Consider the following 60,948-nt stretch of genomic DNA (forward strand, 5'->3'; position numbering starts at 1 on the left):
GTCACTGTAATAGATTATGAGCATGAGTAAATGGTTATGCAGAGATAGCTATCTCCTATGAGTAGACACGTGCATGTATAAGATCTATTTCTCACTGCAGGGTTGAGTGACAAAGAAGCTGTCTAAATCCTGAGTTTCCACTGTTGATGTCATCTCTCAGCTCGAGTCCCCCTGTCGAGGACCACTTTCTCATGCACTGAAAATAGAAAGCAGAAGACTAGCAGGTAAGGATTTTTAACGTCTAAGAGTCCAAATACATAGGTTTTAACAGAGTCATTGAGGCTGGATAAGACCAATAAGATCATCTAGTCCAACCACTTACTACAAACTCTACTACTTTCCGTTGACTACAAAGCTCTTCATCTTTTTGTCCCTACTTTTTTCTCTTGTGTGTAGAAAATGATCCAATTAACGGGTATGGGGAATTTTATTCATTAACGTGCATCCTGTGAGCTATCGCTGGGAATTTTACCCTATTAGTTTATGGGAGTTACGTAGCAAATTTTCCAGAAATTAGGAGAAAATGCCAGAAAACTACCTAGGATAAAGATAGGAGCAGGAGAAAGCTGCTTCTGGTCTCAGGACAGGATGAAAAGGTGGGGAATCACAGGCCCTTGCCAAGAGAAAGAACAGAAAAAGGCAGGGTTAAGAAAAGGAAAGCCAGGCAGCACGAGCTGCTTTTCATCAGCTGCGTGAGAATGGGGCAAGTCCCGAGGGAGGCGAAATGCCGAAGGAGAGACTCGGCCAACGGGATTGCTCATGTCTTAATATAGCAGAACTTCTGGCAATGTGAGGGGATAAGGACTGGGGATGGGGAGGGAGGAATGGTTGGTTTGTGTTCCAAACCCGTTCGCAACGTGGAGAAATAGCGCTGACTCTTGAAGGGCCTTTCCTCCCAGCTCCCACCCTTCCTGCAGATGGCTTCCCTTGTATGCTCTTTCCCCCACGCACAATTCCCTCTTCTGTTTCTCAAGCCTATTTTCCTACTCATTTCCTCCTGCCACGTGCTTCTACTATTTTTAATTCCTCCCTCTGTTTCCAACTGAATGTCAGGTAACTTGTTAAGATGTAATAGGAGCTACTTAAGAAAATCTGCTGGCTTCATAGGGTTTCATAAACCAGTTTTGTTTTCAATGAAATAATTTCATATACATTGAAAATCTGTAAAAATGTTGCTTTATTTGGAACTAGATGTCATATAGATGTATTACATACACGTCATCCAAACTGTTTTAGAGGTACAGTGTAACACGATCTGGTTTGAGATGGCTGCTGACCCTAATGTGGAAACGCGTGCCTCGTGTCTTGAAGGCTTAGTTTTTGATTATAGAGGTGCATGGCAGCTTGCAGAGGATACAATCATTATTTCAGAGAGCTTACATCTGGACACGCAATCAGAAAATCTTTTCAAATTGACGTAGGACTTGTTTTCACAGGTCTTACACAGCATGTCACCTCTTATTGTGTTCTGTCATAACCTGCTCGCTGACTTTTAGTCTCGGCCAGTCATCAATTGAGGAATGTTAAACATGGCAGTAAAATGAGGGTTATTTAGAAGTTGCATATTGCACGTAGTTTTACCTGTGATATTGTGGAAATGACAATTGACTTTGCAAATATGGGCACCTTGTGCGTGTTCATCATTTGTTGGCTGCTAGCTAGACGTTTTCACCGTTCACTTTTCAACATCTTTCTTCGAGCTTTGTTGTGCTGTAATGACTCGGGGTACGGGCAGCTGGTTAATGCAGCTCCTGTAGTTCTGATGGGGCTCATTTGCCTACGGGCATGTCAGAAAGAACAAGTAATGTAGGGATATATACAGTCATAATTGGCACCGCATTGTGTAGATGCTTAAGCTCACTTTATATGAATAGCACAGGACATCAGGAGCCAGGGAGCCGAGAAGTGATACATATTTGCTTGCACGGAGCGTTGCATTTATGTAGGCAGGCTGTTCCCTCTATTTGGTCTAAATGAGGCATGTGTACGTAGTCTGCCATTCTCTGTGTTCTTACCACGTTTCTTGAACCTTTTTAGTGTTTAGCACCTGCATCTCTACGCAACCAATGAGCTGACGAAAGAGGCAGTGGGTCCCGATCCTGGGAGACATTCGTAACCCTCTCGTGCACAGCCCTAAGAAGCCTGCTGTCAGCTGAGGCATCGGAGCAGGACATCCGCAGAGGTTGCAAGGGAGACACCTGCAGAAATAAAACAGGAGTTAAATAAAGGCATCTCACAACCTGTGGTGGTGATGTAATATCCTTATCTCACAAGCTATCCCAAGGATCTGTCGGGTTAAGCTGCTCCAACACTGAGGTTTTTATCTAAGAAAAGGAAGGGTTGGAGGTAATTTCTGAATTAGGCTTACTTTGGGCTGTATGTTGCAGTGGTGCTCAGTGGAAGATGTAATGGAGAGCTGCAGACAGACAGAGCAGTGACGCTTGCGTGACCTGCAGCTATCAGGCATGAAGGGCCCAGCTCCAGCTGTCAGAGCCGAGCTTGTTAGCCATGGTGAGAGGACAGGAGCTCTTCAGAAGCTTGGTGCTCATTAAGGTTAGTGAAAGTAAGGAAAGCTTTTCTCTTTTAGTAAGGGAAACGTCACTGTGGAGGCTGTAGAAGCCACCCAGCTGCACTGAATATCAAAAAGTGCTTTATGTGGCGCTCGGATCAGCCTGCAGGAGAGAAAATAAGGTAAGACTCTTCGTGCCTGTTGTTCAAATGAAGGGAAATCAAAGGAGTTACACTCTAGCTATATATATTTTGGTAACTGTGGAGTGATCATAATTACAGAAAAGTCCTCTAGAGAGAAAGTATGACTCACAGTTTATGTTTCCTTCAGTGTTGCTATGGAAAAAGAGGTTAGTGCCAGCGGTCATACAACAATATTAATCTCTCATCTGTAAGAAAAATAAAAAACAATCTCTAGCTTAAGCCAAAGGAGACCCATTCTGCGTTACAGCAGTACACTCCATTAAAGGGGATAGCCACATAAGAAAAAGTAAAGGTGACCTTGTTGATCATCCTTCAGTACAGTTGGAGGTACCATTAGAGAGAACACTCGCTCCCAGCTCGAGTACAAGGTTGGAGGAGTAAGGGGAGGGAAGCCAAACATGAGGCTGGAGAGCAACCCTACCCACAAGGTGCAGGTCAGCTTGCTTGGGGTAGCGACTGGGCTTACCTTAGGTCTGGGGCTGAAATTAGGGCACTTTATGAAACAGAACCTTGGTAACGGGAACCTACAAGCTGTTAAAAGTGGCTCTTGGCCTATTTTTCCATTTGTTTGGGAAAGCGAGGGCGGTGAGTCAAGCAGTAAGATGCCTGAGAGCCGAGTCAGCAGACCGGACTGCTCTAGCAGACGCACCGGCTGGAGTTCCCTCGCCTGCTCAAAGATTTCACCATTCTCAAGCAGTAGTGTGCTCACCATGGTCAGTCGCTGAGGAATAATTTGCAATGGTAGAACAACCTGCCAGACATCAAAGGTGAGATGATATTAGAGATGTAAGATCAAGTGAGATGATTTGATAGATGATCTGAGATGAGGTGTGATGATGGGAGATGATTTGATATGAGATGACGATGTGAGATCACGTGAGCTGATGTGACATCATGTGATATGATTTGAGAGAAGAGGTGAGATGAGGTGTGATGATGTGAGAGATGAGAATTGATGTCATAAGATGTGTGATGAGATGAGATGAGCTAAGACGATGTGAGAGATGAGAGATGATGAGATATGATAGGTGATGATGTGAGGTGAAGTCTGATAATGAGAGATGATGTGTGATCAGGTGAGATGAGGTGTGACGATGGGAGATGATTTGAGAGACGAGAGCTGACGTGAGATGATGTGAGACATAAGAGACGATTTGAGAGCTGAGACATGATGTGAGCAGACGTGAGATGAATTGTGCGGATGAGAGATGTGTTTAGAGATGAAAGATGATGTGAGAAGATTTGAGATGAGGTGTGAAAACGTGATGTGAGATAATTTTAGAGATGATGTGAGATGAGGTGTGGTGATTAGAGAGAATGTGAGAGATGACAGATTATGTGAGATATGAGAGATCACTTGAGATGATGTGAGATAATTAGAGAGATGCGACATGGTGTGTGATGATGTGAGATGATCTTAGAGATAAGAGATGATGTGAGCTGATCTGAGAGAGGTGAGAGGATTTGGGATACGGTGTAAAGATGAAAGGTGATGTGACATGAGAGATCATGTGAGATGAGGTGAAATAAAGTATTAAGATTTGACATGAGGTGTGATGATGTGAGTAGATGTCAGATGATGTGGGAGAAGATGGAAGATGTGTGGTGATGGGAAATGGTATGAGAGATGACTTGTACTGATGTGAGATGATTTGAGAGATGTCAGAACATTTGAGATGAGATGTGATGCTGTGAGATGAGGTACGAGAGATGTGAGATGAGAAGTTAAGTTGTGAAGTTCACGTGATGAGTTTGAGATGAGATCAGTTGTGATGTGATGCACATGAGACGTGCTGAGCTTGAGAGGAGATAGATAAGCTGTAGTGATGTGCTGTGCATGCGGTGTGATGAGTTTGAGAAGACAAAGATGAGCTGTAGTGATGTGATGTACATGAGGTGTGACGAGTTTGAAAGGAGATAAATGATGGTTGGTAATGTCTTGTGCCTTAGATGTGATGAGATTGAGAGGATATAGATGAGCAGTTGTGATGTGATGTGCATGAGGTGTGATGAGTTTGAAACGAGATAGGTGATGAGCTGCGATGCAATATGCATGAGGTGTGATGAGTTTTAGGGGAGATAGGTGATGAGTTGTGATGTGATGTGCATGGCGTGTGATGCGTTTGAGAGGAGATAGATAGATGATGAGTGTGTGATTCTGTGAGTGGTGATGTGCATGAGGTGTGATGTATTTGAGAGGTGATAGTTGATGAGTGGTGATGTGCATGAGGTGTGATGAGTTTGTGAGGTCATAGATGAGTGCAGATGTGCAAGAGGTGTGTTGAGTTTGTGAGGTGGTAGATGACGAGTGGTGATGTGCATGAGGTGTGATGAGTTTGAGAGGTGATAGATGATGAGTGGTGATGTGCATGAGGTGTGATGAGTTTGTGAGGTGATAGATGATGAGAGGTGATGTGCATGAGGTGTGATGAGTTTGAGAGGTGTTATAGATGATGAGTTGTGATGTGCATGAGGTGTGATGGGTTTGAGAGGACATAGATGATTGGTGATGTGCATGATGTGTGATGAGTTTGATAGGTGATAGGGAGTTGATAACTGATGTTGTGCATGAGTAGTGATGAGTTTGAGAGGTGATAGATGATGAGTGGAGATGTGCATGCGGTGAGATGAGTTTCAGAGGTGATAGATGATGAGTGGTGATGTGCATGAGGTGTGATGAGTTTGTCAGGTGATAGATGATGAGTAGATATGTGCATGAGGTGTGATGAGTTTGTGAGGTGATAGATGATAGAGAGTTGATTACTGATCGTGTGCATGAGGTGTGATGAGTTTGTGAGGTGATAGATGATAGAGAGTAGATTACTGATCATGTGCATGAGGTGTGATGAGTCTGAGAGGTGATAGATGATGAGTGGTGATGTGCATGATGTGTGATCAATTTGTGAGTTGATAGATAGAAGATGAGTGGTGTTGAGCATGTGGTGTGATGAGTTTGAGAGGTGATACTTGATGTCTTATGTTCATGGATTGTGATGAGTTTGTGTGGTGATAGATGATGAGTGGTGATGTGCATGAGTTGTGATGAGTTTGATGGGTGATAGTAGTAGTCTGATGAAGTGAATGGGGTGTGATGAGTTTTAGAGGTGATAGTTGATGTCTCATGATGTTCATGGATTGTGATGAGTTTGTGGGGTGATAGATGTTGAGTGGCGATGTGCAGGAGGTGTGATGAGTTTAAGAGGTGATAATGAGTGAAGATGCGCATGAGATGTGATGAGTTTGAGAGGCGATAGATGATGAGTCGTAATGTGCATGAGGTGTGATGGGTTTGAGAGGTGATAGATAATGAGTGAAGATGTGCATGAGGTGTGATGAGTTTGAGAAGTGATTGATAGCTGATGAGTGGTGATGTGCATGAGGTGTGATGAGTTTGAGAGGTGTTATAGTTGATGAGTGGTGATGTGCATGAGATGTGATTTGTTTGAGAGGTGATAGATAGTTGATGAGTGGTGATGTGCATGAGGTGTGATGAGTTTGAGAGGAGATAGATGAGGAGTAGTGATGTGCATGAGATGTGAGGAGTTTTAAAGGTGATAGATGATGAGTGGGATGTGCATGAGGTGTGATGAGTTTGTAAGGTGATAGATAGATGATGCGTGGTGACGTGCATGAGGTGTGATGAGTCTGAGAGATGGTAGATGTTGAGTGGTGATGTGCATGAGGTGTGATGAGTTTGTTAGGTGATAGATGATGAGTGGTGACATGCATGAGGTGTGATGAGTTTGTGAGGTAATAGATGACGAGTGGTGATGTGCATGAGGTGTGATGAGTTTGTTAGGTGATAGATGATGAGTGGTGACATGCATGAGGTGTAATGAGTTTGTGAGGTAACAGATGACGAGTGGTGATGTGCATGAGGTGTGATAAGTTTGAGAGGTGATAGATGATGAGTCGTGACGTGCATGAGGTGTGATGAGCTTGTGAGGTGATAGATGACGAGTGCTGATGTGCATGAGATGTGATGAGTCTGAGAGGTGATAGATGAAGAGTGGTGTTGTGCATGAGGTGTGATGAGTTTGAGAGGTGATAGATGGATGGTGAGTGTTGTTGTGCATGAGGTGTGATGAGTTTGAGAGGAGATTGATGAGGAGTCATGATGTGCATGAGATATGAGGAGTTTATGAGGTGATAGATGTTGAGTGGTGATGTGCATGAGGTGTGGTGAGTTTGTGAGGTGATAGATGATGAGTGGTGATGTGCATGAGGTGTGATGGGTTTGAGAGGAGATAGAAAATGATTGGTGATGTGCATGATGTGTGATGAGTTTGTGAGGTGATAGGGAGTTGATGACTGATGCTGTGCATGAGGTGTGATGAGTTTGAGAGGTGATAGATGATGAGTGGTGATGTGCATGAGGTGAGATGAGTTTCAGAGGTGATAGATGATGAGTGTTTTTGTGCATGAGGTGTGATGGGTTTGAGTGGAGATAGATGATGGTTGGTGTTGGCCTGAGGTGTGATGAGTTTGAGAGGTGATAGATAGATGATGAGTGGTGACATGCATGAGGTGTAATGAGTTTGTGAGGTAACAGATGACGAGTGGTGATGTGCATGAGGTGTGATAAGTTTGAGAGGTGATAGATGATGAGTTATGATGGGCGTGAGTTGTGATGTGTTTGTGAGCTCATAGATAGAGGATGAGTGGTGACGTCCATGAGGTGTGACACGTTTGAGAGATGATAGATGATTGTCGGTGATGTGCATGAGGTCTAATGTGTTTGAGAGGCGTTAGATAATGAGTTAAGATGTGCATAAGTTGTGATGAGTTTGAGAGGAGATAGATTGATGATGAGTGGTGATGTGCATGAGGTGTGATGAGTTTGAGAGGTGTCAGAGATGATGAGTGGTCATGTGCATGAGATATGATGAGTTTGAGAGGTGATAGAGTCGTGATGTGCATGAGGTGTGATGGGTTTGAGAAGAGATAGATGATTGGTGATGTGCATGATGTGTGATGAGTATGATTGGTGATAGGGAGTTGATGACTGATGTTGTGCATGAGTAGTGATGAGTTTGAGAGGTGATAGATGATGAGTGGTGATGTGCATGCGGTGAGATGAGTTTCAGAGGTGATAAATGATGAGTGGTGATGTGCATGAGGTGTGATGAGTTTGTCAGGTGATAGATGATGAGTAGATATGTGCATGAGGTGTGATGAGTTTGTGAGGTGATAGATGATAGAGAGTTGATGACTGCTGTTGTGCATGAGGTGTGATGAGTTTGTGAGGTGATAGATAGAAGATGTGGTGTGATGAGTTTGAGAGGTGATACTTGATGTCTTACGATGTTCATGGGGTGTGATGTGTTTGTGGGGTGATAGAGGATGAGTGGTCATGTCCATGAGGTGTGATGAGTTTGAGAGGTGATAGAAGATGAGCGGTGATGTTCGTGAGGTGTGATTATTTTGAGAGGTGATAGTTGATGTCTCATGATGTTCATGGATTGTGATGAGTTTGTGGGGTGATAGATGATGAGTGGTGATTTGCACGAGTTGTGATGAGTTTGATGGGTGATAGTAGTAGTCTGATGAAGAGAATGGGGTGTGATGAGTTTGAGAGGTGATAGATGATGAGTGGTGACATGCATGAGGTGTGATGAGTTTGAGAGGAGATAGATAATGAGTGGTGATGTGCACGAGGTGTGGTGAGTTTGTTAGGTGATAGATAGATGATGAGGGGTGATTTGCATGAGGTGTGTTGGGTTGGAGAGGAGATAGATGATGATTGGTGATGTGCATGATGTGTGATGAGTTTGAGAGGTGGTAGGGATTTGATGAGTGTTGACGTGCCTTATGTGTGATGAGTTTGTGAGGTGATAGATGATGAGTGGTGACATGCATGAGGTGTGATGAGTTTGTGAGGTAATAGATGATGAGTGGTGATGTGCATGTGGTGTGATGAGTTTGAGAGGTGATAGATGATGAGTGTTGTTGTGCATGGGGTGTGATGGGTTTGAGTAGAGATAGGTGATGATCGGAGTTGGCCTGAGGTGCGATGAGTTTCAGAGGTGATAGATAATGCGTGGTGATGTGCATGAGGTGTGATGAGTTTGTGAGGGGACAGGGAGTTGATGACTGATGTTGTGCATGAGTAGTGATGAATTTGAGAGGTGATAGATGATGAGTGGTGACATGCATGAGGTGTGATGAGTTTGTGAGGTAATAGATGATGAGTGGTGATGTGCATGAGGTGTGATGAGTTTGTCAGGTGATAGATGATGAGAAGATATGTGCATGAGGTGAGATGAGTTTGTGAGGTCATAGATGAGTGCAGATGTGCAAGAGGTGTGTTGAGTTTGTGAGGTGGTAGATGACGAGTGGTGATGTGCATGAGGTGTGATAAGTTTGAGAGGTGATAGATGATGAGTGGTGATGTGCATGAGGTGTGATGAGTTTGTGAGGTGATAGATGATGAGAGGTGATGTGCATGAGGTGTGATGAGTTTGTGAGGTGATAGATGATGAGTGGTGATGTGCATGAGGTGTGATGAGTTTGTGAGGTGATAGATGATGAGAGGTGATGTGCATGAGGTGTGATGAGTTTGAGAGGTGTTATAGATGATGAGTTGTGATGTGCATGAGGTGTGATGGGTTTGAGAGGACATAGATGATTGGTGATGTGCATGATGTGTGATGAGTTTGATAGGTGATAGGGAGTTGATAACTGATGTTGTGCATGAGTAGTGATGAGTTTGAGAGGTGATAGATGATGAGTGGTGATGTGCATGCGGTGAGATGAGTTTCAGAGGTGATAGATGATGAGTGGTGATGTGCATGATGTGTGATGAGTTTGAGAGGTGATCGATAGATGATGGTTGGTGATGTGCATGAACTGTGATGAGAATGTGAGGTGCGATATAGATGATGAGTCGTGATGTGCATGATGTGTGATGAGTTTGAGAGGAGATAGATGGTAATAGCAGATGTACATGATGTGTGCTGATTTTGGGAAGGGAAGGGAAGGGAAGGGATGAGAAGAGATGAGAAGAGATGAGAAGAGAAGAGAAGAGAAGAGATGAGAAGAGATGAGAAGAGATGAGAAGAGATGAGAAGAGAAGAGAAGAGAAGAGATGAGAAGAGAAGAGAAGAGAAGAGAAGAGAAGAGAAGAGAAGAGATGAGATGAGATGAGAAGAGAAGAGAAGAGATGAGAAGAGAAGAGAAGAGATGAGAAGAGATGAGAAGAGATGAGATGAGATGAGATGAGATGAGATGAGATGAGATGAGATGAGATGAGATGAGAAGAGATGAGAAGAGATGAGAAGAGATGAGATGAGATGAGATGAGATGAGATGAGATGAGATGAGAAGAGATGAGAAGAGAAGAGAAGAGAAGAGATGAGAAGAGAAGAGAAGAGAAGAGAAGAGATGAGATGAGAAGAGAAGAGATGAGAAGAGATGAGATGAGATGAGATGAGATGAGATGAGATGAGATGAGATGAGATGAGAAGAGAAGAGATGAGAAGAGATGAGATGAGAAGAGATGAGATGAGATGAGATGAGATGAGATGAGATGAGATGAGATGAGATGAGAAGAGATGAGATGAGATGAGATGAGATGAGATGAGATGAGATGAGATGAGATGAGATGAGATGAGATGAGATGAGATGAGATGAGATGAGATGAGATGAGATGAGAAGAGATGAGATGAGATGAGAAGAGATGAGATGAGATGAGATGAGATGAGATGAGATGAGATGAGATGAGATGAGATGAGATGAGATGAGATGAGATGAGATGAGATGAGATGAGATGAGATGAGATGAGATGAGATGAGATGAGATGAGATGAGATGAGATGAGATGAGATGAGATGAGATGAGATGAGATGAGATGAGATGAGATGAGATGAGATGAGATGAGATGAGATGAGATGAGATGAGATGAGATGAGATGAGATGAGATGAGATGAGATGAGATGAGATGAGATGAGATGAGATGAGATGAGATGAGATGAGATGAGATGAGATGAGATGAGATGAGATGAGATGAGATGAGATGAGATGAGATGAGATGAGATGAGATGAGATGAGATGAGATGAGATGAGATGAGATGAGATGAGATGAGATGAGATGAGATGAGATGAGATGAGATGAGATGAGATGAGATGAGATGAGATGAGATGAGATGAGATGAGATGAGATGAGATGAGATGAGATGAGATGAGATGAGATGAGATGAGATGAGATGAGATGAGATGAGATGAGATGAGATGAGATGAGATGAGATGAGATGAGATGAGATGAGATGAGATGAGATGAGATGAGATGAGATGAGATGAGATGAGATGAGATGAGATGAGATGAGATGAGATGAGATGAGATGAGATGAGATGAGATGAGATGAGATGAGATGAGATGAGATGAGATGAGATGAGATGAGATGAGATGAGATGAGATGAGATGAGATGAGATGAGATGAGATGAGATGAGATGAGATGAGATGAGATGAGATGAGATGAGATGAGATGAGATGAGATGAGATGAGATGAGATGAGATGAGATGAGATGAGATGAGATGAGATGAGATGAGATGAGATGAGATGAGATGAGATGAGATGAGATGAGATGAGATGAGATGAGATGAGATGAGATGAGATGAGATGAGATGAGATGAGATGAGATGAGATGAGATGAGATGAGATGAGATGAGATGAGATGAGATGAGATGAGATGAGATGAGATGAGATGAGATGAGATGAGATGAGATGAGATGAGATGAGATGAGATGAGATGAGATGAGATGAGATGAGATGAGATGAGATGAGATGAGATGAGATGAGATGAGATGAGATGAGATGAGATGAGATGAGATGAGATGAGATGAGATGAGATGAGATGAGATGAGATGAGATGAGATGAGATGAGATGAGATGAGATGAGATGAGATGAGATGAGATGAGATGAGATGAGATGAGATGAGATGAGATGAGATGAGATGAGATGAGATGAGATGAGATGAGATGAGATGAGATGAGATGAGATGAGATGAGATGAGATGAGATGAGATGAGATGAGATGAGATGAGATGAGATGAGATGAGATGAGATGAGATGAGATGAGATGAGATGAGATGAGATGAGATGAGATGAGATGAGATGAGATGAGATGAGATGAGATGAGATGAGATGAGATGAGATGAGATGAGATGAGATGAGATGAGATGAGATGAGATGAGATGAGATGAGATGAGATGAGATGAGATGAGATGAGATGAGATGAGATGAGATGAGATGAGATGAGATGAGATGAGATGAGATGAGATGAGATGAGATGAGATGAGATGAGATGAGATGAGATGAGATGAGATGAGATGAGATGAGATGAGATGAGATGAGATGAGATGAGATGAGATGAGATGAGATGAGATGAGATGAGATGAGATGAGATGAGATGAGATGAGATGAGATGAGATGAGATGAGATGAGATGAGATGAGATGAGATGAGATGAGATGAGATGAGATGAGATGAGATGAGATGAGATGAGATGAGATGAGATGAGATGAGATGAGATGAGATGAGATGAGATGAGATGAGATGAGATGAGATGAGATGAGATGAGATGAGATGAGATGAGATGAGATGAGATGAGATGAGATGAGATGAGATGAGATGAGATGAGATGAGATGAGATGAGATGAGATGAGATGAGATGAGATGAGATGAGATGAGATGAGATGAGATGAGATGAGATGAGATGAGATGAGATGAGATGAGATGAGATGAGATGAGATGAGATGAGATGAGATGAGATGAGATGAGATGAGATGAGATGAGATGAGATGAGATGAGATGAGATGAGATGAGATGAGATGAGATGAGATGAGATGAGATGAGATGAGATGAGATGAGATGAGATGAGATGAGATGAGATGAGATGAGATGAGATGAGATGAGATGAGATGAGATGAGATGAGATGAGATGAGATGAGATGAGATGAGATGAGATGAGATGAGATGAGATGAGATGAGATGAGATGAGATGAGATGAGATGAGATGAGATGAGATGAGATGAGATGAGATGAGATGAGATGAGATGAGATGAGATGAGATGAGATGAGATGAGATGAGATGAGATGAGATGAGATGAGATGAGATGAGATGAGATGAGATGAGATGAGATGAGATGAGATGAGATGAGATGAGATGAGATGAGATGAGATGAGATGAGATGAGATGAGATGAGATGAGATGAGATGAGATGAGATGAGATGAGATGAGATGAGATGAGATGAGATGAGATGAGATGAGATGAGATGAGATGAGATGAGATGAGATGAGATGAGATGAGATGAGATGAGATGAGATGAGATGAGATGAGATGAGATGAGATGAGATGAGATGAGATGAGATGAGATGAGATGAGATGAGATGAGATGAGATGAGATGAGATGAGATGAGATGAGATGAGATGAGATGAGATGAGATGAGATGAGATGAGATGAGATGAGATGAGATGAGATGAGATGAGATGAGATGAGATGAGATGAGATGAGATGAGATGAGATGAGATGAGATGAGATGAGATGAGATGAGATGAGATGAGATGAGATGAGATGAGATGAGATGAGATGAGATGAGATGAGATGAGATGAGATGAGATGAGATGAGATGAGATGAGATGAGATGAGATGAGATGAGATGAGATGAGATGAGATGAGATGAGATGAGATGAGATGAGATGAGATGAGATGAGATGAGATGAGATGAGATGAGATGAGATGAGATGAGATGAGATGAGATGAGATGAGATGAGATGAGATGAGATGAGATGAGATGAGATGAGATGAGATGAGATGAGATGAGATGAGATGAGATGAGATGAGATGAGATGAGATGAGATGAGATGAGATGAGATGAGATGAGATGAGATGAGATGAGATGAGATGAGATGAGATGAGATGAGATGAGATGAGATGAGATGAGATGAGATGAGATGAGATGAGATGAGATGAGATGAGATGAGATGAGATGAGATGAGATGAGATGAGATGAGATGAGATGAGATGAGATGAGATGAGATGAGATGAGATGAGATGAGATGAGATGAGATGAGATGAGATGAGATGAGATGAGATGAGATGAGATGAGATGAGATGAGATGAGATGAGATGAGATGAGATGAGATGAGATGAGATGAGATGAGATGAGATGAGATGAGATGAGATGAGATGAGATGAGATGAGATGAGATGAGATGAGATGAGATGAGATGAGATGAGATGAGATGAGATGAGATGAGATGAGATGAGATGAGATGAGATGAGATGAGATGAGATGAGATGAGATGAGATGAGATGAGATGAGATGAGATGAGATGAGATGAGATGAGATGAGATGAGATGAGATGAGATGAGATGAGATGAGATGAGATGAGATGAGATGAGATGAGATGAGATGAGATGAGATGAGATGAGATGAGATGAGATGAGATGAGATGAGATGAGATGAGATGAGATGAGATGAGATGAGATGAGATGAGATGAGATGAGATGAGATGAGATGAGATGAGATGAGATGAGATGAGATGAGATGAGATGAGATGAGATGAGATGAGATGAGATGAGATGAGATGAGATGAGATGAGATGAGATGAGATGAGATGAGATGAGATGAGATGAGATGAGATGAGATGAGATGAGATGAGATGAGATGAGATGAGATGAGATGAGATGAGATGAGATGAGATGAGATGAGATGAGATGAGATGAGATGAGATGAGATGAGATGAGATGAGATGAGATGAGATGAGATGAGATGAGATGAGATGAGATGAGATGAGATGAGATGAGATGAGATGAGATGAGATGAGATGAGATGAGATGAGATGAGATGAGATGAGATGAGATGAGATGAGATGAGATGAGATGAGATGAGATGAGATGAGATGAGATGAGATGAGATGAGATGAGATGAGATGAGATGAGATGAGATGAGATGAGATGAGATGAGATGAGATGAGATGAGATGAGATGAGATGAGATGAGATGAGATGAGATGAGATGAGATGAGATGAGATGAGATGAGATGAGATGAGATGAGATGAGATGAGATGAGATGAGATGAGATGAGATGAGATGAGATGAGATGAGATGAGATGAGATGAGATGAGATGAGATGAGATGAGATGAGATGAGATGAGATGAGATGAGATGAGATGAGATGAGATGAGATGAGATGAGATGAGATGAGATGAGATGAGATGAGATGAGATGAGATGAGATGAGATGAGATGAGATGAGATGAGATGAGATGAGATGAGATGAGATGAGATGAGATGAGATGAGATGAGATGAGATGAGATGAGATGAGATGAGATGAGATGAGATGAGATGAGATGAGATGAGATGAGATGAGATGAGATGAGATGAGATGAGATGAGATGAGATGAGATGAGATGAGATGAGATGAGATGAGATGAGATGAGATGAGATGAGATGAGATGAGATGAGATGAGATGAGATGAGATGAGATGAGATGAGATGAGATGAGATGAGATGAGATGAGATGAGATGAGATGAGATGAGATGAGATGAGATGAGATGAGATGAGATGAGATGAGATGAGATGAGATGAGATGAGATGAGATGAGATGAGATGAGATGAGATGAGATGAGATGAGATGAGATGAGATGAGATGAGATGAGATGAGATGAGATGAGATGAGATGAGATGAGATGAGATGAGATGAGATGAGATGAGATGAGATGAGATGAGATGAGATGAGATGAGATGAGATGAGATGAGATGAGATGAGATGAGATGAGATGAGATGAGATGAGATGAGATGAGATGAGATGAGATGAGATGAGATGAGATGAGATGAGATGAGATGAGATGAGATGAGATGAGATGAGATGAGATGAGATGAGATGAGATGAGATGAGATGAGATGAGATGAGATGAGATGAGATGAGATGAGATGAGATGAGATGAGATGAGATGAGATGAGATGAGATGAGATGAGATGAGATGAGATGAGATGAGATGAGATGAGATGAGATGAGATGAGATGAGATGAGATGAGATGAGATGAGATGAGATGAGATGAGATGAGATGAGATGAGATGAGATGAGATGAGATGAGATGAGATGAGATGAGATGAGATGAGATGAGATGAGATGAGATGAGATGAGATGAGATGAGATGAGATGAGATGAGATGAGATGAGATGAGATGAGATGAGATGAGATGAGATGAGATGAGATGAGATGAGATGAGATGAGATGAGATGAGATGAGATGAGATGAGATGAGATGAGATGAGATGAGATGAGATGAGATGAGATGAGATGAGATGAGATGAGATGAGATGAGATGAGATGAGATGAGATGAGATGAGATGAGATGAGATGAGATGAGATGAGATGAGATGAGATGAGATGAGATGAGATGAGATGAGATGAGATGAGATGAGATGAGATGAGATGAGATGAGATGAGATGAGATGAGATGAGATGAGATGAGATGAGATGAGATGAGATGAGATGAGATGAGATGAGATGAGATGAGATGAGATGAGATGAGATGAGATGAGATGAGATGAGATGAGATGAGATGAGATGAGATGAGATGAGATGAGATGAGATGAGATGAGATGAGATGAGATGAGATGAGATGAGATGAGATGAGATGAGATGAGATGAGATGAGATGAGATGAGATGAGATGAGATGAGATGAGATGAGATGAGATGAGATGAGATGAGATGAGATGAGATGAGATGAGATGAGATGAGATGAGATGAGATGAGATGAGATGAGATGAGATGAGATGAGATGAGATGAGATGAGATGAGATGAGATGAGATGAGATGAGATGAGATGAGATGAGATGAGATGAGATGAGATGAGATGAGATGAGATGAGATGAGATGAGATGAGATGAGATGAGATGAGATGAGATGAGATGAGATGAGATGAGATGAGATGAGATGAGATGAGATGAGATGAGATGAGATGAGATGAGATGAGATGAGATGAGATGAGATGAGATGAGATGAGATGAGATGAGATGGATGAGATGAGATGAGATGAGATGAGATGAGATGAGATGAGATGAGATGAGATGAGATGAGATGAGATGAGATGAGATGAGATGAGATGAGATGAGATGAGATGAGATGAGATGAGATGAGATGAGATGAGATGAGATGAGATGAGATGAGATGAGATGAGATGAGATGAGATGAGATGAGATGAGATGAGATGAGATGAGATGAGATGAGATGAGATGAGATGAGATGAGATGAGATGAGATGAGATGAGATGAGATGAGATGAGATGAGATGAGATGAGATGAGATGAGATGAGATGAGATGAGATGAGATGAGATGAGATGAGATGAGATGAGATGAGATGAGATGAGATGAGATGAGATGAGATGAGATGAGATGAGATGAGATGAGATGAGATGAGATGAGATGAGATGAGATGAGATGAGATGAGATGAGATGAGATGAGATGAGATGAGATGAGATGAGATGAGATGAGATGAGATGAGATGAGATGAGATGAGATGAGATGAGATGAGATGAGATGAGATGAGATGAGATGAGATGAGATGAGATGAGATGAGATGAGATGAGATGAGATGAGATGAGATGAGATGAGATGAGATGAGATGAGATGAGATGAGATGAGATGAGATGAGATGAGATGAGATGAGATGAGATGAGATGAGATGAGATGAGATGAGATGAGATGAGATGAGATGAGATGAGATGAGATGAGATGAGATGAGATGAGATGAGATGAGATGAGATGAGATGAGATGAGATGAGATGAGATGAGATGAGATGAGATGAGATGAGATGAGATGAGATGAGATGAGATGAGATGAGATGAGATGAGATGAGATGAGATGAGATGAGATGAGATGAGATGAGATGAGATGAGATGAGATGAGATGAGATGAGATGAGATGAGATGAGATGAGATGAGATGAGATGAGATGAGATGAGATGAGATGAGATGAGATGAGATGAGATGAGATGAGATGAGATGAGATGAGATGAGATGAGATGAGATGAGATGAGATGAGATGAGATGAGATGAGATGAGATGAGATGAGATGAGATGAGATGAGATGAGATGAGATGAGATGAGATGAGATGAGATGAGATGAGATGAGATGAGATGAGATGAGATGAGATGAGATGAGATGAGATGAGATGAGATGAGATGAGATGAGATGAGATGAGATGAGATGAGATGAGATGAGATGAGATGAGATGAGATGAGATGAGATGAGATGAGATGAGATGAGATGAGATGAGATGAGATGAGATGAGATGAGATGAGATGAGATGAGATGAGATGAGATGAGATGAGATGAGATGAGATGAGATGAGATGAGATGAGATGAGATGAGATGAGATGAGATGAGATGAGATGAGATGAGATGAGATGAGATGAGATGAGATGAGATGAGATGAGATGAGATGAGATGAGATGAGATGAGATGAGATGAGATGAGATGAGATGAGATGAGATGAGATGAGATGAGATGAGATGTGAGATGAGATGAGATGAGATGAGATGAGATGAGATGAGATGAGATGAGATGAGATGAGATGAGATGAGATGAGATGAGATGAGATGAGATGAGATGAGATGAGATGAGATGAGATGAGATGAGATGAGATGAGATGAGATGAGATGAGATGAGATGAGATGAGATGAGATGAGATGAGATGAGATGAGATGAGATGAGATGAGATGAGATGAGATGAGATGAGATGAGATGAGATGAGATGAGATGAGATGAGATGAGATGAGATGAGATGAGATGAGATGAGATGAGATGAGATGAGATGAGATGAGATGAGATGAGATGAGATGAGATGAGATGAGATGAGATGAGATGAGATGAGATGAGATGAGATGAGATGAGATGAGATGAGATGAGATGAGATGAGATGAGATGAGATGAGATGAGATGAGATGAGATGAGATGAGATGAGATGAGATGAGATGAGATGAGATGAGATGAGATGAGATGAGATGAGATGAGATGAGATGAGATGAGATGAGATGAGATGAGATGAGATGAGATGAGATGAGATGAGATGAGATGAGATGAGATGAGATGAGATGAGATGAGATGAGATGAGATGAGATGAGATGAGATGAGATGAGATGAGATGAGATGAGATGAGATGAGATGAGATGAGATGAGATGAGATGAGATGAGATGAGATGAGATGAGATGAGATGAGATGAGATGAGATGAGATGAGATGAGATGAGATGAGATGAGATGAGATGAGATGAGATGAGATGAGATGAGATGAGATGAGATGAGATGAGATGAGATGAGATGAGATGAGATGAGATGAGATGAGATGAGATGAGATGAGATGAGATGAGATGAGATGAGATGAGATGAGATGAGATGAGATGAGATGAGATGAGATGAGATGAGATGAGATGAGATGAGATGAGATGAGATGAGATGAGATGAGATGAGATGAGATGAGATGAGATGAGATGAGATGAGATGAGATGAGATGAGATGAGATGAGATGAGATGAGATGAGATGAGATGAGATGAGATGAGATGAGATGAGATGAGATGAGATGAGATGAGATGAGATGAGATGAGATGAGATGAGATGAGATGAGATGAGATGAGATGAGATGAGATGAGATGAGATGAGATGAGATGAGATGAGATGAGATGAGATGAGATGAGATGAGATGAGATGAGATGAGATGAGATGAGATGAGATGAGATGAGATGAGATGAGATGAGATGAGATGAGATGAGATGAGATGAGATGAGATGAGATGAGATGAGATGAGATGAGATGAGATGAGATGAGATGAGATGAGATGAGATGAGATGAGATGAGATGAGATGAGATGAGATGAGATGAGATGAGATGAGATGAGATGAGATGAGATGAGATGAGATGAGATGAGATGAGATGAGATGAGATGAGATGAGATGAGATGAGATGAGATGAGATGAGATGAGATGAGATGAGATGAGATGAGATGAGATGAGATGAGATGAGATGAGATGAGATGAGATGAGATGAGATGAGATGAGATGAGATGAGATGAGATGAGATGAGATGAGATGAGATGAGATGAGATGAGATGAGATGAGATGAGATGAGATGAGATGAGATGAGATGAGATGAGATGAGATGAGATGAGATGAGATGAGATGAGATGAGATGAGATGAGATGAGATGAGATGAGATGAGATGAGATGAGATGAGATGAGATGAGATGAGATGAGATGAGATGAGATGAGATGAGATGAGATGAGATGAGATGAGATGAGATGAGATGAGATGAGATGAGATGAGATGAGATGAGATGAGATGAGATGAGATGAGATGAGATGAGATGAGATGAGATGAGATGAGATGAGATGAGATGAGATGAGATGAGATGAGATGAGATGAGATGAGATGAGATGAGATGAGATGAGATGAGATGAGATGAGATGAGATGAGATGAGATGAGATGAGATGAGATGAGATGAGATGAGATGAGATGAGATGAGATGAGATGAGATGAGATGAGATGAGATGAGATGAGATGAGATGAGATGAGATGAGATGAGATGAGATGAGATGAGATGAGATGAGATGAGATGAGATGAGATGAGATGAGATGAGATGAGATGAGATGAGATGAGATGAGATGAGATGAGATGAGATGAGATGAGATGAGATGAGATGAGATGAGATGAGATGAGATGAGATGAGATGAGATGAGATGAGATGAGATGAGATGAGATGAGATGAGATGAGATGAGATGAGATGAGATGAGATGAGATGAGATGAGATGAGATGAGATGAGATGAGATGAGATGAGATGAGATGAGATGAGATGAGATGAGATGAGATGAGATGAGATGAGATGAGATGAGATGAGATGAGATGAGATGAGATGAGATGAGATGAGATGAGATGAGATGAGATGAGATGAGATGAGATGAGATGAGATGAGATGAGATGAGATGAGATGAGATGAGATGAGATGAGATGAGATGAGATGAGATGAGATGAGATGAGATGAGATGAGATGAGATGAGATGAGATGAGATGAGATGAGATGAGATGAGATGAGATGAGATGAGATGAGATGAGATGAGATGAGATGAGATGAGATGAGATGAGATGAGATGAGATGAGATGAGATGAGATGAGATGAGATGAGATGAGATGAGATGAGATGAGATGAGATGAGATGAGATGAGATGAGATGAGATGAGATGAGATGAGATGAGATGAGATGAGATGAGATGAGATGAGATGAGATGAGATGAGATGAGATGAGATGAGATGAGATGAGATGAGATGAGATGAGATGAGATGAGATGAGATGAGATGAGATGAGATGAGATGAGATGAGATGAGATGAGATGAGATGAGATGAGATGAGATGAGATGAGATGAGATGAGATGAGATGAGATGAGATGAGATGAGATGAGATGAGATGAGATGAGATGAGATGAGATGAGATGAGATGAGATGAGATGAGATGAGATGAGATGAGATGAGATGAGATGAGATGAGATGAGATGAGATGAGATGAGATGAGATGAGATGAGATGAGATGAGATGAGATGAGATGAGATGAGATGAGATGAGATGAGATGAGATGAGATGAGATGAGATGAGATGAGATGAGATGAGATGAGATGAGATGAGATGAGATGAGATGAGATGAGATGAGATGAGATGAGATGAGATGAGATGAGATGAGATGAGATGAGATGAGATGAGATGAGATGAGATGAGATGAGATGAGATGAGATGAGATGAGATGAGATGAGATGAGATGAGATGAGATGAGATGAGATGAGATGAGATGAGATGAGATGAGATGAGATGAGATGAGATGAGATGAGATGAGATGAGATGAGATGAGATGAGATGAGATGAGATGAGATGAGATGAGATGAGATGAGATGAGATGAGATGAGATGAGATGAGATGAGATGAGATGAGATGAGATGAGATGAGATGAGATGAGATGAGATGAGATGAGATGAGATGAGATGAGATGAGATGAGATGAGATGAGATGAGATGAGATGAGATGAGATGAGATGAGATGAGATGAGATGAGATGAGATGAGATGAGATGAGATGAGATGAGATGAGATGAGATGAGATGAGATGAGATGAGATGAGATGAGATGAGATGAGATGAGATGAGATGAGATGAGATGAGATGAGATGAGATGAGATGAGATGAGATGAGATGAGATGAGATGAGATGAGATGAGATGAGATGAGATGAGATGAGATGAGATGAGATGAGATGAGATGAGATGAGATGAGATGAGATGAGATGAGATGAGATGAGATGAGATGAGATGAGATGAGATGAGATGAGATGAGATGAGATGAGATGAGATGAGATGAGATGAGATGAGATGAGATGAGATGAGATGAGATGAGATGAGATGAGATGAGATGAGATGAGATGAGATGAGATGAGATGAGATGAGATGAGATGAGATGAGATGAGATGAGATGAGATGAGATGAGATGAGATGAGATGAGATGAGATGAGATGAGATGAGATGAGATGAGATGAGATGAGATGAGATGAGATGAGATGAGATGAGATGAGATGAGATGAGATGAGATGAGATGAGATGAGATGAGATGAGATGAGATGAGATGAGATGAGATGAGATGAGATGAGATGAGATGAGATGAGATGAGATGAGATGAGATGAGATGAGATGAGATGAGATGAGATGAGATGAGATGAGATGAGATGAGATGAGATGAGATGAGATGAGATGAGATGAGATGAGATGAGATGAGATGAGATGAGATGAGATGAGATGAGATGAGATGAGATGAGATGAGATGAGATGAGATGAGATGAGATGAGATGAGATGAGATGAGATGAGATGAGATGAGATGAGATGAGATGAGATGAGATGAGATGAGATGAGATGAGATGAGATGAGATGAGATGAGATGAGATGAGATGAGATGAGATGAGATGAGATGAGATGAGATGAGATGAGATGAGATGAGATGAGATGAGATGAGATGAGATGAGATGAGATGAGATGAGATGAGATGAGATGAGATGAGATGAGATGAGATGAGATGAGATGAGATGAGATGAGATGAGATGAGATGAGATGAGATGAGATGAGATGAGATGAGATGAGATGAGATGAGATGAGATGAGATGAGATGAGATGAGATGAGATGAGATGAGATGAGATGAGATGAGATGAGATGAGATGAGATGAGATGAGATGAGATGAGATGAGATGAGATGAGATGAGATGAGATGAGATGAGATGAGATGAGATGAGATGAGATGAGATGAGATGAGATGAGATGAGATGAGATGAGATGAGATGAGATGAGATGAGATGAGATGAGATGAGATGAGATGAGATGAGATGAGATGAGATGAGATGAGATGAGATGAGATGAGATGAGATGAGATGAGATGAGATGAGATGAGATGAGATGAGATGAGATGAGATGAGATGAGATGAGATGAGATGAGATGAGATGAGATGAGATGAGATGAGATGAGATGAGATGAGATGAGATGAGATGAGATGAGATGAGATGAGATGAGATGAGATGAGATGAGATGAGATGAGATGAGATGAGATGAGATGAGATGAGATGAGATGAGATGAGATGAGATGAGATGAGATGAGATGAGATGAGATGAGATGAGATGAGATGAGATGAGATGAGATGAGATGAGATGAGATGAGATGAGATGAGATGAGATGAGATGAGATGAGATGAGATGAGATGAGATGAGATGAGATGAGATGAGATGAGATGAGATGAGATGAGATGAGATGAGATGAGATGAGATGAGATGAGATGAGATGAGATGAGATGAGATGAGATGAGATGAGATGAGATGAGATGAGATGAGATGAGATGAGATGAGATGAGATGAGATGAGATGAGATGAGATGAGATGAGATGAGATGAGATGAGATGAGATGAGATGAGATGAGATGAGATGAGATGAGATGAGATGAGATGAGATGAGATGAGATGAGATGAGATGAGATGAGATGAGATGAGATGAGATGAGATGAGATGAGATGAGATGAGATGAGATGAGATGAGATGAGATGAGATGAGATGAGATGAGATGAGATGAGATGAGATGAGATGAGATGAGATGAGATGAGATGAGATGAGATGAGATGAGATGAGATGAGATGAGATGAGATGAGATGAGATGAGATGAGATGAGATGAGATGAGATGAGATGAGATGAGATGAGATGAGATGAGATGAGATGAGATGAGATGAGATGAGATGAGATGAGATGAGATGAGATGAGATGAGATGAGATGAGATGAGATGAGATGAGATGAGATGAGATGAGATGAGATGAGATGAGATGAGATGAGATGAGATGAGATGAGATGAGATGAGATGAGATGAGATGAGATGAGATGAGATGAGATGAGATGAGATGAGATGAGATGAGATGAGATGAGATGAGATGAGATGAGATGAGATGAGATGAGATGAGATGAGATGAGATGAGATGAGATGAGATGAGATGAGATGAGATGAGATGAGATGAGATGAGATGAGATGAGATGAGATGAGATGAGATGAGATGAGATGAGATGAGATGAGATGAGATGAGATGAGATGAGATGAGATGAGATGAGATGAGATGAGATGAGATGAGATGAGATGAGATGAGATGAGATGAGATGAGATGAGATGAGATGAGATGAGATGAGATGAGATGAGATGAGATGAGATGAGATGAGATGAGATGAGATGAGATGAGATGAGATGAGATGAGATGAGATGAGATGAGATGAGATGAGATGAGATGAGATGAGATGAGATGAGATGAGATGAGATGAGATGAGATGAGATGAGATGAGATGAGATGAGATGAGATGAGATGAGATGAGATGAGATGAGATGAGATGAGATGAGATGAGATGAGATGAGATGAGATGAGATGAGATGAGATGAGATGAGATGAGATGAGATGAGATGAGATGAGATGAGATGAGATGAGATGAGATGAGATGAGATGAGATGAGATGAGATGAGATGAGATGAGATGAGATGAGATGAGATGAGATGAGATGAGATGAGATGAGATGAGATGAGATGAGATGAGATGAGATGAGATGAGATGAGATGAGATGAGATGAGATGAGATGAGATGAGATGAGATGAGATGAGATGAGATGAGATGAGATGAGATGAGATGAGATGAGATGAGATGAGATGAGATGAGATGAGATGAGATGAGATGAGATGAGATGAGATGAGATGAGATGAGATGAGATGAGATGAGATGAGATGAGATGAGATGAGATGAGATGAGATGAGATGAGATGAGATGAGATGAGATGAGATGAGATGAGATGAGATGAGATGAGATGAGATGAGATGAGATGAGATGAGATGAGATGAGATGAGATGAGATGAGATGAGATGAGATGAGATGAGATGAGATGAGATGAGATGAGATGAGATGAGATGAGATGAGATGAGATGAGATGAGATGAGATGAGATGAGATGAGATGAGATGAGATGAGATGAGATGAGATGAGATGAGATGAGATGAGATGAGATGAGATGAGATGAGATGAGATGAGATGAGATGAGATGAGATGAGATGAGATGAGATGAGATGAGATGAGATGAGATGAGATGAGATGAGATGAGATGAGATGAGATGAGATGAGATGAGATGAGATGAGATGAGATGAGATGAGATGAGATGAGATGAGATGAGATGAGATGAGATGAGATGAGATGAGATGAGATGAGATGAGATGAGATGAGATGAGATGAGATGAGATGAGATGAGATGAGATGAGATGAGATGAGATGAGATGAGATGAGATGAGATGAGATGAGATGAGATGAGATGAGATGAGATGAGATGAGATGAGATGAGATGAGATGAGATGAGATGAGATGAGATGAGATGAGATGAGATGAGATGAGATGAGATGAGATGAGATGAGATGAGATGAGATGAGATGAGATGAGATGAGATGAGATGAGATGAGATGAGATGAGATGAGATGAGATGAGATGAGATGAGATGAGATGAGATGAGATGAGATGAGATGAGATGAGATGAGATGAGATGAGATGAGATGAGATGAGATGAGATGAGATGAGATGAGATGAGATGAGATGAGATGAGATGAGATGAGATGAGATGAGATGAGATGAGATGAGATGAGATGAGATGAGATGAGATGAGATGAGATGAGATGAGATGAGATGAGATGAGATGAGATGAGATGAGATGAGATGAGATGAGATGAGATGAGATGAGATGAGATGAGATGAGATGAGATGAGATGAGATGAGATGAGATGAGATGAGATGAGATGAGATGAGATGAGATGAGATGAGATGAGATGAGATGAGATGAGATGAGATGAGATGAGATGAGATGAGATGAGATGAGATGAGATGAGATGAGATGAGATGAGATGAGATGAGATGAGATGAGATGAGATGAGATGAGATGAGATGAGATGAGATGAGATGAGATGAGATGAGATGAGATGAGATGAGATGAGATGAGATGAGATGAGATGAGATGAGATGAGATGAGATGAGATGAGATGAGATGAGATGAGATGAGATGAGATGAGATGAGATGAGATGAGATGAGATGAGATGAGATGAGATGAGATGAGATGAGATGAGATGAGATGAGATGAGATGAGATGAGATGAGATGAGATGAGATGAGATGAGATGAGATGAGATGAGATGAGATGAGATGAGATGAGATGAGATGAGATGAGATGAGATGAGATGAGATGAGATGAGATGAGATGAGATGAGATGAGATGAGATGAGATGAGATGAGATGAGATGAGATGAGATGAGATGAGATGAGATGAGATGAGATGAGATGAGATGAGATGAGATGAGATGAGATGAGATGAGATGAGATGAGATGAGATGAGATGAGATGAGATGAGATGAGATGAGATGAGATGAGATGAGATGAGATGAGATGAGATGAGATGAGATGAGATGAGATGAGATGAGATGAGATGAGATGAGATGAGATGAGATGAGATGAGATGAGATGAGATGAGATGAGATGAGATGAGATGAGATGAGATGAGATGAGATGAGATGAGATGAGATGAGATGAGATGAGATGAGATGAGATGAGATGAGATGAGATGAGATGAGATGAGATGAGATGAGATGAGATGAGATGAGATGAGATGAGATGAGATGAGATGAGATGAGATGAGATGAGATGAGATGAGATGAGATGAGATGAGATGAGATGAGATGAGATGAGATGAGATGAGATGAGATGAGATGAGATGAGATGAGATGAGATGAGATGAGATGAGATGAGATGAGATGAGATGAGATGAGATGAGATGAGATGAGATGAGATGAGATGAGATGAGATGAGATGAGATGAGATGAGATGAGATGAGATGAGATGAGATGAGATGAGATGAGATGAGATGAGATGAGATGAGATGAGATGAGATGAGATGAGATGAGATGAGATGAGATGAGATGAGATGAGATGAGATGAGATGAGATGAGATGAGATGAGATGAGATGAGATGAGATGAGATGAGATGAGATGAGATGAGATGAGATGAGATGAGATGAGATGAGATGAGATGAGATGAGATGAGATGAGATGAGATGAGATGAGATGAGATGAGATGAGATGAGATGAGATGAGATGAGATGAGATGAGATGAGATGAGATGAGATGAGATGAGATGAGATGAGATGAGATGAGATGAGATGAGATGAGATGAGATGAGATGAGATGAGATGAGATGAGATGAGATGAGATGAGATGAGATGAGATGAGATGAGATGAGATGAGATGAGATGAGATGAGATGAGATGAGATGAGATGAGATGAGATGAGATGAGATGAGATGAGATGAGATGAGATGAGATGAGATGAGATGAGATGAGATGAGATGAGATGAGATGAGATGAGATGAGATGAGATGAGATGAGATGAGATGAGATGAGATGAGATGAGATGAGATGAGATGAGATGAGATGAGATGAGATGAGATGAGATGAGATGAGATGAGATGAGATGAGATGAGATGAGATGAGATGAGATGAGATGAGATGAGATGAGATGAGATGAGATGAGATGAGATGAGATGAGATGAGATGAGATGAGATGAGATGAGATGAGATGAGATGAGATGAGATGAGATGAGATGAGATGAGATGAGATGAGATGAGATGAGATGAGATGAGATGAGATGAGATGAGATGAGATGAGATGAGATGAGATGAGATGAGATGAGATGAGATGAGATGAGATGAGATGAGATGAGATGAGATGAGATGAGATGAGATGAGATGAGATGAGATGAGATGAGATGAGATGAGATGAGATGAGATGAGATGAGATGAGATGAGATGAGATGAGATGAGATGAGATGAGATGAGATGAGATGAGATGAGATGAGATGAGATGAGATGAGATGAGATGAGATGAGATGAGATGAGATGAGATGAGATGAGATGAGATGAGATGAGATGAGATGAGATGAGATGAGATGAGATGAGATGAGATGAGATGAGATGAGATGAGATGAGATGAGATGAGATGAGATGAGATGAGATGAGATGAGATGAGATGAGATGAGATGAGATGAGATGAGATGAGATGAGATGAGATGAGATGAGATGAGATGAGATGAGATGAGATGAGATGAGATGAGATGAGATGAGATGAGATGAGATGAGATGAGATGAGATGAGATGAGATGAGATGAGATGAGATGAGATGAGATGAGATGAGATGAGATGAGATGAGATGAGATGAGATGAGATGAGATGAGATGAGATGAGATGAGATGAGATGAGATGAGATGAGATGAGATGAGATGAGATGAGATGAGATGAGATGAGATGAGATGAGATGAGATGAGATGAGATGAGATGAGATGAGATGAGATGAGATGAGATGAGATGAGATGAGATGAGATGAGATGAGATGAGATGAGATGAGATGAGATGAGATGAGATGAGATGAGATGAGATGAGATGAGATGAGATGAGATGAGATGAGATGAGATGAGATGAGATGAGATGAGATGAGATGAGATGAGATGAGATGAGATGAGATGAGATGAGATGAGATGAGATGAGATGAGATGAGATGAGATGAGATGAGATGAGATGAGATGAGATGAGATGAGATGAGATGAGATGAGATGAGATGAGATGAGATGAGATGAGATGAGATGAGATGAGATGAGATGAGATGAGATGAGATGAGATGAGATGAGATGAGATGAGATGAGAATATGAATTAAATGAAAATTTAGTACATACAATTACACGTACAACCTGTTTTTGGAATATTTTATTTGTCCTTTTCCTCTTTTTTATTCTGACTTTGTACATTCTTCTTCTCGATACATCCCATTCCGTATTCTGTTCCAGCACTCCTCATCCTCTCCTGGCTCTCTGACGTTGTCCATGCATCTCTTATAGTCCTCCAACCGTTACCATTATATAATCCTATAATCTGCAACACTGTAAGAGACTTAATAAATATTCCCAGCCAACCATTCACATTTTTCCTTTAACACCCCCATGTTCCGTGAGTCTATCTCCTCCCTTGACAGTCCGTTCCATTGCCTGACCACCCTTTCTGACAAGTATTACATCCCAGCTTGAATCTCCACCACCATAGCAATTAATTCTTCGTACTTTTCCATACAAGTCCATTTCCAACCCCTTGCTTTTGGAATTATTCAGCACTTCCCGTTGTGACAGGAATGCAGTATTCCGACTTCTCTCCGTTCCACACTCTCACATGTATCACCAAGGTCAGCACACCACCTTCTCATCTTCAGTTTGTTCCAAAGCTTTCATTCTGGACTGCAAGTTAAACCCTGCTACTTGCAGAACTCCTTTTTAATGTCACTTTTGAACAATAACATCTTTTCCCATTCCCCCTTCTGTTTTGCAACTCTTTTGTGTGTTTACAGGTGCCTTTGAAATGCTTTCTCATACAGCTTAACTACTATGCCAACCCAGCTTGATAATTCATCCTAATAATTCATGCGAACAAAACATCTATGTTGTTCTCATTGCAATATACGTGTAATCACTAATAACAATTAAAAATGCTTCACACTCATGTAATTGTTCAAAGTACCAACCAAAGTCTTGAAACACACAAGCTGAATCAGTTCTAAGCTACTACGGTACACGGTGAAGATGGGATGGTAACAGTAGTGAAAAAACACATTCTAGCCAACTGTATACAGAGCAGACTTAGTCACAGACAGAGAACCCCATGTTACCACCTTTGTGAGGAGGCCACACATTTTTTTGTGGCAGTGGGTTGTTTTTTTAAATTAGTCCTTAGTGTCTCCTGCATTCTAGCACCTGCTACAGATCTTGTATTGCAGTAATCACTTTACAGAATTAACATTCAATTTAGATAAAGCAGGTAGTCATTTTTAGATTCACATATGCTAGGATTATAACAACTGATGATATAACTTGAACTTCATAGTTGTATTCAAAGCCCATAATGTCAGCACAACAACAACCACAGACTTTTCAAAGATTGCTGCTATCTACAATAATATTACCTCCTAGTCCCAAAATAAAAGAGCTTCTCACACACACACATCCTCTTTCAATATAGCTAAGTGCTTTCTTACAGCTCTCATTGGAACACCTCTAAACTATGTGAGTTCTTTGCTCGATGTCAAGACGCACGTTTTGAGCTGTGACGGTGCTACTCTCCCAAACAAATCCTTACAGTGTTGTACAGCACACTAACTACCGTCAACCCTTCCCTGTTTGTTTCTGAACTGTCAAGCCCATACTCTATTAGCTAATAGGTAGAGAGTAACACATAGTAAATCAGTTCCAGCACATACATGCATTGCATATTGTTAAGACAAAAAGCTGAGAGGCAGCAGCAGGACTAAGTTAAATCAAAAAGACTTCACAGAGGTTGAAATTTTCTTGGGAATATGTTTGCCTGGTCCCAAATCAGCTTGCAAAATTCACTGATTACATTTTTTTTTTTTTTTTTCCCACCGTATGCAACTAATAAGAAGAGAAACATCATTTTGACTTTTGTCAAATATATCTACCTACTAACTGGTTCTATTTTAAATTAACTCTTTCCCAATCAAACAACATGCTCGCTTAAAAACCCTGATTGGATTCCAATGCTGATGTGGAACACCGCAGGAATGCTAGTTGCATCTGACACCCTGTTTTTATTCTTTATCCAAAGTCTCCTTGCAGTTGTGGGACTCAGCCGGTACTATCCTGGACAAATTCCTTTCCAGAATATATTGCATTACTGTGCTTACCCATGGCTAAAAGGCTTAAGCCTCTGTTACACCTAACAGTAAGGCAGACGACTGCGACTGGCCAGTCAGTGTGACAGAATCAGTATCCGCAACTACATACATCGATCTGAACAACATACCTATCTGAAAAACTAACACTAACGACACAACAGACATCCCAGGGAAAGGGAAAGGATTACAAGGAAACATGAGAACTATAACAACAAGATTGTCATTCGTGAACATCTCTAAAACAAAAGAAGGAAAAACTTACCTGTTTCAGAGGAACAAAGGTTAGAGAGAGCTTAACTGGGAAATGGAAGTAGAAAACTCTTCCTTGTGCTAAACAAACCACGACTTCAAGGTGGGTGAAATCCAGATGATTCCTTGTGTCCGTTTCCTCCTGAGAGCCTCAAGCCTTCCAGATGTATTTGTTAATAGGCTCCTAGAGGGTTAAAGGGAGAGAACCGATGAGCACCGAATGAATCATCAGCTGTCCCGGGGAGTAATCATCCCAATAAACAGCTCTCTGAGTACGAGACTGCATGGCACAATGGTCACCGGCAGTAAATAACATTGCAGGTCCCCACAGATCGTCAAATCCTTTACAAACAACAGGTTCTGTTCTCCCCGTGTTAGCGGCTCTTCCCACACACACTTTCTCTCTGATTCCCTGTGGATGAAATCAAAGTCTTTAATTTCGCCAGCATGGTAACAAAATAGAGGACCTCCTCAATACTAACATGTAAGTACCCACCTTCCTTCTCTTCACATGTATGTCCAGTCTCTATCGAAGGGCTGACAAGGGTCACCGAGTTTTCCCAATTTGTCTTACTGTGATCTCACATGCTCTGGTTGTCCTCCTGGAACAAAGTCGCTTACTGGGAAGCTACCATTCGACTCTCTCTCAGGTACCAGCTGTTCTCTAGGTGCTTGCAGAAGGAAAGCTTTTCACTGCTCTTCTTTTTCAGCCTCAACACCACATCTTCTACTCAGTCCTGCAATCACGAAACTAATCCCTGCAATGAAGAAATTGCTTGGATTTCTGGCACGTGCTATACACTGCTGATCTTCATAGCAGCAGTAAGACCTGTACACAGAATGACACTTCTTAGCGATTTCCCCTTTTAAACCCCCCACCCATACGAGTGGCTTATTCACCCCTTTAATGCTCCTCGGATTTTGATTCCAGTTCAGTTTAGTTCTCCCTAAGCCTGGTGGGAGTTAGAGCTCTCCCATCTCCCTGCAGCCACTGATAACTTGTGCCCAAACAACACTGGCTCTTCGTATTACTTACATTATGATATCCGTGCCCACTATTGAGAGTGTTATTACTTCCCTTAATAGCAGCCACTGTTAAATATGACACCTGCCTCTAAGTAAATGGACTCCCTTAGACCGCTTTTACAGTTGTACTGAGCAAATGAATTTAGCGACAGGATCACAAACGGCATACTTCTGTCACTGCCCTTGATACTTGTATACAAACACAGCAATCAGACAAGTATTAAGACATACAAATGCTAATGATAACATTGCTAAGCAAATCCCTGGCAGTCCTTAAGGCTCAGAGATGAGCTGCCATCTCATATCCCAGATGTGTTACATGCAGCTGTATTATTCATACTTTCTGTAAACCAAAAAACACAGCAAACTCCCATTCTACAAAGTCCTTTTGTTGCTGAAGCATTCACCTGCTACATTAAAGTACCGCTCTGTGATGGAGGAACCTGGTCTCGGGCTCAAGAGCTGACCATTTCTCAGAAATCATTCAACTGTTGTCACGACCCTGGGTAACGCTCTCCAGGTTAACTGACGTCGTTCTCCCTGTATTAGGGCTTCCCTATCCGAAGACAAATAAGCTTAGGCTTCCTATGGCCAAACCAGGCAGAAAAGACATCCTTCAAATTCAGAAGGTTAACTCCATCTTAACTTGATTAATCAAGTACACGGGTTTACCACCACTGAGTGTATCCATCCAACGCTTCTATTACTTGCCCTCAAGTTCTGTACCGAGCTAAAGCACTTGTTATCCAAAAAAACGGCAAAAGAATCTTGTACGTTAATTCCTAGGCAAATAGTAATTTTAACTCCAGTAAGTCATCTATTCTTTCTTTTATCCTTCTACGGTCTCATACCCTCAAAGGGCACCGCTTTACCCTGACCGGGCGAGATCTTGCTTTTGACTTCTATTTAGGGCTTAATTTTAGTCCAAGATGCCCACACCCCTAAGCTCACATACCCTATCCTCTCCACCTCACCCTTTGCTGTGTATGGCAGCAGCCCCTAAACACCAAATACATATTTAGCATCTGTCCATATAATTAAGGCTCACTTCAAGGCAGCTATGTCAGCCTTCAAAAGGGAAGTCCCCACTGTGATGGTTATGCTTCACTTACCTGGTCAGTAGCGGTTACTGCATATCCTGCCTTACAGCCTCCTTGTCTCACAATACTGTGGCTTTTAGGAAACCATCTGTCTTGTGCATCGTCTAAGGGTTCATCCTACAGGTCCGACCGACTGGAAGGTGCAGCTTCAGTTGTTTCAAAGCAGTCGTGAAATCCTGGTTATCCAGAAGTTCCGCTACAAAAAGATACTGGGTTGACAATATTACAGTTATTCCTACATCACCATGCTCTACCAGGATGGCCTTGTATTTCGGGAATCTTTGGAGTGAGAGCCAGTGTCCCCCTTTTGTCTCCAATACTGTAAACGCCATACAAGATATTAAAACTGGTATCCTTTGTCCCAGCGTAGATTTTTATGCTTCTCAAATACTGAACACCAGTGCAGCCACCGTCCTCAGGCACCCTGGCCACCTGTTATTCACTTCCAGCTGTTTGAAGCCTATCATCAGTGTGTAGCTCTTTATCCGCAGTCAACACCATCCTGTCATTCCTGGAAACATATGGAGTTCCTTGGCCGTCTGTAGTGAAGGGGTTTGGCAAATAGCTTCTTCCCTGGTAGTCCTTTAAGGTTCCAAGTCCAGGTATAATCTCATATCCCAAATACATCACTCGCTGCTGAGTTATTGGTGCTTTCTGAAAACCAAGAAACACAGAAAATTATCAGACTATTGTACGAAGTCCTTTTGTTGCTGCGGCGTCCACATGCAGCAGTAAAGTTCCACCTTGGGATGGAGGATCCTGGGTCTCAGGCTCACGAGTTGAGCGGTTCTCAAAAATCATTATGCTGTGCTCACTACCCTGGGTAACACTGTCCAGATTAACTGACACCCTTGTTCCCATATTAGGGCTTTTCTAATCGAAGAGAAATTATCTTCGGCTTCCTTTGTCCAAACCAGGTAGAAGAGACATACTTCAAATCCAGTAGTTAACTCCACCTACTCATTCCTTAGCTTCATTAATCAAGTGCACTGATTTACCACCACTGACTGTATCCCTTCAATGATTCAATTACTTCTCTCTGACTTTCGCAGCCTATGTCCTTCCTTGACTTTATCATTTCCCAAACTTGCATCATTACATAAACTACGAACTATTTCAGTTATCATCTCCTCTCCAGAGACGTCCAAAGGTAACACTGGGATTTCAAGTTTCCTAGATCTCTATACATGAAAGCTATGCTTGCATACAGTGCCCTTTACTCTCCACCTCACCCTATGCTGTGTATGGCAGCAGCCCCTAAACACCAAATACATATTTAGCATCTGTCCACATAATTAAGGCTCACTTCAAGGCAGCTATTTCAACCTTCTGAAGGAAATCCCCACAGCTGATGGTTGTGTTTCGATTACCTGGTCAGTAGTGGTTACTGCATATCCTGCCTTACAGCCTCCTTGTCTCACAATACTGCAGCTGTCAGTAAACCAGTTGTTTTGTGAATCTTCTAAGGGTTCGTCCTACAGGTCCGACCGACTGGAAGGTGCAACTTCTGTTGTTTCAAAGCAATCCTGTAAACCTGGTTATCTGGGAGTTCCGCTACAAAAAGATACTGGGTTGACAATATTAGTTACTATTATTCCTATATCACCCTGCTCTATGAGGATGGGCCAGATATTTCAGGGCTCTTTGGGGTGACAGCCAAAGTCCCCCTTTTGTCTCCAATACAGTAAACACTATATGAAATATTAAAACCGGTATCCTTTGGCCCAGTGTATATTTACAAGCTTCTTCAATATTGAGCATTAGTGCAGCCACCGCCCTCAGGCACCCTGGCCATCCCTTACTCACTTCATCAAGCTGTTCGGAGCTTTACGATCAGTCCACAGCTGTGTATTCACAGTCAGCACCATCCTGTCATTCCTGGGAATGTACGGAGTTCCTTGGCAGTCTGTGGCTCAGGGGCTTGGCAGATGGCTTCTTTCCTGGCGGTCCTTAAGGTTCAAAGTCCACCTGTAATCTCATATCCCAAATACATCACTGGATTCTGAGTTATTTGTGCTTTCTGTAAACCAAGAAACTCACCAAACTCTCAGTCTATTGTGCACGATCCTTTTGTTGCTGCTGCGGCATCCACGTGCTGCAATAAAGTTCCACCCTGGGATGGAGGAACCCGGTCACAGACTCATGAGTTGAGCAATTCTCAAAAATCATTAAGCTGTTCTCACAGTGTTGCATAACGCTGTCCAGGTTGAATAATGCTCTTCTCCCCATATTAGGGCTTTCCTATTCAAAGACAAATAACCTTACGCTTCCTTTGACCAAAGCAGGCAGAGGAGACATGCTTCAAATCCAGAAGTGAACTCCACCTACTCATCCCTTAACTTGGTTAATGAAATGCGTGGATTTGTTACCACTCTGTGTTGATTTGTCACCACTCAACATACCAGCATACCCGTTCTATCATTCGATTATTTGCCCTCAGGTCTTGAACACAACTTAAGCATTTGCTATACAAGAAAATAGCAACATTAGAGTTTCGTACTTGGATTCCCATGCAATTAGTAATTCAAACTCCAACAAGTTACCTATTTTTTTTTTAAATCCTTCTACAGTCAGATATCCTCAAAGAGCAGCACTTAAGCCTGACCGAAAGAGCTCTTGCTTTTAAATTCTACTTAGGACTTCATTTTTGTCCCCGATGCCCACACCCCTAAGTGTGTCTTATTTGAGATTGCTGGGACTCCTGGTGGTACAACATTGTTTTTCCCAGTTTATGTTAAAGCCAGACATAGAATTTTTCATCAGTCAGTATTGTTTGACCCTAAACTCAAGCTTTATTAAAATTCTTGCCAGAGTAACCTAGCATGTACAAGAATTTCTGTATTCCGACTCATTTTCACAGTTTAATCATTGTTTATATTTTCTTAATCCCAAACCTAAGCCTATCCTTGTTGGGTAGAAGCTTCTACTACAGTTACAAAACCATCTATGGGTAGCAATAAGCACCCATATCCATCAGAAAACAAACTATTTAATCCTGCTTCCTTAGCTGGAATTTCATCTGTGTGTCTGCTAGGAAAAACTTCCCAGGTTCTCATCAACAGCGTTAACAACCATACTTTCTGATACCATCAAAACAGTTTGTCCCGTTTCCTTCCGAAACCATAAATCAAACAACACAATTATTAAGACTCCATAAACACCCTTAATACCAGACAACTTACCCAAAGCAATCTCTGCATTTCTTTTGTAACCACCTCACCACAAAACCAGCACCGATACACCCGCCTCCCTTATACCTCTTGACAAGCAGAACAGAATATCACAAATTTGTTGACACTCCTGCACTGAATGGAACGGGCATCCCTCTATGGGTTCCTTGTCCCCATTCATACATTCATACAAAACATCAAGACAGACAGTCAGACAGTGATAATCATTACGCTCTGCACTCGCCCTGCAGCCCTGCTGCATCTTAAGTAGCCAAGACACGCACTCACAAATCACAGCAGCATCTTAATTGAAATCTGAAATCAAGATGCTATTTTGAATGTTTGGGTCACAATAATTTAAAGACACAATAATTTAAAGACACAATACCATATACCAACAACAGATGGTAATAACAACCACACAACCTACAACTCCCACTGTTACAGTCAGCAGAACCCACATGACCATGTGACAGGATAACTGCTATACCCTGGCACCACAGGAGGGACCGGTGATCGAGGTCCATCCAATTGCCAACCACTTAAGGGAAAGCTATTGCCCTTGTCCTTGCATATGACTTATGGGTCCACTTCATGGGAGCTCCTCTGAGGCAGCATCCCACCCCAGCTAGCAACCTAATCTGGGAGCACACATTCCTTTGGTTGGGGGTGGGGGGAGACTGCACACTCCTTCATACCCTGCATAGGACATCTCCTTAAGACTGCTTACTGTAAACCGAGAAACTCAGCAAACTCTCTGTCTATTGTACACGGTCCTTTTATTGCTATGACATCCACATGCTGCAGTAAAGTTCCACCCTGGGATGGAGGAACCCGGGTCTCAGGCTCACGAGTTAACCAGTTCTCAGAAAACATTATGCTGTTCTCACAACCCTGCCTAACTCTGTCCGAGTTATCCGAGTCTCTTCTTCCCGTATCAGGGCTTTCCTATTCAGAGGCAAATAACCTTTGGCTTCTTTTGACCTAACCAGGCAGAAAAGATATACTTCAAATCCAGAAGTTAACTCCACCTACACATTCCTTTGCTTCGTTAAGGAAGTGCATAGATTTGCCTCCACTCAGTGTATCCATTCTATCATTCTATTGCTTGCCCACAAGTGTTAAACCCAACTTAAGCACTCGCTAAACAACAAAAAATAACAGCAATAGAGTTTCGTACTTGGATTCCCGTGCAATTAGTAATTCAAACTCCAACAAGTTATCTATTATTTCTTTTATCCTTCTGCAGTCCAAAATCCTCAAAGGGTACCGCCTTACCCTGAGCGGGTGAGCTCTTGCTTTTAAATTCTACTTAGGGCTTCATTCTTGGCCCAAATGCCCACGCCCCTAGCTGTGTCTTATTTGAGAATGCTGGGACTCCTGGGGACACAACATTGTTTTTCCCAGTTTGTGTTAAAGCCAGACTTCCAGTTCTAAGACAGTCAATATTGTTTGACCCTTAGCTCCAGTTTTATTACGCTTCAAGCCAGAGTAACCTGGCATGTACAAGATTTTCTGTACTCTTGCATGATTTCTTAGCTAAAATTTAATTAATCCCAAAAGTAAACCTCACCTTGTTGGGCGCTAGCATGTATTACAGTTACAAAACCATCTCTGTGTACTAAGAAGCACTTGTATCCATCAGAAAACAAACTACTTTATCCTGCTTCCCTAGCTGCAATATCATAAGTCTATCTGCTAGGATAAACTACTCAGGTCCTGAACATTCAGCTCCACAATCAGAGGGGGTTCCTTCTCACTCAGCTAGATAGAATGACTCTACCGCTATTCCATTGCAGTTAGCACACTGCTTTCGTTCAAGAGGGGCGGAGACCTCCCCAGGCTCTCGCAGCCCCTGCCCCCGCCCCCAACCTGAACTCATGTCTGGGTCTTACCGCCCTGTTCTAGTGCCACAACAGTGACACCTGTTACTATTCCCAATTCCCTTTACCATCTCTGCTTCTCAATAATATTCTTCCAGATCATACACCTGTCTTCAATCCTGACATCGCGTTTACACCTTGCTTATCTTCCCTTTTCCCAGCCTGCATCCTTCCCAAACTTTCTCACTTTCCAGTTTATCAACATTACATAAACAACTGGCATCCTATTTCAGTTTCATGCCCTCTCCAGAGGCAGTCAGTGCTAATGCTGGGATTTTGGGTTTCTTAAGTCTCTGCACATTAAGGCTATTCTAGCTTCTAGTGCTCCTCTCCACCTTCCCCTTTCCTGTTTATGGCAGCTGCCTCTGACCCTGGCTCTCTCTGCCACTCTGAAAGTTCTGCTTGCAGGGAACAGTGCGGGGGGGGATTGCTCTCGTGCCACCACAGGTAAACTCTCTTCCTCTTAAACCTTTTTGTCTTTAGTAAACTACTGACTATTTGTACCTTCTCTTACACTTCCACATAACATCAATTATACTTCCATACAGCGTTAACAACTATACTTTCTGATACCATCAAAACAGTTTGTCCCATTTCCTTCTGAATCCATAAATCAAACAACACAATTATTAAGACTCCATAAACACCCTTAATTCCAGACAACTTACCCAAAGCAATTTGCGCTTCTTTTGTAACCATCTCACCACAAAAACAGCACTGATTCAGCCACCTCCCTTATACCTCTTGGCAAGCAGAACACAATATCACATCAATTTGTTGACACTCCTGCAACTGAATGGAACGGGCATCCCTCTACGGGTTCCTTGTCCCCATTCATAAATTCATACAAAACATCAAGACAGACAGTCAGACAGTGATAATCATTACGCTCTGCACTCGCCCTGCAGCCCTGCTGCATCTTAAGTAATCAAGACACGCACTCGCAAATCACAGCAGCATCTTAATTGAAATCTGAAATCAAGATGCTATTTTGAATGTTTGGGTCACAATAATTTAAAGACACAATACCATATACCAACAACAGATGGTAATAACAACCACACAACCTACGACTCCCACTGTTACAGTCAGCAGAACCCACATGACCATGTGACAGGATAACTGCTGTACCCTGTCACCACAGGAGGGACCGGTGATCGAGGTCCATCCTATTGCCAACCACTTAAGGGAAAGCTATTGCTCTTGTCCTTGCATATGACTTATGGGTCCACTTCATGGGAGCTCCTCCAAGGAGGCTTCCCACCCCAGCTAGCAACCTAATCTGGGAGCACACATTCCTTTGGTTGGGGGTGGGGGGAGACTGCACACTTCTTCATACCCTGCATAGGACATCTCCTTAAGACTGCTTTCTGTAAACCGAGAAACTCAGCAAACTCTCTGTCTATTGTACACGGTCCTTTTATTGCTATGACATCCACATGCTGCAGTAAAGTTCCACCCTGGGATGGAGAAACCGGGGTCTCAGGCTCACGAGTTAACCAGTTCTCAAAAAACATTAAGCTGTTCTCACAACCCTGCCTAACTCAGTCCGAGTTATCTGAGTCTCTTCTTCCCGTATTAGGGCTTTCCTATTCAGAGGCAAATAACCTTAGGCTTCCTTTGACCTAACCAGGCAGAAAAGATATACTTCAAACCCAGAAGTTAACTCCACCTACTCATTCCTTTGCTTCGTTAAGGAAGTGCATAGATTTGCCACCACTCAGTGTATCCATTCTATCATTCTATTGCTTGCCCACAAGTGTTAAACCCAACTTAAGCACTCGCTAAACAACAAAAAATAACAGCAATAGAGTTTCGTACTTGGATTCCCATGCAATTAGTAATTCAAACTCCAACAAGTTATCTATTATTTCTTTTATCCTTCTGCAGTCCAAAATCCTCAAAGGGCACTGCTTTACCCTGAATGGGTGAGCTCTTGCTTTTAAATTCTACTTAGGGCGTCATTCTTGGCCCAAATGCCCACCCCCCTAACTGTGTCTTATTTAGATTGCTGGGACTCCTGGGGACACAACATGGATTTTCCCAGTTTGTGTTAAAGCCAGACTTCCAGTTCTAAGACAGTCAATATTGTTTGACCCTTAGCTCCAGTTTTATTATGCTTCAAGCCAGAGTAACCTGGCATGTACAAGATTTTCTGTACTCTTGCATGATTTCTTAGCTATAATTTAATTAATCCCAAAAGTAAACCTCACCTTGTTGGGCACTAGCATGTATTACAGTTACAAAACCATCTCTGTGTACTAAGAAGCACTTGTATCCATCAGAAAACAAACTACTTTATCCTGCTTCCCTAGCTGCAATATCATAACTTTATCTGCTAGGATAAACTTCCCAAGATCTCATCATTCAGCTCCACATCAGAGGGGGTTCCTTCTCACTCAACTAGGTAGGATTTCTCTACTTACATCCCATGTACATCCCTACATCTTTAGTAAACTACTGACTATTTGTACCTTCTCTTACACTTCCACATAACATCAATTATACTTCCATACAGCGTTAACGACTATACTTTCTGATACCATCAAAACAGTTTGTCCCGTTTCCTTCCGAAACCATAAATCAAACAACACAATTATTAAGACTCCATAAACACCCTTAATTCCAGATAACTTTCCCAAAGCAATTTGCGCTTCTTTTGTAACCATCTCACCACAAAACCAGCACCGATACACCCGCCTCCCTTATACCTCTTGGCAAGCAAAACACAAGATCACATCAATTTGTTGACACTCCTGCACTGAATGGAACGGGCATCCCTCTATGGGTTCCTTGTCCCCATTCATACATTCATACAAAACATCAAGACAGACAGTCAGACAGTGATAATCATTACGCACTGCACTCGCCCTGCAGCCCTGCTGCATCTTAAGTAATCAACACACACACTCGCAAATCACAGCAGCATCTTAATTGAAATCTGAAATCAAGATGCTATTTTGAATGTTTGGGTCACAATAATTTAAAGACACAATAATTTAAAGACACAATACCATATACCAACAACAGATGGTAATAACAACCACACAACCTACGACTCCCACTGTTACAGTCAGCAGAACCCACATGACCATGTGACAGGATAACTGCTATACCCTGTCACTGCAGGAGGGACCGGTGATCGAGGTCCATCCTATTGCCAACCACAAGGGAAAGCTATTGCTCTTGTCCTTGCATATGACTTATGGGTCCACTTCATGGGAGCTCCTCTGAGGCGGCATCCCACCCCAGCTAGCAACCTAATCTGGGAGCACACATTCCTTTGGTTGGGGGTGGGGGGAGACTGCACACTCCTTCATACCCTGCATAGGACATCTCCTTAAGACTGCTTTCTGTAAACCGAGAAACTCAGCAAACTCTCTGTCTATTGTACACGGTCCTTTTATTGCTATGACATCCACATGCTGCAGTAAAGTTCCAACCTGGGATGGAGGAACCCGGGTCTCAGGCTCACAAGTTAACCAGTTCTCAAAAAACATTAAGCTGTTCTCACAACCCTGCCTAACTCTGTCCACGTTGTCTGAGTCTCTTTTCCCTGTATTAGGGCTTTCCTAATCAAAGGGAAATAACCTTAGGCTTCCTATGCCCAAACTAGGCAAGGGAGACATCCTTCAAATCCAGAAGGTTAACTCCACGCATTCATTCCCTAGCTTGCTTAGTAAAGTACACAGATTTGCCACCACTGAGTGTATCTTTTCAACGATCCTATTACTTGCCCGCAAGTCTCGTACCAAACTAAAGCAATCGCTAATCCAAAAAACAGGCAAAATTGGAGTCTTGTACTTGGATTCCAAAGCCATTGGTAATTCAAACTCCAAAATGTTACTTATTATTTATTTTATCCTTCTACAGTCAGATATCCTCAAAGGGCACCGCCTTACCCTGAGCGGGTGAGCTCTTGCTTTTAACTTCTACTCAGGGCTTCATTTTTGCCCAGAACCCCACACCACTAAGTGTTTCTTATTTGAGATTGCTGGGACTCCTGGGGGGGTACAACATTGTTTTTCCCAGTTTGTGTCAAAGCCAGACTTTCAGAATTTCTGTATTCCTGCTTGTTTTCTTAGCTAAAATTTAATTAATCCCAAAGGTATAACTTACTTTGTTGGGCACTAGCTTCTACTACAGTACTGCAGTTACAAAACCATCTCTGTGTAATAAGCACTCGTATCCATCAGAAAACGAACTACTTTATCCTGCTACCCTAGCTGCAGTAACATAAGTCTATCTGCTAGGATGAACTTCCCAGGTCCTAATCGTTCAGCTCCGCAATCAAAGGGGATTCCTTCTCACTCAGCTAGATAGAATTTCTCTACCGCTATCCCATTGCAGTTAGCACACTGCTTTCGTTCCAGTGGGGCGGAGACCTCCCCGTACGCTCCCAGTCACGCCCCCCCCACCTCCCCCCCTCCTAAGGAGATGGCTGGGTCCTACTGCCCTATTCTAGTGCCACAACAGTAACAGCTGATATTATTCCCAATTCTCTTTACTGTCTCTGTTTCTCAATAACAATTCTTCCAGATCATACACCTCTCTTCAATCCTGACATCCCTGTTACACCTTGCTTATATTTGCTTTTCTCAGTCTCTGTCCTTCCCAAACTTACTCACTTTACAATTTCTCAACATTACATAAACGACTAACATCCTATTTCAGTTTCATGTCCTCTCCAGAGCCAGTCAGTGCTAATGCTGGGATTTTGGGTTTCCTAAATCTCTGCACATTAAGGCCATTTCTGCTTCCAGTGTCCGGTCATCTCCACCTTCTCCTTTCCTGTTTATGGCAGCAGCCTCTGACCCTGGCTCTCCCTCCCACTCTGAAAGTTCTGCTTGCAGGGGAATGGTGAAAGGGGGTTGCTCTTGTGCCAGTTTTCTCTTATACATTTTTGCCCTTTGTACATTATTCCACTATTTGTGCCCTCAGTTACGCTTCCACATAACATCAATTATCCTTCCGTATACCGTTAACAACTACACTTTCTTACACCATCAAAACAGTTTGTCCTGTTTCCTTCCAAACCCACAAATCTAACAACACAGTTATTCAGTCTCAATAAACACCATTAATACCAGATAACTTGCCCAACGCTATCTGTACATTTATTTTGTAACCATCTCACCACAAACCAGCACCGATTCATCTGCCTCACTTATAACTTTTGACAAGCAGAACACAATATCACAAAAATTTGTTGACACTCATACACTGAACGTAACAGGCATCCCTCTATGGGTTCCTTGTCCCCATTCATAAATTCATACAGAACATCAAAAGAGTCAGACAGTGATAATCATTATGCTCTGCACTCACCCTGCACCTCTGCTGCATCTTAAATATTCAACACATGCACTCAGAAATCACAGTGCCATCTCAATTGAAATATGAATTCAAGATGCTGCTTTGAATGCTTAGATAACAATAATTTAAAGACACAGTACTGAATATATACAACAGATGAACATATGGTAATAACTCCCACTGTCATGGTCAGCAGAACCCATGTTACCAGTACACAGGACACCCACTATACCCTGTCACCGCAGGAGGAACCAGTGATCCTATTATCAACCACTATTGCTCTTGTACTTGCATATGAAATCTCAGGGCACACCAAAAGGATCCCCTCTCTTACCTGGTCCTGCACCAAACAGAGGTGGTCCCATCTGGGGTACCAAACTGACTTGCAGAACAGAACTTCATAACCACAAAGTAGTTATAAAGCAGGTAGGTTTAATGAGTGATGCACATACACCCTGATGCAAGGGGCATAGCTCCACCTCACTTGCACAGCATTAGGAAAAAACATGCTGCAGATATAGGCTGAACTAACACATAATCAATAGTTTGCAGCAATTTGGATACATATTCATTATATTCCTGAGACCCCATTAGCAGGCTGTCCCTCCCCCCTTGCATGTGCCTAGTAACTAGTGGGAGTGGTAATGGGATGAAGGCTCATAATCCTCCTCACTGTAAACTACCAACTCTGTAGGAGGGGCACCCCTAAACTGGTTCCAGCTTGCCCTGTAGACATGTCATCATCGCACTGTTCTCCGGCTGATCCATCCTTATCTTCACAGACTTCATCCCCCTTGTTATTCCAGACCCTGTGCCTACACAACCCATTCTTCTAACAACTTTTACATTAATTATCTGTTCACTCCCTCATCTCAGTTTCTGTGGCAGTTTCTTCCTTACTGTGGGGCCCTTGTCTCATCCTTCACTGGCACCAAGCTGTTATAAGAGGAGTGGATTCCTGCCCTCATTTCTTTTCTTTTTACCCTTGATTAAGAACCACGCCTCAAAATGTAGGGCAATATGTTTGGGGGTGGGGGGAGAGGAAGGGTAACACATGAAATCATTACCGTGCTCTTTACGCCCCCAAGCATGCTCTCAGACCAGTAAGACCAATTGCTACTAACACCTGGATGCATTCAAGCTAACGCCAAGATACAGGGACTAACAGCTTAGGCAAATATGTAACAGGTTTCCTCTTGTCTCCCTGTTTCTGTGTTAGAACTCCTAAAACAGTTTCTTCACTGACACTGACAAAATGCTGTAATGGTTCCTTTAAGCCAGGCAGTATCAACACATGTACTGTGATTAAGCCCCTTATCAATACTTCCACTACTTCTCATTCCTCTTTTGCCCATTTTAATACATTGGATTCCCCCTCTGATAGTTTGATTCACAACCTGTTTTTCTGTGCATACGCTACAATTCATTGTGTACTTAATCCAGTTAAATCTACCAACTTGGCAACACCCTCTTTATTCCAGGCAAAGAAAGCTGCCCAGCTCTTCCAGACTTATCTCTCCATTTCCCCTCAGAAAGGACAAGCTCAAGACAGCTGACTTACATTCCCACACAATGCAGTTAATTTTTAAACACACTTAGCCCCTGCTCCCCGCAAAATTCACTATACCATTTGACTTTCACTTTAAATGCTTCTCCTCCACACACCAGCATATCATCTGTATACTCTAACAGCTTTATCCCCTCTTTAAGCTGAAAACTTTCCAACGCTTTCCCCAACACTCATCCAAATAAACCAGGCAATCACGCAAAGCCCTGGGGTAAAACGGTCCACCTATACTGCTACTTCTGCCCCGTTTCCAGGTCCATCCTTTCAAAAGCAAAAAGATCTCAACTCTCTGACTCTAAAGCACAGTTCATAAACCATCTTCTAAGTCTGTAACTCTGAACCATTTGTCTAAGTGTGATCTGACTCATTAGAGTATAAAGACTAGGAACCAGGGGGTGTCATTTGAAAACTCCTTCATTATTTTTTCATAGGTCTCGTACCAGCTGATAGGTGCAGTCTGCCTCTGGTATGAGCAAAACTGGAGCGTTACAGGTTGACATACAGAGTTTCATAACACAGTTCTCAACCAATGTTTCTATATCAAGTTTGAGAACCAGTGTTTTTCTAAATAGATGCGATGCTGTCTCTGTAGCTCAGCTTCACTCCCTCCTCGGACAGTTATTTCTAAGGTATTCGAGTCCATCCCTGATCCCTTCCTATACGCTTGCCTTTGGATTGATTTCTTTGCCATCATCAGTTGTTAGCTGATTCTTTGACACCTTTCAGACTGTTTCACAAGTTTCCAACAGCAATCCTCATTTAAACCTCTTCCCGGTGAATGGGTCCCTTCTTCTGGCACATACAACAATTGCCCAGTCACTATTAACTCAGTAGTCTCAAAAAGTCAAACTGCCATTCCTTTCTCAAACTGGTGAAACATTTTCTTTTCAGCATAAGCACTAATTGCAGAGCTCGGTTCAGGTGGGCTGTTTAGGGGCTGATCAGAGCCAACACACTCCATTCTATCAGCTGTCCCCAGCCTCTCTCCCTAGTTAAAGGACTAGACTGAAAGCCAGCAAGCTAAGGTTGGGGGGAGGGAAAGGGGAACACTGTTCCTAGATGCCAGGATGCTGAAGGGGGTGTGGGGGAAACATTGCTTCATAGAGAAAAGTGATTAAGTTTAATCCTAGGAAAAAGCACAGGAAATAAACAGCTTCAAGGATCCCATATGAGGTTTCTCTGTTTTTCTTCACCTACAGAATTATGTCTAGCTTTGATTAACTGCTGTGCTCCCTAAATCCAACAAATAACATATGCCCACTCCTGCTCCAAAACAAAACTAAAGGACTTGTACTGTTTATGTGCACATTTTAAGCCTGACAAATGTGATCCTCATCATTTTGGCCAAAAAAAAAAAAAAAAACAACAACAACAAAAAAAAAACAACAAAACCAGTTCACCTGTAATTGGTTACTCAGGCCATACAACAACAACAACAACACACTATCTAATCATTTTCCATTTTTCCTTATCCACAATACTCAACTCTTCCCATTTTAATCACATTTCAGACAAGACTCACAGCAGTCACAGCCCCTGGGGCCCTCTCTCTGTCCCCCACCTTGGAACTCCTATACATACAGAAATACTGGAAATTTCCACTGCAAAAACACCGTCTGCCTCTCACATGTCTTCAGGGCGGCCTTAACAAAGCCATTATGGTGTTCAATAAGGGCTTCCCCGTCAGATTACACGGCACATGGAAATGACAATCACTGCTGTTTTCTTTTGCCTAGCATTGTATCATTATACCAGTAAAATAAGACTCGTGGTTGGTCTCTAGGCATGGGAGAAATCTGGAATATCTCAACTTGTCCTATAATGGCACAGGTGCGAAGGGGCTTATTGTAGCACAAGTACCCCCATTTCAGCCAAAAACGAAGCCAGGTCTGGACTCTCAATTCTGTCATCATAAATGGCCTCCTCCTTATCCTAGCTATGTAATATAATGTTGGAGATCTTCTCCTGAGGTCCACAAGCTGGTGTTTAAACACATGGCATTTGTTTGACCATGTGATTCTACACACTGCCATAACTCACTGGCTTAAAGAAAGATTTTTGTCACTATATTTTATCAACACCTATAGGCTGGCTGTAGGCCAGATGTGTGGTAACATACGCAAGCTTGGAAATCTTGGGCCTGTTAATGACCATGCTTTCAGCCCCCTCATCCCATCATCTCAAAAGCTAGGCTGGTCTGGTCTCCCCTGGTCTTAATTTAAGTTGTAACAAACTCATTAGTTCAGGGGCTGCGTTGGAGCACACCATATAACATCACATGCTGTGGGCAGTTGGCCACTCTTAATGTGATGACCCCGCTTTGTCTTTTGTGTTATTACCAGTCTTATTTCCAGAAGACCTGAGATTCCCACATCCTCAAGGGGGATTTGAGTATGCTCAGCCTTCTCTTACATCTAAGATTCAATTAAACTAGTGAAAACCCTGGAGCTTAAGTTAGCCTTCTTCCCTTCTACTGACATGGGTGTTAAGTTCAAAGGACAAGTTGGGTTTAGAAGTGGAGGAGTGTACCCTATAAAACATGTTATTTTACAATCCACTTGCCAAACTGGAGCTTTTAAAGGCTCTTTTCTAACTTTTAATTCTCCCTCATAGAAATAGTATTGGTTAATAGCGACTAGCAAATGCCATGCCACAGCAGATGCTGCTGCTACTCTTTCCTTGCTAAGGAAAAACTGTTGTCCTATTTTACTGATGAAGTCAGCTATTTCTGAAGGGGATTCAATACTGAGACCATTGACCCTTATAGGCCCCCCTTCTTTGAATATCTGTGCACTGCTTGGCAATAGAGAACCGAGGAACCCTGAGGCATCCCCCAAGATTTTCTCTGTTGGTGTATCTGGAGCAATGTACTAAGTTATTTTAAAAAAAACCCTATTAAGTAAGTATCCAGGTGCCTCACCAATTATACTGCTACAATGTGACAAAAGAAAACAGCAGTAACAGCAAGACAGCTTAATCTTAGACTGCACAGAACGAAAACAAAACCACATGTTGCAACTGCGGATACAATAGCAGAGGGGAAAAAAAAAAACCCAAAACTTCTTACCTTGAGAAGGCTTCTACTAAGCAGAGAACTCGACTGGAATACCATCCCTTTCCCTGCCAGCCCTTAAATGAGGTCAGGGAAAGTGTTGAATCCTGACTCCACCCCTGCCAGTCACTCAGGTGTATTGCTTACACCTGTGCTCCCTTGGGTTAGCCCTCCCTTCCCACCAGGTGCTCTGTGATGACTTCTGGCTGTGACTGACAGTTTGTGCTACGCAGGTTAACAGAGCAGACAGGCCAGGTGTGCCTGGAAGGGGCTCGGGCAGTTTAATATAGATACACTTTCAGGGCTATTTAAAGTGATCTGATAAACAGTGTATGTGGAGCTGGCAGGTTTTGGGGTACTGCCTGGCTGTATTCAGTAATGTTTGAGATTGAATGGGGTCTGAAAACACAGCCTGAACACCGGTATCTCATCACTGAATGTCAGTGGATGCTGAAGAAAAAAAGCAGGGGACACCAATGCACCCAAAAATGCCTGACCTTTACATTTAATCCGCCGGCTTCTCACGCCGCTTCTCCCACAGACTGAAAGAGCTGTGTTTCACGTTATGCTTTTATTTGTCATTTTTATTGTTAGTTACAAGTAAAAACATCAAAAATCCACCGTAGTTAATACAAAATACAAATGAAGCCACATGAGTTATTACAAACAGTATCTCCTCTGTGATGCTGTATACATCAGAGCTTAATTTCTAACGGTACTTGCCTGCAGTAAGCTCTTAACGACTGATTTCCAGTGTGATTTACCGGTCGCAGACGCCACCCCCACGGAGCAGTATCTGCTAAGCATGTCACAATGGCATTTTTGCTGTAGCTTTTATTTCCCCCGTAACTGATGATTCTAAGTACAAGTTGAAAGAAGCAACCGTTTTTAGTACAATGTTAAGCATTGGTAGAATCACTTTTGTATATATATAAAAAGATAACCCACTGCATAAACAAACAAGGATGTAAGGCAGCTGTTGCGGGTGCCGTGCTTCCCTGTCTTCGCCACACCTTTACCTTTGTGAAGTGACAGAAATGAATGTTTACAGAGAACGGGCTCCTCTGGAGACAAATGTTTTCCACAAATTCTGAAACAATTAGCTATCCGATTTTGAGAGCATGGAGGTGATCTTGAGCTACGTTATTAGCAGAGAATCAAACCTCGTGCCTTCGCAGACTCGTTCCTATGTACACTCATGCCTGTCCTCCTATTCGGTCCCTAATGCGGTTTTCCTTCAAGACGTGCCTAAAAAAGCATTTTCACCTTTTTGAAGCGTTGCCCTTACATCCCTGTAATTATCTGTTTTGTGTAGATATAACTCTATATATGAAATAATCTGTAGGAAGATAAATTATACTATTTCCAAAATACTCTGAGATACAAAGTCATGCAGGTGCAAAGTTTAATAGCATATTGTTACAAGGATTAAGAATTAATTAATCAGTGTTATCTGAGTATATATTCCTTAAGCTGGAAGTATAGATGTGATATAGTGGGCTTTTATTTTTGCTCCCTGCCCCCTCCCCTTTTGCCTTAACATTTCATAGCATTTCATACTTCAGACTATCTCTGTGTTTCTGTTGTTTCCATCAAACTCTCTCTTCTTCTTTTAACTATTCCCAACCATTAAAGGTACAGCAGCCGATTACACATTCACGCCTGTCACTAATGTATTTCTGTAACTCAGGTAGGTTGAAATTCATCTTTTCATTTCCACATAAACACGGTCATTTCTCCTAAGTGAAAGACCGCTAGCAAAAATCCTGAGCCTGTAGAGGCTGACGGAGCAAACGTTTCGTTTTTGCTATGTACTCTTATGCTCTTCTGGCCTTGCAACATCAGGGAGCAAAGCTCCACACCAGCTGCATGGGTATGCAGCTGCGGAGGCCGCCAGCGTTCACAGAGCATAGCAAAGAAACCACGCTCAAGGTCTCTCATTGGTATTTCCAAACTTACATACCAATTTACTCACAGTGCTAAATACTCTGAGAGAGGCAAACAGAAGTATAACGGGGCTTTGATGACTCTCCCTGCATTTCTCTGACCTACCTAGAAGAAAGCCAGCCGAGCAGCTTGCTCCTGCCAGACATATTCTTTTTTCTCATTAGTCTCTTATGCCAGCTGACGGTTTCTCTACGTTAATGAATACCAGAGGACTGGCCTAAAAATTGGAGCGTGCTGCAGCCCGAGTTGTTGGCTGTGTTCCCTCTGCGTTCCAATATGGTGCTGTAAATTATCATTGCAGAGAGAAGGCCGGAAGAAACTTAAACGCCACTACCACATGTGTAGCAGAAACCAGTCTTTCACCTAGGCAAAAAGCACGTGGAAGCTGAAGGACGGCTCTGACTTAGGCCGTTTGGTCTATCTGCAGAACAGCTGCTCGGGTTGTTTCTTCATCAGATTCTTCCATTTCCCCGCTGACCGGTTTGCTCCTTTCATCATACAGTTTCTGTTCGGAGTCTTCGAGAGGCATCCCATACTCTTCATCATCCTCAACGATGGACAGCTCAATGCTGTTGTTTGTCGTGGCAGCGGCTTCCATCCTGGCTTCCTTCTCCAAAGAATCAATGACCGCTTTGCTCTCCTCAGCCAGAGACGTGGTGGGGGTCATCTCTGAGTGCATGTCGGCGAATGACATCTCCTCGTTCTCGGCCCGGTCGGTGCTCGCTGTATCTGCTGGTCTGTCTTCGGCTTCGGCGGGGCTTTCTCCTTCACGGGATTTCTTCACGTTGAACCCGAGCGGAACTTTGAAAGGCGAACTCTTGGAAGAGGACGATTTCTGATGGTGCACTGTAAGGGATTTCTTAATCTTTTCTCTCCGTTCAGGTGAGACGATCTTCGTGCTGATCTTGTTCATCTTCTTCTCGATGTTTTGGCGGGAGAACGCTTTCTTGAGGCTGTCGACCTTCTTGAGGCCGGTCCTTTTAATTTTCTCAGCTCTGGACTCTTCTGCTTTCTCGTCTGCACTGTCACCTGCATCATCTTCAGGATGTATGTCATCCTCCGAAGACAATTCCACCGTATGCAAGGTTTCTTCCAGCGTTTTGTTCTCATCCATGGGCTCTTCCTTTCCTTCTGTGATGCTGGGAATGGGCTCCTTTGCAAAAACGCTGGCAGGGATCTCATTTTCCTCCTGAAAGAATTGACAATATTTGAGTTTCATAGTTCACAGACTTAATAAATAAACCACAACCCTGAACAATTAATTTGTTGTTGTTTGTTTTTTGTTTTTTGTAAATTCCAACAGTGACACAAAGGACACTGAACATTTCTTGTTGTTTCAGCGTATTTAACCAGTAACAAGCCACTCAAAGTCCACCGAACCGTTATCTGTCGCAGTTTAAGACTAATGAGCTGTCAACTGTAAGATTTCTCTTTCAGAATGACTTGGAATGTACACAGAATGGTAATTCCATTACTTGTCATTTAAATTAGTTTCTGTTTTTAAGCAGCTCGGCTGTGAGGCTGTACACCCATCCCTGAGAAGAAGGGGAGATATCGTGGCTACAGGGGCCTTGCTGCAGATGGATCGCCTGTGCGGGCCTCGTCCTCAACTAGAAACAAGAAGCAGTGAAGCTTCTTGGCTGACACTGAACTTACAGCATGACCCACTATTTATTCTTCTCCTTTCTATGATCACAGTGATCTGAATATTACTTTCAGGAATTAGGGGAGTGAAGTTTAATTTACTCATCTTGCGCATTCTTTGCAAATCTAGGTAATCGCTTACAGTTTTAAACAATTCAGCGTTCAGCTGTGAGCTCCTCGATGGCACAGAAAACCAATTTCAACAAGTACGGGTAGGCCATAACTTTTGACGTGTGACTCTGGGAAAGGAGAGGCACACAAGCTGAGCACAGAGGGCTTAGTCCCAGAGGTGGCTGGCATGGCAGAAGGGAAACGGTCAAATTATCCTTGTTTTCTAAAAACCAATTAATAAAACCCAAACAAACCATTCTCCTTGTACCAACGAGCCAATGATTCAATTAAAAGCAAAGTGGTCTCTGGCAGTCAGAGAGTACCGGCAGTTGAGAAATCATGTCTCTGTCTAAGCTTCCGGTATGGCCTCGCAAACACCGGCCTCTGGTCACCTCTTACTCTGCTTGAAAAATGTGAGTAGCGTGCTCTCCTATATCACAAGTGTAGAAGGCCTTAGGATGATGGGAATCACTGAAATGTAAATAAAAACAAATGATTTAGAAGGCTTTGGAAAGGCAGAAGCGGTGCCGCAGGAATTCTCTGTGCTGCAACAGCCTTTCCCATTTCAGGTACGGCACTGCAAGCGAGCCGCTGTTAACTTTGAGGCCTAACGTTTCCACGTGACATCCTTATTCTCTTCTGATAAACATCTGAGCTGTCTGGTATTTCATTTAGGATGATGAGAACAATACACTTAAAAATGCAGATAGTTACGAACTGCATAGCTATTTTCCACGAGAGGATAGGAACACAAAAATGTGGAACTTTTTATGTTATCCTCTTGATCTAAGCTAAACTTCTAAGAAAGGAGTGATACCTCTTTTATAATCTAGATCTGAGTCCAAAATCAGCACTTGCATGTTCTGATGCCAGTTTGTATGTAGCTTCGTGACCCTGAATTCTATTTCTCCTCATGGAGCTGAAAAGAAGGGTACCAGTTCTCCGCATGTGAGCTGCTGCTAACGCCGGGAGTATCAGCAAAGCCTAAAGCACTGCCTTCCTCTGGCTGTGACCAGTTCTTCTTGAGAACCACCCATAGGTCATCATTCCATATGCAGCATATGGTGAGAAAGACTACGGCAGCCACGGTGAGCAGCACGTGACTGAAGCCCGAGGGAGCAGGTGGATGCGTGCCTGATGCTGCAGCGGGGAAGTGCTTTGCTTCAAATTTTCACTGCATTCCCCGCATTGCGTGTGGAAAGAGGCCCTCAAGAAGGGAAGGTGGCATTTTTCTGTGCCTACAGCAGCTCGTGCTGCTAGGTGTTGCTATAATGCCTACATGATTGCTAGCCTAAAGCTTGTTTTGCTCTGCAAATAGGTAGTTCACTCAGAACATGAGTAACGCTACTAAAAGCAACCAGAGCTCCACCTCCACCTCCTTCCCACCCATGCTCTTCGGACCAGCTTGTCCCAAAGGGGCCGGAGCTGAGGGAGGAGGACGTGTCTGGCTGCCCGTCTGCACGTCCTGTACAGGCTATGGTGTCTGCGGCTCGGCTGCCCCATCCTGCTGCCCTAGCTGGACCAAGTCCCATGGGCCACACGAGACATTCCTGTCCTTAATCAACATAAGAGTAACCAATATGGAATCAGGGAATCATTACAGTTAGTCAGAAAAGACCTCCTAGTTCATCTAGTCCAGCCGTCTGACTACCACCGATATTGTCCATTAAATCATGTCCCTTGTACCATATCCACACATTTCTTGAAGACTGCCAGGGACAGTGACTCCACCACATTCCTGGGCAGCCTGTTCCAGTGCTTGACAACTCTTTCAGAGCAGAAGCTCTGCCTAATACCCATCTTGAACCTCCCAAATGACAGCACTCATCTGGGGATGAAGCATTCATCGAGAGCAGCATCTGAAATGGGTTTGAGTCTCAGGGTGCTCAGCCCCAGGCTATAACTTTGTCACACGGTACCTAACCCATTCACCAGGAAACACGACGTTTTACTGGCAAGTTAAACACGGGCCTTTTTCATCCTGAATTCTGCTTCTACAGCTAAAAGTAAAACAGCCCACCGAACCGCCACCAAAAACCCAGTCATGTGGCAAGCACAAAATAACAATGCCAAAGCTTAACAAGGATTTTTGAAACAGTGATTTCAGTGTTTTGCTAAATTGCTGTGTCATTTGTAATAACTTCAGCATCCCCAAACACTTGGATACGGTGCCATCAAAATATGCTACCAATTACAGCAAATATATTCAAACTAAGAGCAATGCAGACTGTCTGGGGAGAGGAAAGTTCTGTTTTGATAGTCATTCCAAGCTCCTCCCTAAGCTGGAAAAGAAGGTCCCAATAAGAAAGGTGCTGCGTCAAGTCTGTTTTCAATTTGAGTTGAAAAGAAGTCTCCCCAGACCGAAGAGAAGTCCCACCCTACCAGCTTTACCTTTGTTTTTAAAGAAATCTGGCATCAATATGGCCTCGCTGACTTCTCCTTCCTAGTATTGTTATTCTCTGGAAAAGCAGAAACCCAGCCAGCCTTCCGCTCTCTTTTCCCTCCCTCCAATTACCCCACTTTGGCTGCTCTCCCCTAGCCCCAGCCCCTCCCTCAGGGAGTGCTCCTGGCAAGCTTTCGCTTTCCTGCTTGGCCTCATCCTCCCAGTGGAAAATCCCATCTCGGAGCCCCGGGCACACCCGGGAGCACCCCAGTCATTGCCTTCATCATCTGAACGGCTGCCTGCCTTGCTTAAGGCCTGTGTTCTGCACCCACTGTAGGTCAGTGATGTTCCCTCCCCACCAGAACATGGTCAGTGACATCCTTGTGATAGAGGCTGCATTATAGGACACAGTGTTAAGGAAGGACTCTGACTGTAGTGAAAGTAAGCAAATAAGCAGTCCCTAACTTTGCAGAGCTGCTTAGTGGCAGGAAGCAAGCCATCAGGACGCTGCTTGGTCCTCCAAATGCCTCCTGGTGTTGTTTCTTTCACCCAAAGCCCACAGTGGTGGTAGCAACGGGGTCCCACGTGCACAGCACGCATACATCTGTCATCACTCTATGTGCTTTGCCTTTTAAAAATGCTAAAAGTTGGGTATCCTGAAGGAATACACTGTATACCTTGTAATATGTGCCACGACATCTCCTTACCCTGCTCAAGTAAAGCACACCCTCCCCTTGGGATGCAGTCAAGATGTGGGCCCGGAGGTGCCCATTCTCAGCTAACAGGAGATGGCCATGCTCTGACTCCCAGAGACAGCTCCCAAAGCCCTCGGAGAAGCCCAGCAATCTTTCCATTTAGCTCTTCCTGGAATCATTTCCACATTCCTTCTGGGGTGGAAACTACAACGGCCCCTCCTCTCCGGGCCACGCCACACACGCTGTCATTAGGGTGAACAATAAGCAGAGCAGAGGGGGCTTCCTCTCTGTGAGGACGTGGCTGGGCGCAGGCCAGACCTGCCAACTTTGTCAAAATTAGGGGTTTGTTTTGTTTTTTTAAACAGGAATCAACCGTCCAAGGAACAGAGCAAACAACTGACGCCATAATATGCAGCCAACAAACTCGCTGTACGGAGCTGTGACACACCCGTGCTGTAACCCCACATCTGCTCTCCATCTCTGGTACATTGTGTAGGTCTCTTTTCACCCCTCCTTCCTCTGCCCCTCTCCTCCCCCTTCCTTGTTTTCTTTTTTCTTTCCAGATGTAAAACTCCCATCCTGTGTTTAGCTAAAGCTCACGCCACGTTCTGTCCAGCCCATTGCTTAAAAAGGGGAAAATATGCAAACCTCTGCTATCACTGGATGGGCTCCCGGGAGGTTTCGCTGCATTTTTAGCTCCTCTCTGACGGGGTGGGAGCGGGGCAGGGGCTGCACCTCTGCCCTGCTCTTGCAGGCAGATGAAGGGCGGTGGTCAGGGGCTCTTTCCCCAAGCTGGCCAAACGGCAGCAAATCGGGAACTTTCGCAAAGTTTGCTAAGAGTTCACCAAAGGGGCTCCGTGCCCGAGTTTGCTAAAACTCTGGAAAACAAGGGATCCGTGTGCCAAGTTAGCCGTGAGTTAGTAATACACGATCGTGCTCCGAGTTTGCAAAATGGGCTCTTTCTCTGAGCTTGCTGACTGCAAAAGGAGGCTCTTTCTGAAGGTTTTGCAAGAGGGGTCGTGGGGCCTTTCTCAATTTCGTTAAGAGCTGGGGGACCAGCTCCTGTTCCTGCGTTCGCTAAGAGTTGGCAAAAGGGGACTCGTGCTAAAAGTTAACAGGGCGGGGCTCTTTCCCTAAGTTTGCGAAGTGCACAAAAAAGGGACCTTTCCCCGAGCTTGCCGGGAGTCACAACGGGCCCTTCCTGCAGGCCGACTGCACTGGGGCTCCCTCCCTCCCCACGCCCGCCAGCGGCAGCAAAGCGGGCCCCATCCCGTTGCGCGCCCGGAGCAGGCGGCGCTGCGCGGCTCGTCCTCACCTGGAAGATGAGCACTTTAAAGCGTTCCCTGCGCAGGAGCTGCGCGTGGTGCTGTTCCAAACGCCGAACCTGCGCGCACTGCCTCTCGAGCCGCTCTCGCACGGCGCGGGTGTGCGCGCACACCTTCTGCGACTTCTCCAGCAGCTTCTCCACCGCCGCCCCCGTAGCCCCGTGGCTGCGGCACAGCTTGCCCAGGTCCCCCTGGATGCCCTTCACCGCCCCTTCCAGCCCCCGCTGCCTCTGCTCCATCTGCCGCTGCTGCCCTTCCACCGACTCCAGCATGGACACCAGCTTCTCCAGCAGGGCCAGCACGGTCAGGGCGTTCACCTGCTGCCCTCCGCCCGCAGCCTCCGCCGGCGGCGGCACCGCGCTGCCCCCCGCCGCCTCCCCCATGGCTGCCCCGGTAAGAGCCGCCGCCCGCGGCCGCCGCTCTTAAGGGCTGCGGGAGGAGCCCGACCCCGGTGCCGGCCCGCCCTGGGCGGCGGAGAGCTTCCCGGGGCGGTCCGGTCCCGCGGCCGGGCTCGAGTCCCATAGCTCGTCGTCGGTAGGTGGCGAGAGACACCGCGGAATTGCGTAGCCTCTTTCCTGGCTCCCGCTGCTCTCCCGAGATTTCTCTGAAGTTTCTGAAAGCGCCCGAAGTTCGTCCCGCACTCGTACTCTGTGCGCCACGGGGAAATCTGCAGCAAGGTAGCCGGCACGATATACATCTGTATAGTTTTTCCCCCGCCCCAGCAAAGCACATCCATGGACAGTATCGCTATCTTAGCAGCAAGGCCCCTCAGCCCGCACTACGGGCAACTCTTTGGGCGACCCGTGGCTCGAGAGGTGCCTCTTGGTGCCTCCCACCCATGGGATGCACCGTGAGAGATGTGGTGCTGTGTCAGAAGCGATGAGATGGCCCCTAAACGGTGCCTCTTCCGGCCAGCCACGGCATTCTGGCCTGTGGTTTTGACGGCAGCTGTCAGATCCGATTACACGGTGCATTTTTTAACAGGGCTGTCAAGTTGGCTGAGCCATTTGATCTTCGAGGATTCAGCATTTTGATCATAGAATCATAAAATCAAGGAATGGCTTGGGTTGGTATGTTGCCACCCATCAGCTCAGGCTGCCCAGCACCCTATTCAGCCTGGACGTGGCATCCATAGTTTCCCTGGGCAGCTTGTGCCAGCACCTGACCATCTCCTGAGTAAAGAATCTCTTCCTAACATTTACCTTAGATTTGCTTTCTCTAAGATCACCATCTCTAAGACCCCTTGCCCTATCAGACTGTGTAAAAAGTTGGTCTGACTCCTGCTTTTAAACCCCTTTCAAGTACTAGAAGGTGCCCCTGGATCTTTCCCTCTCCCTATGCAGCCCAGGACACTGTTGTCTGGTCCCAAGACAGATCCCCACTCTTTATTACAACCATCTTTCCCGTGATTATCATTTTGAGGAATTTCTCATGAAACACTGGCCTAAGCCACCTTCTTGGAGGGGCAGCGTGTCCCTGCATTGCTGTGCGGGACTTGGCTCAGGGCGATGCCTCTCCCCAACAGAGGGGAGTATTTGCAAGGGGTAATTGGGAATTACAGTCAGGATTTTGCTGATGAAGAATCCACCTTTACCTGGCACGTTCCTCCGAACTGTCAAAAAAGCTGATGGCAAAGCTTTTCCTCTCTTGTAATCAGGTTGTTTGGAAGAGGAAGATAATGAAATAACCTGTTATGCAAGCAAATGGAACATTAATTGTGTGAACAGCAGATGAATTTAGGCTATCTGTTTCCTGCAGGAAACCGGGGAGACTCGTGTAACTTCCCACCTGTAGACACATCACCACTCCTGTCCCCCCTCCTCCCTGGGGTGAGCCTCCACGGAGCTGGAATGCAGCCAGCATCTCTCCCTCATTGCCACGGTAGCTGTCATGTTGTGTCATGGTGCTTCGTCTCGTCCAAATGACATCGCGGGAGATAACAGCGCAATGCAAAGCGAAGCGTTATAAATCCAACATGGCATGCCCAAAACAATACTTGCTTTTAGTAGATCAGTTATCCTTTAAAAGGGAGTACTTAGGTTTGTGCTTCGATAATTCAGTAGCTCCCATCTCCGGTAGAAACCGTGTCAACCTGAGTTACTCTTTATGATGAGCAGCAGTGATGGGGCAAGAAGGCATGAAAAGGATTAAGACCATCGGACTCTGGGTGCACGTCCCAGGGCTGTCTCCTGTGATCAAGACAAGGATCCTGGGGCTGCTCACGGTAGCCCTGTAAGGGAGAGCTGAACAGGACCTGCTATACGCTGGCTGGCTTCAGTTCTTAACCATCATAATTTTCAGCTATTAATAAGTTGTTAAATCCTTTATATAAAAAGGTGCTTATTTTTCAGAGCCCCCGCTGAGGTTAGGAGACAAATAAAAAAAAAGGTTAAATCAGCTCCTGGCTCCTAGTATTAATACCCTATTTATTACTGCACAGCCATTAAGGGTGTTTATTCAGAAATATTGAATAAGCAGAAAGTCATCTGCATAGGACACGGCTAAAATGTCAAGCTGCAAATTACCTTGTTTACTCAAAAAGCACCAAGGCTTTTCCAGGCCTTCTTTTATGAGCTGCCATCCCCCGGTTTGCAGGTGAACTCGTGTGCAAAGCCGAGCCTTGAGCAGGGGAAACTTGCTTCATGAGTTGGGCAGGGCTAAAAAGTGGGCTAAAGAAACAGAGCTTTGAGACTTATTATTATGTCAAGTGTTGCAACAGACAATAGCGAATAGCAAGCCTATAACTACATAGATAAAAGTCTGTTCCTGATTGCTAAACACATCTGTCTGACCAGAGAACTTTGCTACTCGCTCCACTAAGCCCTCAGCATCAGAGACAATCTTTGGTGTGATACTGTGCTATGGAGTGTTGTTTAGTTTACTTCTTTCTGCACCATTTCCATGCAGAGAATAAGGAGGATACCCCAGCAGGTTAAGGCAAGCGAGGTGCAGCACTGGCAAGCTAGATGCTGCTTAGCTTTTCACTCTTACACACAGGCAACAAAAACAAATAAATCATAGAATCATAGAATCATAGAATTATCCAGGTTGGAAAAGACCTTGAAGATCATCAAGTCCAACCGCAGCCTAACCAGTACCCCATCTCTAAGAAAAAAAAAAAAAACAAAAAAAAAAAAAACAAAAAAAAAAAACAAAAAAAAAAAACCCAAAAAAAAACCAACCTCTGCTAAATCATATCCCTGAGTACCACATCCAAACGGCTCTTAAACACATCCAGGGATGGCGATTCAACCACCTCCCTGGGGAGCCCATTCCAGTACCTAACCACCCTTTCTGTAAAGAAGTTCTTCCTAATATCCAACCTAAACTTGCCCTGGCGCAACTTGAGGCCATTTCCCCTCGTCCTGTCACTTGTCACTAGTGAGAAGAGACCTGCCCCACTCTCACTGTAAGAACCTTTCAGGTACTGGAAGACGGCAATAAGGTCTCCCCTCAGTCTCCTCTTCCTCAGGCTAAACAGCCCCAGCTTCCTTAGCCTCTCCTCATAGGGCTGATTCTCCAAGCCCTTCACGAGCCTCGTTGCCCTTCTCTGGACCTGCTCCAGTACCTCCATATCTTTCTTGTGCTGAGGTGCCCAAAACTGGACACAGTACTCGAGGTGAGGCCTCACCAATGCTGAGTACAGGGGCAGGATGACTTCCTTAGTCCTGCTCAGCACACCATTCTTGATACAAGCCAGGATGCCGTTGGCCTTCTTGGCCACCCGGGCACACTGTCGGCTCATGTTCAGCCGTGCATCAATCAGTACCCCCAGGTCCATTTCCTCCACACAGTCCTCCAGCCACTCCGCCCCAAGCCTATAGCGCTGCCTGGGGTTGTTGTGGCCGAAGTGCAGGACTCGGCATTTGGTCTTGTTAAACCTCATTCCATTGGCTTCAGCCCAGCTCTCCAGCCTGTCCAGATCCCTCTGTAGGGCCTTACTACCCCCAGGCAGATCCACACTCCCAGCCAATTTAGTGTCATCTAAATAATGTCATCATAAATAAATAAAAGTGGCCAATGTAAGCTACTGTATGATCAATAAGTAACAAGAAGTTAAACAGGTGTTTGGTTAAGTAGGATTATCGTAACATAAAGGAAGTCAATAATAAATGGAAATACTCACCAAGGTTGAAAGCTCACAATGAGACTCCTCGAAGAAGCAGCCTCCAGAGAAACATCCTTCCCCAGTGACAGTCAGCCCTTAAATGGAGTCTAGGAGAGGTGCAGCTAGGCTCCACCCCTTCCTGTAGCACAGCTGAATTACCTTCACCTGTGCTCCCAGGGCTGACTAGGTGCTTGCCTCAGGTGATCAATTGGAGGTTCAAGCAGTGATCAACAGTTCTCATATGGTAACCTAAACCCCATCTGCTGTTTTGTATAATGCAGTACTGCATACTTCAAGG

At 43.2% G+C, this 60,948-nt stretch overlaps 1 protein-coding gene and 3 long non-coding RNA genes across 7 annotated transcripts in view; 1 reads left to right on the forward strand and 3 right to left on the reverse strand.

The window, feature by feature from the left end:
• Positions 1-2,222, forward strand: part of LOC140255034 (uncharacterized) — a 7,272-nt gene extending 5,050 nt beyond the window's left edge. The window contains exons 3-4 of the long non-coding RNA XR_011904366.1: positions 101-224; positions 2,038-2,222. This is a non-coding gene — a long non-coding RNA (uncharacterized lncRNA). The remainder of the gene's footprint in view (positions 1-100; positions 225-2,037) is intronic.
• Positions 2,223-29,155: 26,933 nt separating this feature from the next.
• On the reverse strand, positions 29,156-48,502 carry LOC140255090 (uncharacterized). 4 transcript variants are annotated; one of them, XR_011904383.1, is made up of 5 exons: positions 48,453-48,479; positions 35,256-35,424; positions 31,820-32,081; positions 31,337-31,507; positions 29,156-29,275 (listed from the first exon to the last, which is right to left on the reverse strand). It is a non-coding gene; the product is annotated as an uncharacterized lncRNA (long non-coding RNA). The 4 variants fall into 4 exon arrangements; XR_011904384.1 differs by lacking the exons at positions 29,156-29,275; positions 31,337-31,507 and adding exons at positions 31,594-31,735; positions 35,490-35,562 and having other exon boundaries at positions 35,256-35,398; positions 48,453-48,478; XR_011904382.1 differs by lacking the exons at positions 29,156-29,275; positions 31,337-31,507 and adding an exon at positions 31,594-31,735 and having other exon boundaries at positions 35,256-35,417; positions 48,453-48,502.
• Positions 48,503-48,989: 487 nt separating this feature from the next.
• CAVIN2 (caveolae associated protein 2) lies at positions 48,990-57,000 on the reverse strand. Its single transcript, XM_072342379.1, has 2 exons — positions 56,533-57,000; positions 48,990-51,573 (listed from the first exon to the last, which is right to left on the reverse strand). Exons 1-2 carry the CDS (start codon positions 56,923-56,925, stop codon positions 50,788-50,790), a joined length of 1,179 nt encoding a protein of 392 aa, XP_072198480.1. The 5' UTR covers positions 56,926-57,000; the 3' UTR covers positions 48,990-50,787.
• Positions 57,001-58,374: 1,374 nt separating this feature from the next.
• Positions 58,375-60,720, reverse strand: LOC140254519 (uncharacterized). The gene is made up of 3 exons (XR_011904246.1): positions 60,669-60,720; positions 59,068-59,211; positions 58,375-58,772 (listed from the first exon to the last, which is right to left on the reverse strand). It is a non-coding gene; the product is annotated as an uncharacterized lncRNA (long non-coding RNA).
• Positions 60,721-60,948: the final 228 nt, after the last annotated feature.

The sequence above is a fragment of the Excalfactoria chinensis genome, chromosome 7 (assembly GCF_039878825.1).
Source record: "Excalfactoria chinensis isolate bCotChi1 chromosome 7, bCotChi1.hap2, whole genome shotgun sequence".
Classification (NCBI taxonomy): domain Eukaryota; kingdom Metazoa; phylum Chordata; class Aves; order Galliformes; family Phasianidae; genus Excalfactoria; species Excalfactoria chinensis.

Excerpts from the sequence above, each read along its gene's own strand:
- CAVIN2 (XM_072342379.1), bottom strand. The coding sequence starts at position 56,925 with ATGGGGGAGGCGGCGGGGGGCAGCGCGGTGCCGCCGCCGGCGGAGGCT. Across the intron at positions 51,574-56,532 it reads TTAAAGTGCTCATCTTCCAG|GAGGAAAATGAGATCCCTGC; the intron begins GTGAGGACGAGC and ends CAATTCTTTCAG.